The 72,089-nt window shown below is 36.3% G+C and overlaps 1 protein-coding gene across 1 annotated transcript; it reads left to right on the top strand.

The window, feature by feature from the left end:
- Window positions 1-22,558: 22,558 nt before the first annotated feature.
- LOC307057809 (transmembrane protease serine 11F-like) lies at window positions 22,559-49,973 on the top strand (the record flags this gene model as incomplete). Its single annotated transcript, XM_079711087.1, is given in 7 exon segments — window positions 22,559-22,718; window positions 24,603-24,722; window positions 39,519-39,720; window positions 43,875-44,045; window positions 44,047-44,132; window positions 45,596-45,738; window positions 49,815-49,973. Coding segments are annotated over 7 exon segments (1,041 nt in total).
- Between the last annotated feature and the right edge of the window lie 22,116 nt (window positions 49,974-72,089).

The raw sequence follows: 72,089 nt of genomic DNA, 5'->3' as shown, positions 1-72,089 counted from the left end.
TTCACTCAGCATAATTCCCTTGAGATCAATCCAAGTTGTGCATGTCACACACACACAATTATTCATTCTTATTTTATTGCTGTGTAGTATTCCACAGTATGGAAGCACTGCAGTTTGTTTAACTATTCATACATTGAAGGGTATTCAAGTTGTTTATAGTTTTTGGCTACTATGAATAAAGCTACTATAACATTTGTATGTGTGTGTGTAGGTTTTTGTGTGAACCTAAGTTTTCATTGTATCTTCCCTTTTTTTTCTCAATCTTATATAAAGTACTATGCAAACACACATCAATTGTCAACCCTAACCTCCTTTGGTGTACAAATTTTACATTTACCACTGTTCCTGGTGCATCATCCTATGTACTTACACACTTAGAAACTTTGCAGAACCAATTATATGTTCAAATACAATAAGACTATATCTTAATAATAGTGTTATTATCTTAATATCTTTTCACGTAAACATAGGGAATTTAATTATTAAATTCTGTGACGTTCAAGAAATTCACAAAACATTTTCAAAGAAACAACTTTTAGCAGAAAGCCAGTGCAACAATGATGTTTTTTTAACTCTAGAGTATTTCTCTTGTTAGTTCTAGCACTTCTGGTGGTGTAAATTAACAAACACTACTGATGTTCAGGTTTCTTCCTGCAAAATGAAGCAGCCATACTGTGGATTGGGTGACTTTAATAAACAACATAAATGTGTTTCTTGCAGTTCTGGAGGTTGGGAAGCCCAAGATCAAGGTGCCAGTTATAAGATAAATAAGTACTAGAGATTTAATGTACAATATTATTAATATAGTTAACCATAAAAAGTAATTTCATATTTAAAAATAAATATGAGGACAGTATTAAATAAATTACACTCAGGGTGCCATTAAAAATGGATTTTTTGACCTAAACAGACATTTCTCCAAAGAAGACATACAGATGGCCAAGAGGCACATGAAAAGATGCTCAACATCACTAATTATTAGAAAAATGCAAATGAAAATGACAATGAGATACCACTTCACACCAGTCAGAATGGCCATCATCGAAAAGTCTACAAACAATAAATGCTGGAGAGGGTGTGGAGAAAAGGGAACCCTCTTACACTGTTGTGGGAACGTAAGTTAGTACAACTACTATGGAGAACAGTAGGGAGGTTACTTAAAAAACTAAAAATAGAGCTACCATATGATCTAATAATCCCACTCCTGGGCACATATCCAGAGAAACCTATGGTTCAAAAGGATATGGGCTTCCCTGGTGGTGCAGTGGTTGAGAGTCCGCCTGCTGATGCAGGGGACACGGGTTCGTGCCCCGGTCCGGGAAGATCCCACATGCCGCAGAGCGGCTGGGCCCGTGAGCCATGGCCACTGAGCCTGCGTGTACAGAGCCTGTGCTCTGCAACGGGAGAGGCCACAACAGTGAGAGGTCCGTGTACCACACACACAAAAAAAGAAAAAAAAATTGTGAATAATGTAGTCACCATCATTTTTTAACATTATTGTAATTTGATTAAGGTGAATGGTTGATTATACCAGAATAACAATGAGCTGCTCTTTGAAGTAAATTCAATCCAAAAGTGAGTCAGGTATAGTTTAGTTAAGCATATGGAGTTGGTTAAATTCATTGAAGATTAATTTTTAACCTCTTCTCTTTGTTAAATGAGGGGTTCATCCAAGAACTCAAATTCCTACCTTTAAAAAAAATTATGGCCAAAATTTTTTTTGATAGATGAGAGAGTAAATTGTTTCGTGAATGGACTTTTTTGGATATTTAGAACATGATTTTAACAATTTCAGCTATTATTAAAAAATAATAATCAATTTTTAGAGTCCATACATCCTATTTACTAGAGGAGAAATTGAATAAATCATAAACTCTTGTGATCTTTTAGATATAAAAAAATCTCCTTAATTGTTTTTGACAGGAAGAAATTCACAATGAAGGGGAAAAAGCAATATCAGTGCTATAGTCAACAATATGTATTCTTTAGAACTTTCAAGAACATCTAAAAGGGGTCTTCCAAGAAAAGCATTTTATAAGCTGTAATATAGTGATTATTTGTATAGAAACTATCTCAGCTACTTTCTGTACTATGTACATAATTTAGGCTACATAGTGTTTGAGTCCCTCAAACTAATATTCATGTCTCAGAAAGACTAAGCTACCAGGCTAAGTTACAACCAGCTAATCCAAAACAAATTTGAGACTTCACTATCACAGTAAATTTTTCTACTCATTAGAAGACACATATGATCAGATATTAATAAGGTTATAAATATTGTTATTATTTACTTTAATTGTATACTCCTTTTAAAGTGTGATTTATCTAGTATAAGATGATGAGATGAAACAAATGAATTCCAGTATAAAAGCATACATGGCATGTGGGGAGTTTCTTTGAAGAGTTTTGACAATGTTGGCTCAGGGAAACATTAATTAACAAGTCATCAAAAGAGATAGAAGGAAGAGTAGGATTAAGAACTGAGAACAGAACAGAGAGGAATAAGACTGGGTGGAGTTGCACAGGTGTGGCATAGGTACTTATTACTCATTTTTAAAGGATCTACTCTACCTAAAAGTTAATTAGTCCTGGAGGGATAAGAACAAAAATGTTCTCCTGCTCATAGGAAATATCTAGTTTGTCAAATATATACACTGCTTACAAACGCTTCTGTTTTGTAAGTTTTATTTAGGATAATGCAGAGATTGAAGAGACTGAGGAACAAGTTGAGGCTATTTTGAAACTTGAAATCAGATTTGTGTGTGTGTGTTACATCTCTTTGCCCAAATGGACTATTTCATGACATCATGTCTTTCAAGATATGAAGAATAACTAATGTCCAAACCTTATAAAAATTAGACTAAGGGTGGCCATATGACCTAACTCTAACCCTAGACCACTCTATCTGTATGATGCCAAGTCACAATATTTTCTGATTATTTTTAATCTAATTGATTGGTTTTGATGATGAAATGTATCTGTTAAATTATGTTATACAAATAATCCTTGTTTATTGTCGAAACATTAGAAAGTATAGTTAAAGAAAAAGTAAACAAAAAGAAAAAAGTCTACCCATAATCTTATAACATGGGAAAGTTGCAATTGACATCATGTTTTCTTACACATTTAATTAAACGTATAAATTATGTTATATATTTGTGTTTATAAATCTATATATGTCCATGTAGATGATGTGGCTATAGTTTGCAAAGATAAAATCAGATCACATGTAATGTTTTGTAACTTTCTTTGGATAAATAAAAAAAGCAAATCAATTTATCCTCATCAACATGAGTACACAAACCATGCTATTTTGCTCACTGTTGTATCCCTAGCAGTTAACATAGTACTCCAGGATGATTTGTTAAATGAATGAGTATTAGGGTCTATCCTCTTTGACATATTTGAGGCTTCTACGTTTTAAACTAATATAAAGACCTGATGCATAAGTTATAGATTGTGTTGTATGAGTTGGCAGAGAGACAGGTAGATTTAGAATATTTATCATCTGATTTGAGCCACTTTCCTCCTTTCGTAGGTACAACATATCTTCCCAGAGAAGATCTTGGCCACTGTGGATGACAATCCTTATTTCTCTTGGAGTGATGACAATCTTGGCAGTAACTTTGGTCTCCTTGTCCATTTTCTGGCAGTTGGTCAGTATTGACACGTCAATTTTCACCCTTACTACTAAATCTCTTTTAACTCTTAGAAATTGACAAGAAACAACAGGAATATTAAATTTCTTTATGGAAACTTTCTCATCTACTTACTACTTTATTTCAACATAATAACTTTTTATTATTTGACACCAAAGTTTATAATATTTTGGAATCAGATGCCTCTTTGATCCAGTCTGTAAGTTAGATCAACAGTTATGGGAGTATGGGCAAGACTGAAATGCTCAATACTTTGATGCCAATATTCATTGTCAATAAAAGTGCTTATATAGTAGGTTTGTAGTTAAGTTGTACATCTTTTAGTAAATATATCTCAAACTTTGGAGATCTCTACTCTTCTTGGCTCATTTCTGATATTGGTTGTTAAGATATAATTGATAAGCAGCAATGGATAATCCACTAATGGCTCTTCTAATAGTGGATAGTCAAGAGTGGTTAAATGGCTGAATGCTCATACTAACTTGATCTTATTTTTAATAAATTTTATTAACCCTACATCCAGAAAAAACATGTTTTTCCAGCTTATTTTTACCTTTCAGAAAAGTAAACCCTTAAATCTGTGTAATCATTTAATGTTTTTAAAGAAATTTGATATCCATCATTCTGCCTGATCCTCATACTAATCCTTTGAGCCTGGGAGGGCAGGTTTTACTATTATCCTTATTCTCATATGCAAGAAACTGAGGCTCAGTAAAGTCAAGTGACTTCCTAGATATCACAGGCTTTTAAGTGGCATAGCTGATCACAAACCCACATCTTAATACTTTAAGTGTATTATTCTACTGACTTTATCATGATTTTTCTGTTTTATTCCTCTGAAATATATCACCCTATACAATAATGCAGTGTGGCTACATTTTGCTTGATTCAATGAAAATTCCAGTTCTCTTCCAACCTAACCTCTTCTCCTTTGCTTCTCCCCAACCATCTTAGTTTCAAATTTAAAAACTTATCCTTCAGAAGCATAGTGGTTGCTCATTCTCTTGCCTGCCATGTCTATCCATGAACTCTCTGTAGACTGAATCTTTCTATCCTCTTCTTGGCTCTACTCATTAAAAAATAACTTTATTCACATAACTTCCTTATGTATAGTGCTCTGAGTTTTCCAAATCAAACCCTCATAAAGAAGCCCTGTCAGCATGTTAATGAGGACCAGTATCTTAATTAACTATCCTTCCAAAATATAGTTTGCATTTAACATTGTTTCTTCTTCTGGGGAAACAATGACTTAGTGGAAAGGAGTGATGCAAAAGGGAGAACTACAGGCATCCTGGCTTGAGCAGGAAGTGTGTGGATAAGAATTTACTCTTGAATTTCTCTATATGATCAACTATCTACAATTTCAGATACAAGGCTGGACGAGCTTATATTACCTGAAGTTAAATTAGTTGATCTGGGCTTCTTGAAGTAAAAATAGACACTCAAACTCTGTTGTGAAGGTTGTTTGAAGTCATTTTGGAAGATGGGTTTACTCTAGGATTCTGGCTTAGGAGCTAACACAATCTTTGTTAATGTTGAGAGTAACTAGATTTGGATGAGAGCTAGGGGAATCTCTCATTCAAGTGGTAGTAAATTAATTTCCCTGTCTGAGTATATCCATTGAATATTAATTTTGAGATAAAGATATGGAGAGACTTGAGGTCACTTCCTATTTTAAAATTTTCTAAGTATTTCTTTATTTCACAGGAAAGACTTAATATTACCAAGGTGATTTTCATATTTCTGGAGTCATATACAATGATAATTGTGAAAAAGCAGTTTCAAAAGTCAGCACAGATCCCAGCAAATATATTGAGACTAAGGTAAGTCAGAGATTTACCTTACTAATTTTACTATAAATTTGATTGAAACATGTGGCGGCTTTGTTTTTTTCTCTTGACAGATGTCTGATGAATTTCAAAATTCTGGTGTATACAAAGAGTATATCAACTCTCACGTCATCAGACTTCTATAAGTACAAATTCATTCAAGAGCTTATGGAACAAAAATAATTTTTTAAAAAAAGATCTTATGGAACGAGAAGTAGGTAATATGTCATATCAGCTCCAGTTTTAAATAACAACAACAGCAAGAAACAGAAAGAGAGATAGATGGAGAAAGAGAGAAGGAAGGAAGGGAGGAAAGAAGGGAAGAAGGAAGGGAGGAAGGAAAGAAGGGAAGAAGGGAGGGAAGGAGGGAAGGGATAAAGAGCTCCCCATAAATTAAAGTATCACTGCATTTAACAAATTTCTATTCAGTGTAGGAAGTGTTCTGTACATATCTTTAATCTCTGTACTTGAAGGAGAATTGTAAGGTTTTTGGTGGCAGTCTGCCCTAACTGATTTCTATGATAAAAGATAACTGTAACTATGCAAAACAAGGAGTCTGATCTGATTGTTTTGCTACCTATATACTAGCCATCTCTTCTCCCATGCATACCCATCTGGCCATATCTTTTCTAAAATAATCCTCTTTTGGTCTCTTTAATAATTACCATCACTGTAATGCCTCTGGACAAAAGTGAATCTTTTGAGATAACATTTGTCTAAATATGTATTGTAAGTGTTCTTGATGGTGGTAGTGGTGAGGGCTGCAGGTAGACAGGTATCACAGGGCATAGGGGATGAGTGATAAAAGGAGAGAGCACTTGTAATTTGGCAACTGCCAATATGTATTCTGGGGAAGTCTGAACTCTCCAAACAAAACAAAACAAAAAATCCAGCTAGCCAACCAACCAACCAACCAATCTACTTACCTACAGACAATATCTTTTGAATGCTTCCTGGCCCTGCATTTAAGTTCTCATTTATCTCTTTCTCTAAAATAAAGTTATTAGAAAATATTTGTACAAGAACACTTTTTTTTTACTGCATTATTATAAAATCTCAAGTCAATTATTTGTTGGTCAGTACTCAGTTTCTCAAATGTGTTTGAAATATTCTGATTTCTAGTTTGTGGTTCATATCTTCTTTCATGAACAATACCTCTTAACCAGTTAAATTTTTAGGGACCATTTCACTTTATTTATACTGGGACAATATCTGTGTATTTTTTAAAATATGTATGTGAAGGCAATATAATAATTAAAATGTAGCAAATCCAATGTGTTCATGAAACATCTAAAAAATCAAGAAACACACTAGAACATTTCTCTTGCTTCTAGTTCTTATCCCAGTGGTTCGAGTGTACAGTTACAGTTGACATTCAAGTTTCCTCCAGCAAAAAAGAATAGCATGAGGACTAAAATCAAGGCTATCTTACATCTGAAGTTGAAGGACAACATGGCATCCTGGAATGCAGTTCCCACTTCCATCAAACTTATAGGTATTTCACTTATTTTCTACTACTTAATTATCTAGACTATTTAAAAAAGTACTGGAAAAAAATGAACAAAGAGTTTCAGGAATTTGTTTAGGAACAACTAGTCTTCCCAACTGTGGCACTCCTACCATTGAGGTGGTAGTGGAGAGGGCAGTGCTATAGGATCTTTGTCTGCACAGTGATAGAAATAAGTGTTAAGCTACAGGTATGCTTGTGAATTTGGATGGGTTGGCTGTAATGGATGGAAAGGGGGTGAAAAATAATAATTGAAGCATTATTCCTCCCTACTTCTACTTTTGTCAGGAACTCATTATAGGAAACAGACAGGGTTTCCTTGATCATTAAGCGTGAAGATTGCAGAAGTCAGTGTGAAGTTGAGGACAGGGAGTTCTCATTGTTTCTTGTGGAAGAATGGAAGTAATACTATTAAAGATAAAATTTGTCTGAAATAATTCCCTAGAAAACAAGGGAAGAAAATGATAGGATTTTGCCCCAGTACAGAAAGTAAAGTCTGTAAACATTCAAAGGTCCTATGAAGTTCTTCAAACGTTAACTTGGATTGTTAAAAGGTCTATTAGGTGATAAGCTTGTGTTTCCAGAGCCCAGTTTTGAGCTTCCTCCAGACTGACAGTTGATCCTAGTGTCCTTGAAAGCTCTGATGGCTGCCAGCTGCCAGTTACAGCTCTTTTGCCTCAGAATACAGTCCCTGTCTCCAATGGGCCACTCATGAGAAGTGAGCTTGAGGTAAAGGTTCTGAAAGGAGCGATACGATTCCCTTATGGGTAGTCATTGGGAAAGAAGGCTGTACCAGTTACTGCCCCTCTGCATCCCAGGGATTCAGAGTCAGCACTTTCCGATGTGTCTTTTTTTAGTCCTCTCTTCTCTTTCTCTCTAAAGCCTCTTCCCAATAGAAAAGAGACTTGAATTTAAGTTAAATTCTCAAAATTTCATAATTCAGCCTTAGTAATGAGATGACTTCTAAAGAGCAGGATAGGTCCAATGAAATGTAATTGTAATTGTTTTTTTTTCTTTAAAATATAGATAACTACATTTCAGAGTAATGAGAATTATCATAGGGGAAAAAAAATCCAAAGATTATGCCCACTGCCGTTTTTAGTAAGAGTGTCAGCTTTTTACTTCACTAAATATTTTACTTCAACCATCATAAAACTGAGAGCTTTGCTTTTTTATTTCCTTTTCCCTTTTCCTATACTACCTGGTAGAGATGTGGAGAGATGGCCAAAATATAACAAGTAGAAGTGAGAGGGGTTGATAGACAATACATGAACTAGTCTGAATAGTTAAATGTTGGGAGTAACTGGGTTAGAAAATTTAGTCCTTGGGCTGAAGAGAATTGCTTGGTGATATTTTATCAACCTTATGTATTTTTTTTTTCAATTTCAGAAATCAGCAAGGCTAATGCTGAAATGCTTACCAATAACTGTAAGTTTAGAAACTTTATTACAAATTTAACACATTCACAAATAGTTCCCCATCATTTTGCTAAAAAGGATCTAGAAGTACTTCATGTTGGAAATCTATAGTAGTTTTTCAAAATTATTGGATATACCACATATCTATCTGGCATTTCTTTTTGAAAAACACTGACTATTTATAATGGGTTGTCCAAAAGGGTGAAATGAGAACTGCTTCTAAAGAATGGAATCATGAAGAATATCATGTCTGAATTAGTTTAAAAAAATAAGTGAAGGAAGAAAGAACAACTTAGGATAATAAGAAAATGCAAAACTAGGCTATATCAAATATATTTATTATAAGGTGTATAATAGTTCTGTACCTTTTAAGCAAATTCTCTTTAGAGTATCATGAGGCCTACAGCGTGATACATCCATGTATTCATTCATTCAGTGGATATTTATGGAATTATCTGTTGTCTATAAGGGGCTTTACAGACAGCATTGCATATGCTATGCGAGATACAGACCTTAATGAAGCAAAGTCTCCACCTTCAAGAATTATGCAATCTACTTGGGGAGACTAGAATTATAATAGATAGATACAACAAAAATCAGTAGTTGAAAAATGCTTGAAACTGGAAAAGAGGAAAAGTAAAAGTCACCCAAACAAGGATGGAGTGGGCTATCGTGATAAGGGTACATCCCAGGAAAAAAACAACATTGATTAGGAGATGCTGGATAATCACTGAAGGGTTTCAAATAATGTTTTAAAATATATTTCTTATAAAATATAATGAAAGATACGTGCTCTTATATAAATAAATCCTTTCTTCAGGTTATGGGGAACGACTGACCAATACTATCACAGCAGGCAACCGAACTGTGAATGGGGAAAATGCCCTGATGGGGGCCTGGCCATGGCAGGCAAGCATGCAGTGGAAAGGCCAACACCACTGTGGTGCTTCTCTGATCAGCAGTAGATGGCTCCTATCGGCAGTTCACTGCTTTGCTAAGTAAGTTTGAAAGTCTGACTAAATGCAGGATTCTGGTTGCAGGCCTATTTGGGAGGTCTGTGGGGTTAACCTAAATGTGTGAGGTTCGTCAAGAGCATATGAAATTTACAACCACTTACATAATTGAAGGGCAGCAAAGACATTTAAATTGGGCAACTAAGGGAAAACTGAGTGGAAGCAATTAACATTTTCCAAATAGGGGCTTTGCCTGATTTAAGTACTTTACTTACATCATTTTATTTAATCATAACAATAATTCCATATGAAAGGTATACTTTAACCTATTTAAAGATGAGGAAACTAGGGTTTAGAAATGGTGATGTAACTTGACCAAGATCATACAGCTCTTAAATAAAAGAAACTGAGTGTGAACTTGGGTATGTCTGACTCCAGTTACAGGGTGCTTATTGGTCTTGCCCTCTGGGGGTTTACAATCTAGTTGAAGAAATTTAAACATGATTTATTAAAGGTATAAGGCAGCATAGTGTAGTAAGTGTCACAGGTACAACACAGATAGCACGTGCTATGGAAACTTGGTGAAGAAAGAGAACACAATCTAGCTGAGGTACTCAGTTGTAAGATTTGATCTAGACTCTAAAGATATAAGCTTTGATTGATTGGGGTAGGTAGATCAGAAAAAATAATATGCATTTAGAGTTGGAAAAATAGCCTTCTTCAAATGTGTTGAGATGGAGCAACACAAGTTGTATTCTATGGACAGCAAACACAAAGAACTATTTGAAGTAGAGAAGATTTGTAAAAGGGAACATTAGAAAATATGCTTAGATAACGTAGTTTTATTTATTGGGGACACCTCTAAACGACAAGATGCTTACTTACTGGAGAAACACAGCTATTGAATGTGTGGAGTCACTGAATATTTCAGAGGGAGAGAAGGACTGAAGAGGGTCACAGTTACATGAAGGTCTTGAAACCTTAAAAAAAAAGGCACCTGACATTTTGAGGAAGTGACAATAGTTAAATAGGATCTTAGGGCCTAAACTGAGAAAGAATCTCAGGGGGACTGGAGAAACTGGTCAGAAAATCTAAATTAGAAGCCAAGATGCATTGACTTTGGTAAGTATAATAGGGTGATTGGGTGAGAACAAATTGCAATTTTTTATGTATGCAGAAAGATGCCCAGAGCCTGCCACAGGCTCCTGGAGCCCAGGGTATATGGTAGTATGAGTGATTCTGGACTCCATCCACTGAGACTGCTTATATGATTCCTACTCAACTCAAATGCATAGAAATCAGATGGGGCTGAACTAGCAGGAGACATCAGTGACTTTAGTTAGGGGATTTGAAGAAGGCTGACAGCTCTACTAGTCCTTAGCACTATTTTTATGTGTCTGCAGCATTTATGACATACCCACATCAAAGACATTTTAAAAATAAGAATTTAAGTGCTTTATAGTGTTGTTTGGGAAACTCACACGTTAAGGTGATAAGATAACCACTGTGAATACCGCTTTGGCCCCCATACTGAGTGTATTTTAATTAAGTTGTGTCCTCCAGGAAAAATAATTCAGAAGATTGGACTGTCAACTTTGGAACTGTAGTAAATAAATCATATATGACACAGAAAGTCCAAAACTCTTTTTCATGAAAATTATAGCAGAGCTGGGGTTCATGATGATATTGTCCTTGTGCAGCTTGCTGAAGAAGTCTCTTTTATGAAGTACATTCATAGGATTTGTTTTCCTGAAGCCAAAATGAAGCTCTCAGAAAATGACAGTGTTGTAGTTACAGAATGGGGAACACTTTATATAAATGGTAAGTTTTTCCGTAAATAAGTAATAGCTTCATAGGAATAATTATTTGATCAATCAATCAATCAATCAATCATTCTTTCACACAATTAACCAGTCCATAAATATACTGAAAAGAAAACCAAGTTATGGGACCAAAGGCATAGTGTTGTCTTCAATTTCTGAAATATCTCTGGGAATAAGAATTGGAAAATTTGGAATTTATGTGCGAGGGAGTCAGCTCTAATAAACATTAGAAAGAAACCAATGTAGCCTGGGACTGGTCTGGCTCTTGGTGACAGAGAGAATCTGCTTTATTCCATAGATGTCCTTTGTCTCAACAAACAAGGTTAAGATATCCATAATACGCAGAATTTATTGCCCTAAGGTACTCTTCCAGTGATACTTCAGCAGGCTTTTTTGAAGATTATTGATAACAAAGTTTGCAATGCTCCACATGCATTGTCTGGCTTGGCGACTGATACAATGCTGTGTCCTGGATTTATGTCAGGAGAAGCTGATGCCTGTCAAATACTTCTAGATATATTATCAAATCATTTTTTCCCAAGTACTAATGCAATGGAAGTTTTTATCACCATAATATTTTTGTCTTAATGATTTTCACAGAGTAGCTTCTTATTTCAATCCACATAACAAATATTTATTAATCTCATTAATGTACCAGAACCCAGCTCATAAGCTGGAGATGCAGTGGTGAACACAATCCCTGTTCTCATGGAGTTTTCAGTCTAGGAATCCATAGTTACAAGGTAATAAAATAAATTTGGCCCTATTTTCTGGGCAACCTGCAGAGCTAGAATGCTTGCCTCTCTCTTATCAGGAGATGCAGCAGGAGGCTTTACATGTGCACATGTCATGCATTCCTCAGAGGCTTCATCATGGAGCCTCTGAGTCACTTTCTCCATGGTTAAGTTTGGACTCATTACAAAGTCAGCTTCTAGTCTTCCCGATCCACTCCAGTCCAGCTGTAGGTAATAAACTCTGGTTTGTAGTTGCCCTGGGTTTTGAAGAAATTCAGGAGTCCCACAGTTCTAAGCCCAAAGAGGGTGGATTGTCTCACTGCCTAGGGGCTGTTGACAACTCCAGAGGAGAGATAGAAAGAAATGTTTCAGTACAAGAAACATTTTTTTCTCCTTTTATTCTAGAATGATTCTGGTGGACCACTAGCTTACCCCAACTCTAGGAATATTGGCACCTTGTTGGAATAGTAATCATCCTGGGGTGAAGGATGTGGTAAAAAAATAAACCAGGTGTCTATACTCGAATGACTGCTTATTGTGGATGGATTACCTCCAAGACTGCACTCTGAAAGAGAAGTAACTTTGAAATGTAACAAAAAGACAGTATAGGGTATTCTTATTCATTGCTTCAAAATCTTTTTCTTTTGATTGTTGGTATACCAACCATTTTCTTATATACAAATGCATAAAGGTCTTTTTTAAAAAAAAAATTTTTTTTCTTTCTTTCTTTCTTTATTTTTTGCTTTATAACAAATTTAATCAGTTATACATATACATATGTTCCCATATCCCCTCCCTTTTGCGTCTCCCTCCCACCCTCCCTATCCCACCCCTCCAGACGGTCACAAAGCACCGAGCTGATCTCCCTGTGCTATGCGGCTGCTTCCCACTAGCTATCTACCTTACATTTGGTAGTGTATATATGTCCATGCCACTCTTTCACTTTGTCACAGCTTACCATTCCCCCTCCACATATCCTCAAGTCCATTCTCTAGTAGATCTGTGTCTTTATTCCTGTCTTACCCCTATGTTCTTCATGACATTTGTTTCCTTAAATTCCATATATATGTGTCAGCATACAGTATTTGTCTTTCTCTTTCTGACTTACTTCACTCTGTATGACAGACTCTAGGTCCATCCACCTCATTACAAATAGCTCAATTTCGTTTCTTTTTATGGCTGAGTAATATTCCATTGTATATATGTGCCACATCTTCTTTACCCATTCATCCGATGATGGACACTTAGGTTGTTTCCATCTCCGGGCTATTGTAAATAGGGCTGCTATGAACATTTTGATACATGTCTCTTTTTGAATTATGGTTTTCTCAGGGTATATGCCCAGTAGTGGGATTGCTGGGTCATATGGTAGTTCTATTTGTAGTTTTTAAGGAACCTCCATACCGTTCTCCATAGTGGCTGTACCAATTCACATTCCCACCAGCAGTGCAAGAGTGTTCCCTTTTTTCCACACCCTCTCCAGCATTTATTGTTTCTAGATTTTTTGATGATGGCCAATCTGACTGGTGTGAGATGATATCTCATTGTAGTTTTGATTTGCATTTCTCTAATGAGTAAAGATGTTGAGCATCTTTTCATGTGTTTGTTGGCAGTCTGTATATCTTCTGTGGAGAAATGTCTATTTAGGTCTTCTGCCCATTTTTGGATTGGGTTGTTTGTTTTTTTATTATTGAGCTGCATGAGCTGCTTATAAATTTTGGAGATTAATCCTTTGTCAGTTGCTTCATTTGCAAATATTTTCTCCCATTCTGAGGGTTGTCTTTTGGTCTTGTTTATGGTTTCCTTTGCTGTGCAAAAACTTTTAAGTTTCATTAGGTCCCATGTGTTTATTTTTGTCTTTATTTCCATTTCTCTAGGCGGTGGGTCAAAAAGGATCCTGCTGTGATTTATGTCATAGTGTTCTGCCTATGTTTTCCTCTAAGAGTTTGATAGTTTCTGGCCTTACATTTAGGTCTTTAATCCATTTTGAGTTTATTTTTGTGTATGGTGTTAGGGAGTGATCTAATCTCATAGTTTTACATGTCCCTATCCAGTTTTCCCAGCACCACTTATTGAAGAGGCTGTCCTTTCTCCACTGTACATTCCTGCCTCCTTTATCAAAGATAAGGTGACCATATGTCCGTGGGTTTATCTCTGGGCTTTCTATCCTGTTCCATTGATCTATCTTTCTGTTTTTGTGCCAGTACCATACTGTCTTGATTACTGTAGCTTTGTAGTATAGTCTGAAGTCAGGGAGCCTGATTCCTCCAGCTCCATTTTTTGTTCTCAAGATTGCTTGGGCTATTCGGGATCTTTTGTGTTTCCATACAAATTGTGAAATTTTTTGTTCTAGTTCTGTGAAAAATGCCAGTGGTAGTTTGATAGGGATTGCATTCTATATGTAGATTGCTTTGGGTAGTAGACTCATTTTTACAATGTTGCTTCTTCCAATCCAAGAACATGGTACATCTCTCCATCTATTTGTATCATCTTTAATTTCTTTCATCAGTGTCTTATAATTTTCTGCATACAGGTCTTTTGTCTCCTTAGGTAGGTTTATTCCTAGATATTTTATTCTTTTTGTTGCAATGGTAAATGGGAGTGTTTCCTTGATTTCACTTTCAGATTTTTCATCATTAGTATATAGGAATGCCAGAGATTTCTGTGCATTAATTTTGTATCCTGCTGCATAAAGGTCTTGATTAATGTTTTATTTTATCTAAAACACTATCCATTTATTTATCTATTTAACTAATATAGTAAACAGAAAGAAAAAAAAAGGGCAAAATATTTTTATTCATAGCCTAGTTCTGATTTATCATACCTTTGTATTTGGAATAGACCTTAATTTATTTTTCAGAATTAAAAAAATACATATTTTGTTAGTATGAGAACATGAATGCTGTATCTAACAAATAAATTATTTTTAATTCTATAAATTATAAATTCATAGATTTATAATTCTATAAATTATAAATTCATTTTGTTAAACTGGAATATGTAAGGCAAATAATGTACATACACATTTTATTTATATTTGAGATAGTTTGTGTATGTAAAATCATATAATCTTGGAATGGAGAAGGGGTAACATAGGTTCAGTTAGACCAAGTCTCTTAATTTACAGAGTGAGGAACACTAAGAGGAACAATTATTTGCTTAAAGTCATTCTTCAGCCTCTCTGATAAGCTGTAACCCTCACATGAATTTTCCCTCATAGAATTTAAATCCAAAATTAGTCAGGAATTTAGAAAAGATTTTTAAGTGGCAATTATTTATATAATATTTTCTTCATGTCCTTCTTTTGTCATCTGTTTGCATTTTCTTTCAGCAAAATAATGTGAGGTCCTCAAGGGGAGAGGACGTTGTGGCATCTATTGCAGTAGCTCTCCTGAAAGTGCATGTGCAATTGTATGGAGGGCTGATTTTTTAATCTCTGCAAATAATTCACCTTTCAAATCACCTAAAAATAAAAGAAGTACCTTAAAATTTCAAAAACAGCTAAAATAAACTAAAAATTATCTTCCTTCAATTGTTTGTGACATTACATTTATTTTTTCTTTATTATAAATTATTGACTCAGAGTAGAATCAAGAAGAACTACACACCTGCAGCCTGTGGATCAAAAACCACATTCACAGAAAGATAGACAAGATGAAAATGCAGAGGGCTATGTACCAGATGAATGAACAAAATAAAACCCCCAAAAAACAACTAAATGAAGTGGAGATAGGCAAACTTCCAGAAAAAGAATTCAGAATAATGATAGTGAAGATGATCCAGGACCTCAGAAAAAGAATGGAGGCAAGATCGAGCAGATCCAAGAAATGTTTAACAAAGACCTAGAAGAATTAAAGAACAAACTAACAGAGATGAACAATACAATAACTAAAATGAAAACTACACTAGAAGGAATCAATAGCAGAATAACTGAGGCAGAAGAATGGATAAGTGACCTGGAAGACAGAATGGTGGAATTCACTGCTGCGGAACAGAATAAAGAAAAAAAGAATGAAAAGAAATGAGGACAGCCTAAGAAACCTCTGGGACAACATTAAATGCAACAACATTCACATTACAGGGGTCCCAGAAGGAGAAGAGAGAGAGAAAGCACCCAAGAAAATATGTGAAGAGATAGTCGAAAACTTCCCTAATATGTGAAAGGAAATAGTTAATCAAGTCCAGGAAGCACAGAGAGCCCCATACAGGATAAATCCAAGGAGAACCACACCAAGACACATATTAATCAAACTATCAAAAATTAAATACAAAGAAAAAATATTAAAAGCAGCAAGGGAAAAACAACAAATAACATACAAGGGAATCCCCATAAGGTGAACAGCTGATCTTTCAGCAGAAACTCTGCAAGCCAGAAGGGAGTGGCAGGACATATTTAAAGTGATGAAAGGGAAAAACCTACAACCAAGATTACTCTACCCAGCAAGGATCTTATTCAGATTTGATGGAGAAATTAAAACATTTACAGACAAGCAAAAGCTAAGAGAAGTCAGCACCAACAAACCAGCTTTACAACAAATGTTAAAGGAATTTCTCTAGGCAGGAAACACAAGAGAAGGAAAAGACCTACAATAACAAACCCAAAACAATTAATAAATGGTAATAAGAACATACATTTTGATAATTACCTTAAGTGTAAATGGATTAAATGCTCCAACCAAAAGACATAGACTGGCTGAATGGATACAAAAAAAAAGACCTGTATATTTGCTGTCTACAAGAGACCCACTTCAGACCTAGAGACACATACAGACTGAAAGTGAGGGGATGGAAAAAATATTCCATGCAAATGAAAATCAAAAGAAAGCTGGAGTAGCAATTCTCATATCAGACAAAATAGACTTTAAAACAAAGACTATTACAAGAGATGAAGAAGGACACTACATAATGATCAAGGGATCAACTTAAGAAGACGATATAACAATTGGAAATACTTATGCACCCAACATAGAAGCACGGCAATACATAAGGCAAATACTAACAGCCATAAAAAGGGAAAATGAGAGTAACACAATCATAGTAGTACACTATAACACCCCACTTTCACCAATAGACAGATCATCCAAAATGAAAATAAATAAGGAAACACAAGCTTTTAATGATACATTAAACAAGAAGGACTTAATTGATATTTATAGGACATTCCATCCAAAAACAACAGAAAAAATTTCTTCTCAAGTGCTCATGGAACATTCTCCAGGATAGATCATATCTTGGGTCACAAATCAAGCCTCGGAAAATTAAGAAAATTGAAATCATATCAAGTATCTTTTCTGACCACAATGCTATGACACTAGATATTAATTACAGGAAAAAATCTGTAAAAAATACAAACACATGGAGGCTAAACCATACACTACTTAATAACCAAGAGACCACTGAATAAATCAAAGAGGAAATCAAAAAATACCTAGAAACAAATGACAGTGAAAACACAACGATCCAAAACCTATGGGATGCAGCAAAAGCGGTTCTAAGAGGGAAGTTTATAGCAAAACAATCCTACCTTAAGAAAAAAGACACATCTCAAATAAACAACCTAACCTCACACCTAAAGCAATTAGACAAAGAGGAACAAAAAACCCCAAAGTTAGCAGAAGGAAAGAAATCATAAAGATCAGAGCAGAAATAAATGAAAAACAAAAGAAGGAAACTATAGCAAAGGTCAATAAAACTAAAAGCTGGTTCTTTGAGAAGATAAACAAAATTGATAAACCATTAGCCAGACTCACCAAAAAAAAAAAAAAAAAAAGGAAGAAGACTCACGTCAATAGAATTAGAAATGAAAAGAAGTAACAACTGACACTGCAGAAATACAAAAGATCATGAGAGATTACTACAAGCAACTATATGCCAATAAAATGGACAACCTGGAAGAAATGGACAAATTCTTAGAAATGCACAACTTCCGAGACTGAACCAGGAAGAAATAGAAAATATTAACAGACCAATCACAAGCACTGAAATTGAAACTGTGATTAAAAATTATCCAACAAACAAAAGCCCAGGACCAGATGGCTTCACAGGAAAATTCTATCAAACATTTAGAGAAGAGTTAACACCTTTCCTTCTTAAACTCTTCCAAAATATAGCAGAGGGAGGAACACTCCCAAACTTATTCTACGAGGTCACCATCACCCTGATACCAAAACCAGACAAAGATGTCACAAAGAAAGAAAACTACTGGCCAATATCACTGATGAACAGAGATGCAAAAATCCTCAACAAAATACTAGCAAAAATAATTGAACAACACATTTAAAAGGATCATACACTATGATCAAGTGGGGTTTATCCCAGGAATGCAAGGATTCTTCAATATATGCAAATCAATCAATGTGACATGCCATATTAACAAATAGAAGGAGAAAAACCATATGATCATCTCAGTAGATGCATAGAAGGCTTTCAACAACATTCAACATCCATTTATGATAAAAATCCTCCAGAAAGCAGGCATAGAGGCAACTTACCTCAACATAATAAAGGCCATATATGACAAACCCACAGCCAACATCATCCTCAAAGGTGAAAAACTGAAACCATTTCCACTAAGATCAGGAACAAGACAAGGTTGCCCACTCTCACCACTTTATTCAACATAGTTTTGGAAGTTTTAGCCACAGCAATCAGAGAAGGAAAAGAAATAAAAGAAATACAAATTGGAAAAGAAGAAGGAAAGCTGTCACTGTATGCAGATGACATGATACTGTACATAGAGAATCCTAAAGATGCTATTAGAAAAGTACTAGAGCTAATCAATGAATTCGGTAAAGTAGCAGGATACAAAATTAATGAACAGAAATCTCTTGCATTCCTACAAACTAATGATGAAAAATCTGAAAGTGAAACTAAGAAAACACTCCCATTTACCATTGCAACAAAAGAATAAAATACCTAGGAATAAAGCTACCTAAGGAGACAAAAGACCTCTATGAAGAAAATTATAAGACATTGATGAAAGAAACTAAAGATGATACAAATAGATGGAGAGATATACCATGTTCTTGGATTGGAAGAATTAACACTGTGAAAATGACTATACCGCCCAAAGCAATCTACAGATTCAATACAATTCTTATCAAACTACCACTGGCATTTTTCACAGAACTAGAACAAAAAATTTCACAATTTGTATGGAAACAGAAAAGACCCCGAATAGCCAAAGCAATCTTGAGAAAGAGAGAAGGAACTGAAGGAATCAGGCTCCCAGACTTTAGACTATACTACAAAGCTACAGTAACCAAGACAGTATGGTACTGGCACAAAAACAGAAATATAGATCAATGGAACAGGATAGAAAGCCCAGAGATAAACCCACGCACATAGGGTAACCTTATCTTTGATAAAGGATGCAAGAATATACAGGGGAGAAAAGACAGCCTCTTCAATAAGTGGTGCTGGGAAAACTGGACAGCTACATGTTAAAGAATGAAATTAGAACACTCCCTAACACCATACACAAAAATAAGCTCAAAATGGATTAAAGACCTAAATGTAAGGCCAAACACTATCAAACTCTTAGAGGAAAGCATAGGAAGAACCCTCTATGACATAAATCTCAGCAAGATCCTTTTTGACCCACCTTCTAGAGAAATGGAAATAAAAACAAAAATAAACAAATGGGACCTAATGAAACTTAAAAGCTTTTGCACAGCAAAGGAAACCATAAACAAGACGAAAAGAGAACCCTCAGAATGGGAGAAAATTTTTGCAAATGAAGCAACTGACAAAGGATTAATGTCCAAAATTTACAAGCAGCCCATGCAGCTCAATATCAAGAAAACAACGCAATCCAAAAAAGGGCCGAAGACCTAAATAGACATTTCTCCAAAGAAGATATACAGATTGCCAAGAAACACATGAAAGAATGCTCAACATCATTAATCATTAGAGAAATGCAAATCAAAACTACAATGAGATATCTTCTCAAACTGGTCAGAATGGCTATCATCAAAAAGTCTACAAACAGTAAATGCTGGAGAGGGTGTGGAGAAAAGGGAACACTCTTGCACTGTTGGTGGGAATGTAAATTGATATAGCCACTATGAGAACAGTATGGAGGTTCTTTACAAAACTAAAAATAGAACTATCATAAGACCCAGCAATCCCACTACTGGGCATATACCGAGAGAACCGTAGTTCAAAAAGAGTCATATACCACAATGTTCATTGCAACTCTATTTACAATAGCCAGGACATGGAAGCAACCTAAGTGTCCATTAACAGATGAATGGATAAAGAAAATGTGGCACATATAAACAATGGAATATTACTGAGCCATAAAAGGAAACGAAATTGAGTTATTTGTAGTGAGGTGGATGGACCTAGAGTCTGTTATACAGAGTGAAGTAAGTCAGAAAGAGAAAAACAAATACCATATGCTAACACATATATATGGAATCTAAAAAGTAAAACAAAAAATGGTCATGAAGAACCTAGGGGCAAGATGGGAATAAAGACACAGACCTACCAGAGAATGGACTCGAGGATACAGGGAGGGGGAAGAGTAAGCTGGGACAAAGGGAGAGAGTGGCATGGACATATATACACTACCAAATATAAAACAGATAATTAGTGGGAAGCAGCTGCCTAGCACAGGGAGATCAGCTCGGTGCTTTGTGTCCACCTAGAGGGGTGGGATAGGGAGGGTGGGAGGGAGACACAGAGGGAAGAGATATGGAGATATATGTTTATGTATAGCTGATTCACTTTGTTATAAAACAGAAAGTAACATACCATTGTAAAGCAATTATACTCCAATAAAGATGTTTAAAAAAAAAAAGGAATGTATAAATGAGTTGCATGAGGCCTGTGAGCTTGAGGGTGTTTATCTCTACTATAAACTCTTTTGTCTGCACTCTTGTAGTCAACCTACTATATTAGCTTTGCCAGATGCATATCCTTGATCTTAAATTATCTATAGCAGTGGTTCTCAAACTGTGAGCTCTTAGGATCGATTTATATTCTTCAAAATTATTAAGAATCCCAAATAGCTTTTGCTTATATAGGCTATAACTACTGATATTTATCATACTAAAAGTTAAAAGAGAAAAATATTTAAAATAGTTAATCCACTTATAATAACAATAATAAACTCATTACATGTTAATATAAAAGAATTTTTATTTAAAAAATAGCTCGATTTTCCAAGACAAAAATATGAGAAAATGGCATTGCTTTATAGTTTTGCCAATGTCTTTAATATATAGCTTAATAGAAGACAGCTGGATTCTCATATCTGCTTTTCTATTAAATTGTTGTTTTGGTTAAAGTATATGAAGAAAATCTGACATTTACACAGGTATGCAGTTGAAAAAGGGAAGAGTATGGCAATAATATTTCTAGATATTCTACATTGAAAATACTACTCAACAAGTGGTAGTTTCTTCCAATGTGGAATTTAACCTTATCAATGAACTTTTGGTGCTGTTCCAAGTATTGACAGCTTTCATTATATAATACCAAAGAGATCATATTCATCAATATCAGAACCAACCTCATCATAAAGTCGTTCATTATCTGGGGGCTGTCAAGTTCACCGGGGCACATATACATTTACCACAATTCTAATTTTTCACAATAAATCTCAAATATTATCACTAACAACAAATACTGTTAGTTGTTTTCTTTGTTTACTTTATACATTTTCAAGATAATGTCTACCAAATACTGATTCTAAATAACCATAATTTTCAGTCATTCTTTTCAAATAAAATGTTGTTGCATGACAAAAGTGGTGACTTCAGCTTATAAACTGTACAATTGCTCAAGTGCTGTCACTCAAGATAGCCGTTTTAATTTAGTATGCAGCAAAAGTGCTTATGTGTACTTCTCATTTTGTCATTTAGAATATTACAAAGACAGATACTCAATGTCAAGATTTTATACAATTTATAATTTTTAATGTTTCATTCAGGGCATTCTTGATGAAACTTGATATTTTCCCCTGTGAATATGTGACAGTGAAAAATACTATGATACAATGACTCCTATTATAGTTTGGTTCCACTAACTTGATTTGCTAAAGTACTAGCAGTTTTAGCAGTTACTGCTTTCACACCATTGGTTTGATTTCACAGACCTCTTGAAAGGATCTTAGAGACCCTCAGGGGTTAACAGACCAGACTTTTAAAACCACTGATCTATGCTAATTGGTCTCAAGGGAAGTGTACATAACCAACATCCAAAATAATCTTATCAATCCATACAAAACCAAAAATCACTAATCTATATACTCATGTATGACAGAAGCATGTGGAAGAGGCAATTAACCCAGAAAGGGGGATGAGGGCAACCAAAGCTTTATCAGAGGAAGTGCCCCTGAGATGAACAAGAAGATGAACAAGAAAAATCCAGGAAAAGACTTCCTGGTAAAGGGGTAGAACCGGTGCTTGGGAATGGCACCCAAAACAGAGAAAACACATTGTCAAACACCGTGACTGGACATAGCATTGTGTATTAGTCAAGATAGGTTAGATTATATTGTGCTAATACAAACCTAAATCTCCATAGTTTAGCACATTAAAATTTATTTCTCCCTCATTGACTATTACCAGTAGGACAACTCTCTAAGGCAACTGGATCAGCAACCCAGTCTTCCTTTGTGTTGTGGCTATGCCATATGAACACGTGGCTCCAGAATCCATGGCAGAGGAGGAGAAAGCTGCTAATAATAGCTCCACTAATAGAACTGAACAAATATCCACTAATGCTCCTAGACCACTAACCATAACCCCTCAAATGGCCCCTTCTAACTTTAAGGAGGCTGAGAAATGTGAGAGAGGGCTTGGATATCTGGAGAGCCTTACATTTCTATGGCTTAACCTATTTCCTTAAAACAGATCCCTGGCACACATAATTTCTAAGAGTAAAGAGTTAAGGGCTCTGTTAATCAACCAGAATGATGACTAGTAGGAAGATCCACACTGCAGTTTCAGACCAAAAAGGAGCATAAGTAGAGGAGAGGAGATCAGATAAAAAGCGAGAGATTCTTTATGGTATAAAGATCAAAATCTCCCTCTGATATTGGAGAGCTAACTTTTTTCTTTAAATGGGTAAAAGAGGGAAAGAGAAACAGGTACTATGTAGAGAGAAGTCTAGAATTGCACAAAGTTATATCATAATGCTAATAGAAACAAAGTTATAGTAAACTACTATGTAGTTTGTCCCTACTGTGTAAAATATGCATAAAAAGACTAAAAGGAAATACAGGATGATTTTAACAATTAATTCTGGTGATATTTCTATTTTCCATAATGAGCATGTTCACATTGTAACCAAGGGAAAAACTTAAGTTTCATTTTAAAAATGCCAATCTAAATGATACATTTTCTACAAATAAGTCTGATATTGAGATGAGATATTCATTAATACAGTGAACATGCTTTCCCCCACATTAAATTGGGATGTGTGGCTTGATATAAGTTTGACAAGATTGAAAATTTTGCATTAAACAGTCTTGGAAAATCATATGGCTGCATAGCCACAAAGAACTGAAAAGCTATAATTATTCTTCTTTAAGCGCAAATGGGACATATTTACATATATGTATATATACATAATATACATATAATGTATATATACATATACATATGTATATATGTACATAATGTACATATATATATTTTAACGTACATCCTTTCTCTCCACAGAGGTGTTACTGAAATTTGTGTTAATCCAATTTCTGTAAACTGAATTATGTTTTAAATTACCAAAATAGCTTGGTATTTAAATAATGCATTTTGAATTATTTTTCTGTAAAAGATATATATATATATATGTATATATATATATATATATATATATATATATATATATATATATACATATATATATATACATACACACACACATATTTGCTTAAAGGATAATAAGCATCTAATTTTTACCTCTGATATCTGGGCTCTTTTTTTTTTTCTTTTTCTTTTGCAAACAGGACAGAACACCTATGTTCTATCATTTCTCCCAGCTGAGGGCACTACAACCCAAGCATCATGCTTCACAAATTCAATCTTTATTTTGGGTAAACGAGGAATATAAGCTGAGGTGATTTGTGCATATTCTTATCAATTTGTGCCAGACGTCAAGTGTGTGGAGACAGCTAACAGCCCAGAGGGCAAACAGTTTTTAATGAGGGTGTCATCACATGTAGGGAAGGTTAAAAATGGTTCTGGGAAGAAGCAGAGGTTAAGTTCATTTTTAAAAATCCACTCTTGCAAAGGACAATATAAAGTTCCATGATTATAAAGATATATCTATTAAGTAATGGATTCTGTTCTAAAAAACACATGATCTAGTGAAGATAAAATATAAATACCCAGCAAACTCAGATGCAAGGTAGCTGTAATAGCTGCCAGTTTTAGACCTCTAAATACCATTTCATATCTCTGGACATCCCTGAGGCAGACGTCCCTGCAGGAGAAGACAGGGCACAGCGGTGTGTTTTTCTTCTTGCACTTCATGCCCAGGGGACAGCAATCTTTGAGGAAGTCGGTGCAGACCTCTGCCTGAGGGACACGTAGACATGCCTATAGGGACAGTAGCTGTTACTGCAAATCCCCTGAGGCAGGGGCAGTGCTCTCCTCAGTTGCACCTGCCCAAGTGGAGGTAGTAAGTGCAATACTCCTCCTTCTTCTGCTGCTTCTGCCTGGCCTACCAGACGATGGCCAGGCTGCACTGGCTGGCCTGGCTAGCCAGGGAGCAGCTGCAGGTGCTGGTAGAATCCAACCCACCTGTGTGCAGGAAGGGCCTGCTGCCCCCATTGCAGGTGGACCACCAAGTATTTTCTGAATTTATATTTGTTCAGAACCATAAACATTGTTATTGAATCTGTTGAAGAAGTACAAAATATGTTTGTTGCCTACAAACTTAGGGAGTATAAACTAAATACTATATGAAATACTAGTGGACAAAGCAAGGCAGAACAAAGTTGAGAAGTGTACTTTCTGTCAGCATTCTAAGATGGTAAAATCATATCAAGATGGAATAGTTGTCCCAGAATGATTTAAAGCATGGATGTCAGAATCATCAGACCTGAACTGGAATTCTGTCCCTGCTGCCCAGCTGTATGAATGTGGTAATTTTCTTAAGCTCTACAAGTCCCCATGTCCTTGTCTACAAAGTAGGAATGATAATAGTACCAAGGCTCATAAATAACATAACGAATGTAAAGTATTTAACACAGTGCCTGGTGTCCCACCATATGTGTACGCACACACACACACACACGCCCCAAATGGTGATCTATTGTTAGAGAAGCTTTAAGGAAGCTTAGGCCTTGACGGAAAGGGAGAATCTGGACAGGTAGAAACTGTGGGAAAAGGCTGGCATTTTGGGTGAGGGGAATAATGAACTTGAACAAAGCAACGATGGTGGCACATTTGAGCACACTAGGAAAGAAATGCACATTAGGGAGCATAGGGATGGGATCTGGCATATGGGGTTAATCTAGAGAAGGGCTTCTCAGCTTTGGATCCCTAAAGGAGGGAGTGGGATGTGTAGCTATTATAAGGAATCCTCAAATATATTAGTGCTCCAAACAATGACTTAAAGTGAATAATATGTATTACTTCCCACTTCCAAATATGTATAGATGCTATTGAAATTCATATTTAAAAGAACTGTTGAATTAAAGCTATTTTAACATTTATCAAAGAATACCATTCTTTAGGTCTCAACTTAAATCTCACATCCTCAGAGATTTTTCTCCTCATTCCACTACTTGAAATAGTGCCCAGGTCCTCATCACTTTCTGCCCTCATTTGCTTTAATTTGTTTTTTAGCATCAAAACCAACCTGGAATTATGTGTTTATTTGTTCACTCCCTGTCTCCTCTCTTTGTAAGCTACCATGAAGGCAAGGACTTTGTTGTATTCACTACTAAAACACCAACACCCAGAACAGTGCCTCTACATGGTGGGCCTCCAGTAAATATTTGCTGAATAAATGAACAAGTCTACAAAATACTAGATTCAAATGCATGCTACAAGGCAAATAAATTATGTTATATGCATCATCTTTGTCTTCTCAATGAATAATTTAAATTAAAATAGCAGAAGAAGACTCTTCACTTCCTCTTTATAGTCATCATCAGCTCTTTGCATGAAATGACAATTTCTTATTAATATAAGAGATGCCATGGAAGAATTGACCCAATTATGACACACATGAGAGGGAAATGAGTCTGTTCTAAGAGGCTGCAGCTTAATCATGTGAAAGAATATTGCTTTTGAGATATAAGTATATGACCTAACTATTCATTTCAGTGTTCAAACGATAAAGACATTAATCAGAGTTTCCCCTAACCTCACACAGGTTAAACCTCTACCATATTATTTAAAATTAGGTAATATGTATTGTCACTTGGATGCCTAGTCGTCTCTTACCAATACATTTCGAACTCCTGCAACCCCAGACACCTTAAGAAAATGATTGTATGTCAGATATTGTTTAAAGGCGTGATAGAAAAAAGATCTGTTATTATATATTAAACAAGCAGGTCATCAAAGGATATACTGAACATTTGATGAGAAATTTGGTGTGATCCAAAGTACTCAATATATAGTAATATGTCAGGAGGCATCTGAATTTTTAATATCAATGTCATATTATTGTTCCCTGGTCATGTTTATTCATTTCCCTGACCTTTATTCTGACATAATTAGATTACCGTTAATTGTAGGGCAAAAGTTGGTAGTTCCGTTAAAGTATTTTATGTTACTGAGTTTCCTCTCCCAAGAATTTGACAGGATTGTTTTCACTTCATTGTCTTCCTATGAGAAGAATGTGAAAATAGTGGTCATGCTGTGCTCTTTTCTTCTCTCTAGTCTGGCTGTTATTATTTAAACACATTACATTAGCAAATTTGCTCTGGTTATTTGGCCACAAATGAATGGTATGCATTAATATAAATCAAATAGTAATCAAATAAACAATTACACATGGGATAACCTGTTTATCTATATACTCACCTATTACTACATCAGAGTTTCTGATATGCCTGTCCCTAAAACATCCTAAACTCTACCTCTTGCAAATCAAGTAAGATTTTTTACAGTGCTAATGACTTGAATAGTTGCACATATAACTCCCTTCCACCTACTAAACCATCTGTTAACCTATGAAATTTGTCATGGTTCTCCTAGTAGGACAATGTCATCTACTTTCTTGGAGCCCAGTAAATATGATTCGTCTGTTCCTCTTTTATCTCTCAATAAATTAACTTTAGGTAAGTCCACAAAGATTCTGTTTCCGCAATTTAAAACTATTGCTGATCTTTTTTAATAAGGTGAATAGGACTTGACTCTAGGCAGAAACCCTAATCATAGGGGATCTTAGGATCACCAACTATCTTAGTCTGGATTTCTTAGAAAACAGAGCCTGAAGCAGAAAGCCTTACTTTGGGGGGTTTGCAATTCTAGGGAAGAAAGAGTGAGGGAAAGGGGCCAATGAGCAGGGAGGTATGGAAAACAGATGCAATGAGGAAGATTACTAGTCTGGCTAGAGCTTTATATCAAGCTAATACAATATCTTCAGAATATCTATATGGGCTACTGTGTTTCTGCATAGACTGACCAGGGAGAGAGAGAAAGAAGAGTTTATCCACCTTCTCCTATCTGCCTTTGAACAAAGTTCACCATATAGTGAATCAACAGTGACACACTTTTAGGTTGTACCACCTGGTCCTTCCAGTAGCCATGGGAAATCTAAATCCCAAGACAGCAGTGACAGCATTCATAACACCAGTCACACTGCATGAGGTGAACTAGTGAGCAGAAGAAAGTCAGTGATACTGCCTGCCTGCCCATGTATAGGCTTCAATCTCACAGACCCAGCTGGGCAAGCCAGTGCACCTCCTGTGTGTCTCAGGCAAAGGAAGAATCCAAATGGGAAGCATGAGGTGTAGTGTAAAGAATGAGACAACATGTTGTCAGTCTTGCTTGAGAACCCCATGAACGAGGGACTGGGAGCAGTCACCCCAATGTGATTGCCTGGCCAAGCAAGCGGAATACCATGAAAACATGGCTCCCCCCATAAAGACATCAGCAAGCTTTCCTCCAACAAAGTCTGAAATTCCTCTTCTATGGTCTATGCTAATGTGTAGGTGCCAGGAAATCTGGAGGATTATTAGGACCGACCAGAGAAAACTATGATCTAGAATCCAAAGGTTGAACAAAAACTGGGTCTAGTCATAACCCAACAGAGCTGGAGGGGAGTGAGCTCATGAAAGAGTATTGTGGACATTATAAGAAAAAACCCCACTATTTATGGAAATTAAGTTTATAAAAGAAGTAGGGGAATAAGCTACTCTTAATTCTTACCTGTTCAAACTAAGTTCATTAAAGATATCCAACGATTTTGCAGTATTCACTAAAATGAGGCAATGTAAACCAAAGCAAGTAGTACCCCAAAGAATACATACAGATGACCAACAGGCACATGAAAAAATGCTCAGCATCACTAATCAGAAGAGAAAGGCAAATCAAAACCACAATGAGATATTACCTCACACCTGTCAGAATGGCTATCATTAAAAAGACCACAAATAATAAATGCTGGTGGGGATGTGAAGAAAGGGGAACCCTTGTACACTGCTGGTGGGAATGCAAATTGATGTAACTACTGTGGAAAGCAGTATGGAAGTTCCTCATAAAACTAAAAATAGAACCACCATATGATCCAGCAATTCCACTCCTGGGTATATATATCTGAAAAAAAAAATAAAAACATTAATTTGGAAGGATATATGTACCCCAATGTTTATAACAATATTATTTATGATAGCCAAGATATGGAAGAAGCCTAGGTGTCCATCAACCAATGGATGGGTAAAGAAGATGTGGTATATATTATATATTATATATATATATATATATATATATATAATATACTCACACACGTGCATGCATGCACACACACACACGCACACAATGGAATACTACTCAGCCATAAAAATGAATGAAAATTTTCCATTTGCAACATCATGGATGGACTTGAAGGGTATTATGCTTAGTAAAGTAAGTCAGAGGAAGACAAGTACTGTAGGATATCACTTATATGTGAAATCTAAAAAATAAAACAAACTAGGGCATATAGCAAAAAACCCCCCCAAAACAGACTCAGATATAGAGAAAAAAACTAGTGGTTACGAGTGAGGAGAGGGAAAAGGGGAGGGGCAAGACAGGAGTTTGAGAGGATTGAGAGGTGCATACTACTATGTATAAAATAAAAGAGCTACAAAGATATATTGTAAAGCACAGGGAATATAGCTAATATTTTATAATAACAATAAATGGAGTATAACCTTTAAAAATTGTGACTCACTATGTTGTACACCTGAAACTTATAGAATACTGTAAGTCAACTATACCTCAATAAAAAAGAAAACAGTACCTGCACCATGGGAAATGTAAGGCACTGTGAGGTAATGAAAAGAAAACTACTTGGAAGTAAGAAAAACTGGATTCCAGTCCCAATTCTGTTACTCATATTGTGGCTTGAGAAGTTTACTCAACTTCCCTGATCTCAGTTTGCTTTCCAGCTTTGTGCTGTACACTTCACAGTGATGTGAGGATTAAAGGAAACGAAGTACTGAAAATGTTCATTACAGCAAAAGGAAATCAGCAAATCTTGTTTAAATCAGAAACTGCTCCTGAACTATATTTTGTCACAAATTTTTTTCTTCTCCAATATTTAACTTTACATGCAAATATGTATACTAGTACCTCTCACCATCTATGTGACATTAATTGGATCTTGCTATGAATTAGTTATTTTGCTTTGAATTAATGAATTAATGAAAAATTCAACTGAGGTGTTACAAACATTCTCTGAAGAATGATTGTTTTCGGGCATCAATATCTGGGCACTGACAATAACTCCTCGATAACAATACTTAACTATTTATTGGGCACTTCTTGTGTAACAGGTGGTAACCTAAGTGCTTAATATAGGTAATCTCATTTAACTTCCTAGTAGCCCTATGATGTAGAAACAGGTCAGCTACATAATTTGTAGGGCCTAATGAAATGTGAAAGTTTGAGGTCCCTTAAGCTTTTTCCTCTAAAAACATTTTATTACTGATAAAACATAATAAGGATATTGGTGTTGCATGAGTAACATTATAAAATAATAAATGGAAAAATATATAATTATTGCTATCACAATAAATAGCAATACTTTGTAATATATTTGTTATAAAAATTTGGGGTTTACTTTTATAAGAACTCATTTGTTAGCTTATTAAAATTTATACTTTTATCAACCTTGTTCAATTGGTATAATTAAATTTTATGTCAGTAGCTCTTGGCAAGGTCACATTGTTTTTTCTTTTTTAAAACGTAAACAATTTAGTTAAAAGTTTATTTTAAATAAACATAATTTTTGACAGTTGTACGTTTACAGAAAAGTGCAGTGTCCATGTCCCCACACAGTTCTCTCTATTGTTACCATCTTACATTAATATGGTTTATTTGTTATAACTATTGAACCAATATTAATACATTATTATTAAATACAGTCCACACTTTACTCATATTACTTGTTTTTTTTCCTAATGTCCCTTTTCTTTTCTTGGACCCCATCCCAGCTACCATAGTATAGTTAATTGTCGTGTCTCCTTAGGATCATTTTGTCTGTGACAGTTTCTCAAACTTACCTTATTTTGATGACCTTGATAATTTTGAAGAGTACTGGTCAGGTATTTTGTAGAATGTCCCTCTACTAGGGTTTGTCTAATGTTTTTCTCATGATTAGATTGGGGTCACAGGTTTGGGGGAAGAATACCACAGAGGTACAATGTCATTTTCATTACATCATTATGTGTCATTAACATCATTTATTACCGTTGATGTTGACCTTGTTCAACTGGCTGAGGTAGTGATCGTGTGGTTTCTCCACTGTAAAGATACTCTTCCTCCTCACCTTCCCAAAGGGAAGGAAGTCACTCTTTGCAGCCTCCCTTAAGGAGTGGAGAGTTATATTCCACTTCCTTGAGAATGGAGTATCTACATAAATTATTAGGAATTCTTCTACATGAGAGATTTGTCTCTTCTCCCTCACTTTTTTTCCCCCAAGCATTTACTTATATCAGTATACACTCATGGATATTTATTTTGTACACTGAGTTATAATCCAATACTTTGTTGCTCAAATTGTTCCAAACTTAACCTTCGAAGCTCTTTTTTTTTTTCTTTTTTAGTTTATTTATTTATTTATTTATTTATTTATGGCTGTGTTGGGTCTTCGTTGCTGAACACGGGCTTTCTTTAGTTGTGGCGAGCGGGAGCTACTCTTCGTTGCCGTGCGCGGGCGTTTCATTACAGTGGCTTCTCTTGTTGCAGAGCACGGGCTCTAGGCGCAAGGGTTTCAGTAGTTGTGGCATGTGGGCTCAGTAGTTATGGCTCATGGGCTCTAGAGCACAAGCTTGGTAATTGTGGCACACGGGCTTTAGTAGTTGTGGCATGTGGGCTCAGTAGTTGTGGCTCGCGGGCTCTAGAGCGCAGGCTCAGTAGTTGTGGTGCACAGGCTTAGTTGCTCTGTGGCATGTGGGATCTTCCTGGACCAGGGCTTGAACCCGTGTCCCCTGCATTGGCAGGTGGATTCTTAATCACTGTGCCACCAGGGAAGTCCTAGAAGCTCTTTTAGTTGCCTCTTGTGTCCAAACTAGGTGACATACTACCATCACGTTTTTTTGTTTTGTTTTTTTGGGGGGGTTTGTTTGTTTGTTAGCACTTTCTTTCTGGAACGACAAGGTACTGTGGGCTCATCTCATGTATTTCCTGTCCCAGTCCTAAACTCAGCCATTTCTCCATGGAGCCCTGGTGCCTTTTATTGGAGAATGGCATTAGAAATCAAGATCTGGGAGCTAAGTGTGTTTGTGGCTACTGTGTTTCCTTGCTTCTAAATCCTCTCATCTGAAAGAAGGAGGAAATATGCCTACATATAAACATACATAGTATATACATAGTAAATATATGTTTGTATACATGTGTTATACACTATGTATACATATTTACAAGCATAGAGTATACATAGTAAATATATGGCTGTATATGTATATATATCCAGTGTATATGTGTCTACAAATATCTCTCTGTGTAGCAATTTGTATCCATATTAAACTAAACATGAATTCATACTTATGTCTCTAAATCTAATCCATTACATGGATCTTTCTAGTCTTAAAATTTTTGAGAATTTTTAATTTTGAGAAAGCTCTTTTCACTGATGCGACTGCTACTGGACCTCTTAAGAGTATTTTATACAATCTGACATCATTTAGATAAATTTCTAATAAATTATTTAAAAATATAAGTTTTAGTATCTCTAGAGCTGATGATTCTCACATAACTAAAAAGATTTTTCTAAAAAGAGTTAACTTTTCATAGAAATCAGTTCTGAGTAAGTCTGAAATTAATTTTAAATTCAAATTTATACAATGAAATTTTAATGTTTCTTCAGACATTTCTTGTAACTTGTGGAAGCCATACAAAAAATTGAAAGTGGCATCATGATTTGTATATAATTCAAAGTGCCTATACAAAGAAAACTTAATTTAAAAAATTTTTTTCATTAATAATCACTTCATTCAAAGTACCATGTGAAAATAGTTTTCTTTTCCATTGAATGCAATGATCTTTAAAGACAATTTCTATTTCTAAGACTATAGGTATTTGTTTTGCAATGGTGGAGCAGTTTTCAAAATTGGAGACTCTACCTTTTTAAGAATTCTAATAACTTCCTGATATACTTTATTGCAAGGTCCATGTGTATGACTTTATTTTGTAATAATTTACTGGGAAAGTTTATTGATTGAATGCTTGCAGTCCTTCTGATGAAGCTCAGGCTAGAGAGTTAATATTTGTGCAGACTTTGCAGGGAGAGCTCTGGAACAGAAGGATGAGCTGGTCTTCTACCACTGTCTCATCCCTGCGTCCATGTGAGGACCTTTCTTGGGCAATGGTCACTATCACTTCTACTGCTACTGCTACCTCTATTGCTGCTGCCACAACTGTCACAACCAACCTGAGCCAAGGTCCCATTCTGGCAGCCCGCTCAGACATGCACATGTGCTCCAGACAGTGAGGCCCACAGCTTGTCACCTATACTGCCCGTGGTGCCTTGGGACTTGAGCCTACAGATATGGGCACTACTGCTTGATCACAATCATATGTGCTCACTGTTACCCAGTGTATTGCCTCTGCTCATGCACATGTTCACAGTTAAAATAACTAAGAATTTCAAGATGGCACAGTAGAACATTAAACCAAGTGGGAGCCCTCCTGGTAGGAAGTGTCCTGTAAGACTATATAAGTTGTACTCTCATGAACCTGTCAGTAGGATAGAGACTCTTAGTAGTCTTGTTAAAAAAAATTAGAAAACTAAGGTTTGAAAAGTCACCTGCTCAAGGTTATATAGCTAGTAAACAGCAGAACTAGGGATTAAACACAAATATATCTAATCCAAAAATTAAATTCTTAGTTATGTGCTGAGCCATATAGAAAAACTCACTCCATCTTAAACTTCTGGTTGGTCACAGAAACTGCTGATGGCTTATTCTGTTGAAGCAGTAGCACTGTCTTTCTATAGGGTAATGTCTTATTCCTAATTTCAAATAAAAATAAAAATTAAAAAAATAGGTCTGTGGTACTGACACCTTTAGTAGATTAAATGTTATAAAATGAATGAATGGTTGTGGATGTGGCTTATTCCTTCAATTACAGTGGTGGAGGAACCATATGAACCACACTCCAGGGGTGCACTAATCAGACTTGAATCCCAGTGGGACCACTAACTTACTAGGTGACCTTGGTCAAGTTGCTTACTTTCTCTTTGCCTTTTTCTCTCACCTGTAAAATGGTAGGAACAATAATACCTACCTCACAGGGTTTTCACTGAGAATTTAGTGAGTTAATTCCCATGAAGCACTTAGTAAGCTTCCTGGCATATATATTTAAGTACTTAATAAATGTTAGCATTTGTATATCTTTAAATTTTTATAATAATTTTATATTTGTAGGTATGAGGAGTGAAGAGAAAGAAAAATTCGGGCATAACTCAAAATTTTAACAGTGATTACCTCCAGGTGATGAGATTGTGGATTTAAAATTTTTCTTTATACTCTTATGTATTTTCAAAATTTTGTGTAACATATATACCAATATTATTATAATACAAAGAAAAATAAATTCTATTTTAGAAACATAAAATAATATTTCTTACACTTATTCCACCTGGAGTCATCTACATTTCATCCCTGCCTCTCTCCACACAAGCACACACACACATACACACACACACACACTCATGACAATACACATCCAGAGAAATATATTCACAGATCAATCACAGTCTGTTTAATTTGAATTTCAGTAAACAAAAAATAGTTTTTTAGGATAAGTATGTTTTAACTATTGCTTGTCCTTGCAAATAAATGGCTCAGCTGGTTTTCAAACTGGGGCTGTGCAGCTGTGGAATGTGGGAGGCTGTCAAATATGGCATAAAATATACTTACACTAAAAAAAAATTTATTGTTTATACGAATTTCAAATTTAACCAGGTATCCAACATTTTATCTGTCAACTTAACTTCTTAGGCCCCATTGATAGACTAATTCTGATTTTCCTCCGTTTTTCTAACCAGATCTAAATATAACCAATGGAATGATTTTTTTTCAAATCTTTTGATTAGAGTTGGCAGCTCAATATTACTCAACAAAAATAAAACAAAATGCTTCAAGATTCAAACATATAATTTTTGCTTCCCCTCCATCCCTGAGTTCTTGTTCTATGATATACACAAACACACATAAAACCACAAACTCAGGAACATTTCCCTCCTTCTCCACCACCTCATCATCTCCTCATCTCTTCCTCATCATAATGACCCACCATTTCCATTCTTGTGGTCTATAATATTTTTTTAAGGGAGTGAAGGAAACAGAACTAAAACTTCACACTAAGGAAGTAAAGTAAAATAGTTTGAATCAGAGTAACATATCCTGTTTTTCTTGTCCGTTGTGTCTGTGAGGTGTTTTTTCAACTACTTTGTGAGTCATGGTCCTTCCTATGCTTTGTTGAATCACAGATAGTCATTAAGTAAATGCTATAGTGTCAGTTGTTACACTGATAAAGAACTTTTTTTTTTTTTTTTTTGAGAGCTAAATGAGCCCTGAGCTGAGTTCTTCATTCCTTTGCTGATTGTTTCTTTGCTTATCATTTTCACTGGTTTCTTTTCAGCTGAAGACTCATGGGCATTGTTATGGGTTTTTAATTTCCCCCCATATATGTATTATCATGTTGGGTCTTTTCAAAAACATGAAAGGGTAGGTATTATTTCCACCATTTTAAGGAAACTAGACTCAAGTAAGATGTCAGACATGGGACTAGCAAGCCTTGGGGGAAGAATTAAAGTACAGGTATCCTGACTCCCAGAGGTGTTTACTGGTCAGTTATGGGGGTTAGTTTCTATAGTATCAAAGAAAGAGACATCTTTATGAAGGTTAAACCCTGTTGGAAGAACCATTGACATGAACTATAAAGAGGTTCTCTAGTTTATTTCCAATTTAAAACAGTTTCTTATTCATCTCCTCATTGATTCCTCACAACACAAACTCAGAAAAGTTCTCGTTTTTTTTTCCCCCAAAAGTGGAAGAAAATGAAGTTCAAAAGGTTATGAAACTAAAACTACCTCACAACTGGTTGGAAACCAAACTGAGAGACATTTCTATTTTTCTATGCCAACATATAATTAGAGAAAGTAAAATAATGTGTTTCAAGTAAGATTGTAAGTGCCAAGGTAAGGGACTGTGTCTTTTTATTTTCTTACTCCTCCCCCCTGAACTCTAGTATACGTCTTACAGGCATTAGGTGTTCCAGCTCTGTTCATTGCTTCCAATTAAGTATTTCCAAGTGTAGTTACTTCTGATTTAATACCAAAAAATAAGGCTTGTCCTTTGGACCTACAGTCTTTTCCCCTCCCAGCAGCCATGAATTGAAGAAACAGATCATCTAAAGTGAATTTCTCTATTGTTAGACATCAGGAAAATCCTTTAAATACATTCTGAGATAGAGTCTCCACACATAATAGTGACAACTTCTTCCTGAAGTAATTAGAAATGATGAAGAGTATGGTATCCACATTTATTTTTAATCAATTATATTCCAAACAAAAATATGACATTTTCCAGCACTCTATAAATGGCAATCTCAAACTAAATCTCAATTCCTAATAATATAATTTCCCTAATACATGATTATATAAGCTAAAGTAAAATATCCACCATAAAAATGTTAAAATTGTAGAGTTTCTTATTTTACAATTTTTAAAAATCATTTTTCAGCCTTCTTGGTCATGTATACTGACTTTTTACTATAAAGGTTGTTTTAATATCAAAATAACGATATTCTATGACCATCCTCAATAACCAAAATTCTACCACATATATTTTCTTCTGCCACATAATATCTCTCATTAAATGAAGGGAAGTGAAATGTCCAGGAAATCTATTAATCTATTAATATTCTTTTTCAAAATATCATGTTCCATTTTATCCCAATATTACAATTATTTACCCATCACTAAAGACTCGTTATATTTTTACTGTTTCTCATTCTTGAGTCTTGATTTAAATTCACCTTTTTGCTTGCTAAACTCTATCTTCAAGTTATTTTTTTCTGTTTCTTTTTTTTAACATCTTTATTGGAGTATAATTGCTTTACAATGGTGTGTTAGTTTCTGCTTTGTAACAAAGTGAATCAGCTATATTCAAGTTATTTTTAAACAAGAAAATTATACAGATGGTATATTTTCTGAGAACTCCATATGTCAGAATCTTTTTCTACTTCCTTTTTCTCATTTTATAGGATTATTGGACCATAAACTTTCCCAAATAATTGTATATACATTATTGCCTTTTATTCTAGTGTTTTTGTTATAGAGTAGAAGTCTAAGGCTGGTGTGATTTTTATTCTTATATAGGTTACCTTTTGGTTTCTGGATGAAGGTAGGAAATCTTTATCCTATAACTTTTTTTTTTTTTTGCCAAGAGATCTAGATGTGGTTGTACTTGGCACTAAACTTTGGGAAATTATGAGCATTTTCAATGTGTACACTATTTTTTTCTCATTCTGGAAAAATGTTCTTCCTCTCTAAATTTGATGATTGACTCTGTTCCAATTGTTCTTTTTTTTTCTTCCTCAGGAACACAAATGCTTTATTACCTGAATGTCCATTTTCTGCTCTCCATGTCAATCATTATTTCTAGTTCCAGCTCAGGTTACTTTCCTCTGCATTCTGAAAGATCTCATCAGATCTATACTCCCCAAAACCACTTATCTCTGTTATTTGGTGTCACTTTTTCTTTTTACTACTTCTATGTGGATTTTATATCTGTTATGACATTTCTGTGATATTTTGAATTTTCTTTAGTGATAGACAACTCTTTCGTTATGTGTACTCTTATCACAGCATATTTTCCCCTTATGTTTGGCTACTTTTGTTTAATAAGATCATGCCTTCTTGCATATCTTTGCTGGTACCAAGCATATGTCCTAAATTTTTTTGATGAAAACTTTCTGAGATATGTCTGTCTTCTGAGTTTACGTATCATCTGATTTAGCAGATCTTAACCATGCCATACAATTAGATGCAGGATTAATTTCTGATCTTACAAATAGAGTATATGAAAACTATATCAACCACCCATTTTAGAGTACCACAAGCTCCAGCATTCACTGGTGCCAGTGCTCTTTCTTTCTCTGTTTAAATTGCTTTTCATTAGTCCATTCCTTGTGTGATAACAAAATACCATAGATTGGGTAGTTTATAAACGGCAGAAATATATTTCTCACAGTTCTGAAGGCTAGAAGTCTGAGATCAGAGTGCCAGTATGGTCCGGTGAGGGCCCTCTTCTGACTCAGACATCTTGCTGTATAGTCAAATGGTGGAAGAGGCTAGGGAACCCTGGGCACACTCTTCCGTAAGGCCCTAATCCTATTCATGAGAGCTCCACCCTCATGACTTCACCTACTAATACCACCACCTTTAAGGGTTAGGATTTCAACTATAAATTTTGAGATACACGTTCAGACCATTTAATAAAATAACTACATTTTCATAGAACTTTTAATCTTTCCTGTTTCTCTAGATAGGATGGTGTGCTGGACAGTGTGGCTTCTTTTGAACACACACAGAGAGAAAAGACTTTATGGGTCACAATTGGTTGGTTCAAACTATAGTTTCTATTTGGCTAGCTTTATTCCCTGGGCTGGGGAATCACAATAGCAGTGGCTTTGTCGGAATTGTTGGGGTCTCCACACAATTCTGGTTCAGGGATATAGCTTGGGTCATCTAAGAAGTTGCTTTTTAAACCAACCAACTGAATACTGCAGTTACTGAAAATTACTACCAGAATTTATAACTTTTCTTATCCTTCCTTAATTTCTGGTGATTTTGCTCCTTTTGCCTTTGAACAATACCATAGACTCAATTTTTTTCATCTGCAATATGAGGATAATAACATCTAACATAGAGGGTTGTTATAAAAATTAGGGAAAATATATGTAACACTATGTACAGGGCCTGGCTCATAACTAGTAGATATTATTTTTATTATTATTATCTTCATGCTTACTTTAAGGGGAAGTTGGGAGAGGAAGTATTAGGCACTACTGATATGGCACCATATTAAGCTAGACACTCTAGTTATTCAATTTTATGGTCACCTTAAGCTAAAGTTATTTAACACTAAGGGAGTTATGATAAATTTGTAAATATGATTTCAGGCAACTATTTTTACCTGTTTTTGAATAAAACCCCTTTTTCTAAAAAAAAAACTTGTATTCTTAACAAAATATAAATAATTAAAAAGCACATTAATAAAGTATGCTAATTACTTTCAAGTATTACTTAAGGTTGATTTGAAGTCTAATCAATTGAGGGTTTGCTATCAGGGAATCAGAATTTTTTTAAAAAACTAGTCTTTTAAATTTTAGAAAAGCAAAAAAGTCATTGTATTTAAGACTTAAATATCAGGGCTGGTCAAAGACAGTCTACAGATTCATGTCAAGGCAGAATCATGACCGACACTCAGTGTTGGGCTCTCTCTCAGTAGTAAGAATACAAGCTTTGATGTGGATCCTTCTAATTTTATGTACAACTCTGTCACTTACCAGCTGGGTGACCTCCAGTAGTTTACGTTCTCCTCCAGAGATGAGTTTTCTCATTTGAAAAGTATTTTGCTATAAATGTATCTGAAACCCTTAGCAGAGGATCTATACATTTTTATGCTCAGTATTTTATCTACCTACCTATTTATTCATCCATATATGCTTTATATGGAGACCGAAGTTAATTCCTGGTTTGGATGCCTTGAAATGGTGGTAAATATTTCTTCTGAACCTCAATAGGATTAGTAGGACCCCTACAGAATAACCCCAGAGACTGAGTGCTAGGAATGGGTTAAAGAATAGCAGGTTCAATGGACTGTCTAACCATCTGCACGCAGTGCAAATCAGGATGTGCTTTTTTTCCACTCCTTTTCATGAAAACAGACTAACGCATGTTTCTTTGACAGACTGTGGAATAAGGATGACATCTTCATACATGCCATTACCAGCATCGTCTTCTACTGAAAGGGTTGTCCAAGGAAGTGAAACAGCTATGGAAGAGGAGTGGCCATGGCAGGCCAGCCTCCAGCTCATAGGGGCAGGCCATCAGTGCAGAGCTAGCCTCATTAATAACACTTGGCTGCTCACGGCGGCTCACTGCTTCCGCAAGCAAGTTTATTAGAGCTGTTGCTAGTCTTCCTTACTCAGTTATTAATTACTGTCAATTTAGTGCTGGGAAGAGTCCAATCTCACCAGCTTACCCTCTACTCCATTCTGGATGGACCCTGTCCCCTAAATACATTATGGTTGCTCTATGCCCCAATCATACTCATCCCCTCACCCTTCTCTCCGTATCTATCGTGTTTGGTTTGCATCATTCTTATGGCTCTTACCACATATTCTCTTGTAGCATCATGACACCAGTGTGATCTTTTCTACTATGCCATAAATTATTTTAGTTTAAACACTATTATACATGTAACAAATTTAAACTCTTCTACCTATTTAAAGAGAAAATTCAGCCACTTTAAAAAATATTATTCCATCTATCCTCCAACTATCAACATTCACCATCACTAAAGAAAAAAATCAAAGTTATCACTCTTGAAGCTCTCCCTTCCAATTGCATTATCCAAGAACTGTGTGAGCTTTTATGGATCAGAGAGGTGTGTGGTTGGTGAGAGAGACCAGCCAGCCTTTATCACTGCCCTCATAGTATGTAAGACCGGTCATACACAACCCAAAAGGAGCTCTCTGCGTGGGATTTCACAGTTGTAGCTCTTAACACTCAGCTATATCACTTCACATACACAGACATGCACAGGCACGCTATTGCCCCAAGACCAGGGACACACTACATTTTCTCCCTGAGGTTTCACCATCAGGGTACAGAAAGTTTTTCCTTTTAAACCCTCAAAACACAAAAGCTCTGAGTAAAGCCCTGGTCAGTGGCACTGTTCACACACCCTTTCAGAGGAAACTATCCTTGGTGTGTCTAGGAGGTGCTTGATCATCCTTCTGCGGTAACACCCAAATTGTTTCAAGATGCCTACACCTTTATTTATGGAGCAGATGTGCAATGAGAATAACCTAATGAATTTAAGGTGACTGTCACTCTCTCAGGAAAGAAGAGAAAAGGGACTCACACAAATTAACAACCCCCAAAATAACTAGCATCATGCCTTAGGTAAACTTGAGTCTCACTAATTTTTCAAGGCTTTCTGATTTTTTTTTAATGTTTACAGAATCCTCCAATCTTCACACTTGTGTTTGGGAGTGTCACCTATTTTGCTTTATAACTGATCTTTGCTTATATAAATTAAAAATAAATAAGCCCAGAATGTCAATGCATTTAGTGAAGAATATAAGCTATAATGACTGAGATATATTTTCGGCAGGTCCAGTGCTATCTCTGTGTGTTGGCAGACCTACATGGGGATCGGCCATTGAGTTTGATAAAATAGAGATAACTGGTGACCTTGATAAAAGAAACTGTGATTATATGATGGGGGTGGGAATGAATTAAAGAGAGAAAAGGAGAAGGATTGGATGCAGTGAGTTTAGATGCCACTTTCAAGGAGTTTTTAAATGAATGGGAGCAGAGAAATTTGACAGTTGGGAGTGGTTGTGGACTCAAAGGAAGGATTTTTTTTTTTTTTTTTTTTTTTTTTTTTTGCGGTATGCCGGCCTCTCACTGTTGTGGACTCTCCCATTACGGGGCACAGGCTCCGGACGCGCAGTCCCAAAGGTCATGGCTCACAGGCCCAGCCTCTCCGTGGCACGTGGGATCCTCCCGGACCGGGGCACGAACCCACGTCCCCTGCATTGGCAGGTGGACTCTCAACCACTGTGCCACCAGGGAAGCCCCTGGAAGGATTTTTTAAAATGTGAGAAATGTAATAGCATATTTTATGCCCCTAATAATAATAATATAAAAGAGTTGGGAAAGGTAATGATCCTGGAGAGAAAGGGTTCCATTTTGCAGGTGATATAATTTCATGTAACTGCATAATGCAGTGTACTGTTGTGAAGAAAAAATAAGGATTCTTTGAAGACAATATCACAATTATCCAAATACTTTTAAAATTTTAATGTTTTTTTTCCCCTACAGAATTAGTGTATTTTTTTTTTTTTTTTTTTGGATACGCGGGCCTCTCTCTGTTGTGGCTTCTCCCGTTGCGGAGCACAGGCTCCGGACGCACAGGCTCAGTGGCCATGGCTCACGGGCCCAGCTGCTCCACGGCATGTGGGATCTTCCCGGACCGGGGCACGAGCCCGTGGCCCCTGCATCGGCAGGCGGACTCCCAACCACCGCGCCACAAGGGAAGCCCCAGAATTAGTGTATTTTTAAAAATTTTGTTTAAGACAAATGTTAGTACATTTATGTCCATGAAAAATGATCCCAGTCTTTGTGAAACAAGAGTGTGTAGGGAAAAAGTTCTTGACAGGATATCATGAGACCTAGGTCATCTCTCTCTGACAGTAACCAGGTGGATACGTGACTTACCTGGGCAAGCCATTTAACTTCTTAGTGAGTCTTACTGTTTTTATCCACAAAACATATTGAACTGTGCCTATGACTGGAGACTCCCTTTCTGGTTGATGATGCATGAAGAGATGGGTATTCCTGTTTTGGCCACTCCATTAGCTTACAAGCTCCTTAAGGACTGAAGTAACATATGTCTTCGTAGCTTCCAGAATTCTAGTTTTCAAATGAATGCTTCAGCCCTAAAATTTCTGCTTTGAATAAAATCTTCCTTTAAAGTGTAAATAAGTAAAACCGATGAGAGGCACTTCCCTGGTGGCGCAGTGGTTAAGAATCTGCCTGCCAATACAGAGGACACGGGTTCAATCCCTGGTCTGGGAAGATCCCATATGCCGTGGAGCAACTAAGCCCATGTGCCACAAGTACCGAGCCTGCGCTCTAGAGCCCGCGAGCCACAACCACTGAGCCCACGTGCCACAACTACTGAAGCCTGCATGCCCTAGAGCCCGTGCACCACAACTACTGAAGCCCCCACGCTCTAGGGCTCGCATGCCGCAACTACTGAAGCCCGCACGCTTAGAGCCTGTGCTCTGCAGCAAGAGAAGCTGCCCCAATGAGAAGCCTGCACACTGCAGTGAAGGGTAGCCCCCGCTCACCACAACTAGAGAAGACCCGCGTACAGCAATGAAGACTCAACGCAGACAAAAAAAAAAAAAAAAAAAAGATTATATACATAACCAAGTGGAAATTAAAAAAGAAACAACAACAGATAAGAGAGGAGCCCTCCCCATATCCCAATCCCTCCGCCCCTAGGCTCTGCCTGCTCATCCCTGGGGCAGTGCAGCGTACTCTGAAAACTACTGATCTTTCAGGTTTTTCATTACACTTAAAAGTTTATGATTCACCAACACAGTAATCCTGCATGAACAAGGAAATCCTCTTTCTGAATTCACTTCTGTGTGATTTCCTTTTAAATAATTTTCTTCTACATAGAGGATTTCAAGTTTCTATATATTTCTAGTCATTCTTGGAAGGGATAATTAGACAAAGAGGGAACTGGGCTTTATATTAGAATAGGGAGGTAAAGAGACGATAGGAGTAGACAGAATTTGCTTATTATGTAATCTTGTGGTAGAGAAAAGCATCTGTGTTAAGGAAGAGCCTCAAAAATAGTAAGAGGGACTGACTAGGCCAGGTCAAAGGTGGTGGGAGCACTAACAACATGACACTGAATAGGGTTGCTTAGCTCTTGAGTATTGGGGCAGGGTATGGGTCTTGGGTGGAGAAACAATCCTGTGTACATATGAGGGTTTGTGAAGCAGACAAATTACACTTTATCTCAAAGATCAAGGTAAGACCCAGTAAACAAGAACTGACAGGTGAGTCATAAAATAAGAATGGATGGAGTGTCTCATATGGAAGGAAAATACCTTTTATGGTGCATAATATCCAAAACAAATCAAAATTAATTTGTACATACTTCACTGAAATTAAAGAAGAAATCAAATTTGAAGAGTTTCTAATAAACAAGGAATTAAAATGTTAGAAACTAATTGTATAGTACCCATTACTATTATTATTCCAAACATAGCATGGAATTCCATTTAGTTACTGTACTCTCTTTAATTTTAGAGTATGTAAAATATTTTAAGGGCTTTCATACTCTCATTTGTATCAATATTTTAACCTCTTTTTTCCATAAGGTCATCAACTGCAAATTCTCTCACCATAGGGATTTTTTAGGAGCTTAATTCCAATAGTTGGGGAGAATATGGTCTCAATCTTTTTTTAAAGGATACAGTTAAGCATCACACATCTTACCCTTTATATTTTGCAGACATAAAGACCCAAGTCAATGGATTTCTACTTCTGACACAACTATAACACCACCCGCAGTGCAACGAAGTGTAAGGAAAATTACCTTTCATGAGAATTACCATAGAGAAACAAATGAAAATGACATTGCTTTGGCTCAGCTTGATACCCGAGTTGAGTTTTCAAATGTAGTTCAGAGTTTGCCTCCCAGATTCATCCATAAAGTTGTCATCTAAAACAAGTGTATTCATCACAGGGTTTGGATCCATTGTAGATGATGGTGAGCTGTTCCAACATAATTTACTTAGTACAATTTTATCTTGGGATCTAATGAGGCATCTAGGGGATACCTCTTTAGACTCTTCATTAAAATGTAGATGTTTCTAATGTGTATGGCTCTGAGAAGAACAAGGTACTGTGGGTTAAAAAGTAAAAGGGGGCTTCCCTGGTGGCGCAGTGGTTGAGAGTCCGCCTGCCGATGCAGGGGACACGGGTTCGTGCCCCGGTCTGGGAAGATCCCACATGCCGCAGAGCGGCTGGGCCCGTGAGCCATGGCCACTGAGCCTGTGCTCCGGAGCCTGTGCTCCGCAAGGGGAGAGGCCACAACAGTGAGAGGCCCGCCTACCGCAAAAAAAAAAAAAAAAAAAAAAAAAAAAAAAAAAAAAAGTAAAAGGAATCAGATACCTGTCCTTGAGGAGTTCACAATTAACTGGAGCAGTGGTGAGGAAAGGGAGAGGTCAATAACATGATGAACAGAACAGACTGTTTTAGATACTATAAGAAGGAACAAAATGATATGGGAGTACAAGGGAGTAAAGGATTACAAATTGTATATTTGCCAGATGTAAAAACTCCCGGCTAGCATATATTTCATATACTTTTTTTGGTTTAAATTCTTCCTAATTTTAATGAGGATATATAATGATCATAAACATGAAAGTGTTTTGTGAATGTTTTGAGACTCAGTTGTGCAGTATTCTCTCCTCCTAACCACCGGCCTTGCTCTCTGCTGGTGTCATATTGTTGGTGTATCTTGGGCATTTGTTTTGTTTCTCATGTTTTGAAACACCTGAAATAAGATGCAGGGGTCCCCAACCCCCAGGCCGTGGCCCAGTAGTGGTCTGCAGCCTGTTAGGAACTGGGCCACACAGCAGGAGGTGAGCGGTGGGCAAGTGAGAGAAGCTTCATCTGCTGCCCCCCATCGCTCGCATTACCAACTGAACCAATGCTCACACCCACTGGTCCATGGAAAAATTGTCTTCCATGAAAACGGTCCCTGGTGCCAAAAATGTTGGGGACAGCTGCTATACAGCATAGAGTAGGACATATAGACCTGTGCCGCTTGTATCCTGGTTTCTTCTTGAGTAGCTTTTGGAAAATCAATGAACTTCTCTGAGTCTCAATTCCCTTACATGGAAAAATGTGAAGTTGGACAAGATCAGTGTGATGAACCCTCTTCTCATGAAAAAAAAGGGCATACACACAAAGTATTGCATGTAGTTTTGAGGGTTCCAATAACTCTTGAAGAGTCACAAATATGATATAATATTGGGTCATGTATATGTATTGTTCCTTGCATGTAGATATTTATGACTCAGAAAATAAAATTAGGCAATAATTAAATAATAAAATAATCTTAATGCTTTTGCTCCTAGGAATATACAATTTATGTGTCTTCTGAGTCTTAGGTGTAGCTCTATTCAAAGAACATGTTTTTCATTTCTACATTTGTTTGTGTAATAGGACCAACACAAAAGAGACTTCGGCAAGCCAGGGTGGAAACCATAAGCACCGATGTGTGTAACAGAAAGGATGTGTATGATGGCCTGATAACTTCAGGAATGTTATGTGCTGGATTCATGGATGGAAAAGTAGATGCATGTAAGGTAAGTCCAAAGTCAAGGTCAAAACTTTAAGAGGAAAGTTTCCATTAACTATTTTTAATTTGGGCATATAGTTTACCTGGGAGAAAAAAATGACATGAATTTTACCAAAGACTCAGTTTGCTTAAATAAACATGGTAACAAAAATGATTGTACTGAGTGTCTACTATGCCGAAACAATGCTAAGCACTTTCTATACATTATTTCATTTAATATAATGAGACTGAAGCATTACTATAATTATCCCTATTTTACAAATTAGGAAATTAAAGTCAACTGCTCCAAATTTCTGGTTCACACAATAACTCATGCTCTATTGTTATTTTCTTAAACAAATTTGGAATCAAAAAACAGAGAAACCTCTCCTCTGAAGACCACTTTATTCAGCTCTCTCATCATCTCTCATCATCTTTTTATTCCCCCACCTCCAAATCTCTCTACTTTGTCCCTTTCATTCTTTCATGACTGACACCTGAAACAGATTTCATCTCCATCCCAAGGCCTGCAATATTAATGTCAACTCATTTAAATGCTGGATTCTTAGCTCCTAGATCTCCTAACCTCCAGTGATCTTCACTCCTCCTCAGTCACCTATTCTTAGGGTCACACCTTGAGCTTTGTCACCAAAAACTATTCCATTTCCAGCAACACTAAATCCCCAAGTCATCCTATTTAACAACAATCCTCAATCCTTCTGCCTGCTTTTCAACTACTTCTGTTTCTTTGGCCACACTCTGTTACACCCCAACCTTCCAACCCTCACCCCCCAACATACACAACTTACACATATATTCTTTGTGTCCCTTCTCTGTTTTATTTTTATCTTTAGCTCTTGCACCATTCAGCACACAATATATTTTATTTAACTGGCTTATTATCTGTCTCTTTCACTAACCTAGAATGTGAGCTCCATGAAGGCACACATTTTAGAGCATCCATTTTATTTTACTGCTGTATTACCAACACCTAAAACAGTGCCTGGCACAAATATCTGTTGGATGAGTATCATCCTTCTTCAATTTCATAGAGACCTGTAGAGAACAGCTTCTCTGCTATTTCACATTCCATTAATCCTTTCTTTTCTTCCACCATCCACTTGTCCAATTTAGATTTCACTGTGATCATTTTTTTTTTTTTTTTGACCACACCTTGCAGCATGTGGGATCTTAGTTCCCCCACCAGGGATCAAACCCCTGCCCCCTGCAGTGGAAGCATGGAGTCTTAACAACTGAACCACCAGGGAAGTCCCTGTGATCATTTTTTAAACACTTTTGCTAATACCCCAAGTCCACCTGATGCTCTCTCTTCCCAGTATTTCTGTCTGACAAAGTCCCAAACCTGGAAAGACTCAATTATTTAGTCTCTCTCTCTCTCTGCCTGTATCTGGGAAGTCAAATGCTCCTGGAAAAAATACAAGAGAACCCATGGTTCCACTATAGGTTCCAGATAACAAAACTGACAACCTTACTCTTTTTGTTAGTTTGTTTTTTTCTAAATCTACCTTTCTCCGAATTCTTCCACCATTTTCTACTCTCCTTAACTTTCAGTTTCACCTGCCTGTTTATTCTCAACTGATGATTTTGCTTCCCAATTTTCAAAGAAAAATACAAGTCAAAAGAGGGGAGTTTCCCCATCTTCCCAGCACCAAGCATACAGACATGCCTTCATCCGGACCCTTGTCATCCACCTTCAGCTTAGATCACAACAGAGAAGCTGCCTCTTCACTAAGGCTGGTCCCTTCACCTTTGCTCCATTTCTTCTTCTTGCTGGCCTCTGGGGAAGTTTACACTGGCAATTATGTCCTCTCTCTCTCTTTTCAGACTCAACATTTCTCTTGTAACTAGATCCTTCTCTATTCAGATCTCTTAAGTTAGGGAAAAAAAGAAATAGCCAATTCTTTTTAGACCCATAATGCCTCCAACTAGTGTCTCATCTTATCTCTTCTCTTTACCACCAAATATTTGCGAAAATGTCTCTACCCATGGTCTCAATTTCCTCACCTCCCACTAACTCCTCAAACCATTTCAATATGGTTTCTGCCCTATTACTTCATCAAAATCTCTCTTCCTAATGTTTTCAATGAACCACTAATGACGTTATACAAATTTTTTGGTCTTCTTTTTTTTTTTAACCTCTTAACAGCATTTAATAATGCTTACCACTCCCCCTTTCTTGAAATATTGTCTTCCCTTAGCTTGTAATGATTTTCATCCTACATCTGTCTGCTCCTTCTCTGTCTCCTTTTCAGGCTCATTCTCTTAATTCCATCTAATACATGTTAATCTATCCTATGCCTGTTTCTTTTTCACTCTATACTTTCTCTCCAGAGAATCTAATTCTCTTTCATAGCTTCAATTATGATCTTTTTGTTGATGTTTCATACATTTATACTTTTAGTCTTAACCTCCCTTTTGATCTCCAGACTTTTATATTCTATTCCTACTTGGCAGCTCCAGTTGGATGTTTCAAAGGCATCTCAGATTCAAATGTTGTACCTGATTCTGTTCTTATTCCCCTCCCCACCTGATCTTCTTCCTATGTTTTGTATCTCTGAGTGGCATCCCCTTTCATTATGCTGAATAAGCCAGAGTCTAGAAATCATTCTAATTTCTCTCTTTATCCCATATCCAATTGATTACCTAATCCCATGGGTTCTACCTCCTTAAATCTCTCTTCACCATTTCTTGCCTTTCTCTCTTCTCTCAACCTCTCTCTCCTCCCCTTCCCTTCCCTCCACCCCCCAACCACATTTAACCATCTAGTTTATCTCCCTTATATTCATTCTTATGCTGTTTTAGTGCATTAGTAAAATGAATGCTCGGACAGTTTCTAACAAGATGTAATCTGATCATGTCAACCCCCTCCTTAAAACACTTAAAACTTCAGTGGTTTACCTTTGCTTTTATCTTATGATAAAAACCAAAACCGTCTGTAAAAGAGCCACAGGGCTCCATATAGACTAGTCTCTCCTTACCTCTATGGCCTCATTTTGTACCAATTGCCCCCTTGCTGTCTTCTCTCCAGTCCCCCTTTCTACAGGCCTTTGCATATGCCAGGCTCCTTCATGCCTAGAGCATTTGTCATGCTGTTCCCTCTGTCTAGAACACATTTCATCCACACCTTTCTTTTCATGATTTAGTCCTCTTCCTTTAGATATCAGCTCAATTACATCTCATCAAGGCAAATATCCCTTTCCTCCCTGACTAGTCGAATCCCCCATTGTATGTTTCCATAGCACTTATCACAGTTGTCATTTTGTATATTTGTAGGCTTATTTAATATTGTGGGTTTTTTAACCTAAATGTCAAGCTCTATGAGCATAGGGACCGTTCATTTTTGGTCATCGTTTTATCCTCAATGTCCATCAGAATGCCTGGGACACATAATAGGAATTCAATAAATAGCTGATAAAAGAAAAAATAAATGAAGGAGGTGGAAGAGGCACAAAGAGGTTACCTTGTGTATCTTACCTCAGGTCACACAACCAATAATTAATAGAACTAGACCTGAAACTTGGGCAGTTCAACTACTGAGACCACAATTTTAACCTCTACACTTACAAATGTTTATTTACTTAATCTTCCTTAATCCAAAAGAGATTTAAGAGATTTAATCTATATAAAATTCAGAAAGCAAACATAAATTAGAACTAGGTGAGTAACAGAAAAGGAGACCAAGATTAGGTCCATAAAATACAGTCAAGCTAAGACATTGAGAAGAGATCACAGAAAATTTCTGCCTATGCACAAATACCAACCTCATGTTAAATATTTTAGATAAATGCTTACTAAACCCCACGCTTAAAGGGTCTAATAAAACTAGCAAAAAATCTAGGGATGCTGAACCAGAAATAATGTAACCATTCCATATGAATGAGTGTTAGTCTTTCTAGAAAACAATTAACTTTAAAGATTAGCACAAAATTTTAACTCAGTTGAGAGAAACATCATATAATCTATCTCTAGTTTGGCTGCATGTTCTGTGTACCAGTTTCCATTTTTCCTGTGGAAGAGAGATGATTGCAGTGACCTTCCTACTGAATTAAATGTTAACAATTTTAAATATATTTTTCTCTCTAGGGAGATTCTGGTGGACCTCTGATTTATAATAATCATGACATCTGGTACCTTGTCGGTATAGTAAGTTGGGGACAATCATGTGCTCTTCCCAAAAAACCTGGGGTCTACACAAGAATGAGTCAGTATCGAGGCTGGATTGCCTCAAAGACTGGTATCTAGTGTGAATTGACCATGAATTTTGTCCATGGCACACAGAGCTAAAACTCCTGCATATTGTGTATTATTTATATTCTTGTGGTTTGAATCAGTGCTTGTACTGGATGTCAAGAAGTTCTTCAGAGTCAGACCAATCTAATATCATGAAGTGAACTTTGTGTACATGTGACAGAAGTATTTCTCTACCCTAAGCGAAGAAGACACAGCAAATGACAAGTAGCACCAACTCCTCACTCACAAGAGAAACTGTGATCTTATTAATCAGATGAATATTTATAAATGGTTTCCCCCAAGTGAAGATGGGGAGCATCACTTTCCACAGGATATGAAGAGCTGCCAGGGCTGTCAAAGTCTTACCTCATACAGTATTTGGAGGACTTGGGATTCATATAGCAAAATATCAGACAGCAATCATCCCTGAGGATTCAAGGCTTCAACATTCTAGGACTGATGATTGGACATGCAATGGCTAGAATGGAGAAGTGTGGGATTTGTAATATAATTTGAACTCTAACCTGGGTTTATAAATAGTAATACAGATCATTATCATTAACCACAAGAGTCGCCATTTAAAAGATGTTTAAATGTATCTGAACTTGCTGTTAACATTGGGTTATACACATAAGCACTAGCTTCAGGGTGCATGTTGTATTGTTACTAAGAATTTCTGATTTATTCTTTAACAGCATCTTGCCATCCATGCATCATTTGGAGTTAGACCAAAAAGGAGAATAAAGACAACTCTTGGGAACATGCTTCCATGGGTAGAAGATAAAAGGAACCAATGGGACCAAGGCTAGAAGAGTTGAGTTTCAAATGATTAATAACAAAACAAGCACTCTAGATTTTTGTTGGAATGAGACATCCAATTATTTATTTAGATATACCTACATTAGCATATGGTGCTTTTATAAGTCTTCAGTTCTCTGACAAGTCAGATACCTACCAGAATGTCAGGTTAGGAGAGTTGATTTGTACAAAGCACTTAGGATAGTGCCTGGCATATATTATACATTATATAAAGGTTTGTTATAATGGAAATGAATGTCTCTATGAGTTTTAAGGTAAATAAACTTAATTTGCCAAATGAGTGAATGATGATGGGGCTTAAACCAGCCCCAGGGGGTGGAAAGCACAGGCTTTGGCACCAGGCTGCCTGAGCTTGAACATTGGCTTTGCCACATATAAGTTGTGTCTTTAACATCTCTGTGCATTAGTTCTTCCATTTCTGCAGTGAGAATAAAAATAGTACCTACCTCAGATCATCATGAGGATTAAATGCATGCTTACAAGTAAATTACTTGGAACAGCGTCTGTACACAGCAGACTCTCAATATAGACTAGCTGCTATCAACTATTATTCATTTGTTTAGGACTCAATAAAACAATATACTTTTTAAAAACTGTATATTTCTTCTTTAAAATCATGTACTTGATTTCAGAATACTTAAAATTACATTGTAAAAAAAATTAGGTGAATTACTATGTTTTCAAAATCACTTTTTATGTCTCATTAATGTATGTTGAACCAAGGCTTCTTATACACAAGTAGTCATAGGATACAAGGTCATCTGTCACCATGCTTGTGACTACAGATGCAGCTGTTTTCACATCCAGGTCTCAAATGTAAGACCTCAAACACTAGACTTGTTGCTCTGATTTATCAGAGAAAAATTTAGTCTCTTAGTTTCTTTAATAACTAAAACTTTTAATTTACATGTATATGTGTTATATGTAGTATATGCAAACAAGATAAATATAACTAAAAAACTCCTAGTTCTTATTTAATATCAATATTAAGATATAATAAACATGAAAGGGTCATCATACACACTTTCGAAAAGAAAAGGTCACCAAATTTCTGAGTTGATGACTACTAACAATTAAATATCAATAGGGAAAACAGAGTAAACATTTAAATTCTTATGCTTCCTTTTGTACATAGAGAAACAGCCAAAGCTTTCTGGAGAATATTTAGCATATTCAAGATGTGTTTGACTGATGATATATCTTTTTTTATGTTAAAGTCTAATGCATCATTTGGTAAAAACAAGAAAACATCTGTCTACAAAAAAAATTATTTTCTACTAATTAATTTCTATAAGAATGGATATGTGTTTTTGTGTACCTCTATTTATATTTCAGAAGACTGTGATAACTTTTTGCAAATGTCTGTGAAACTATATACTTATTTAAATAATTATATGATTAGTTTAATTCAACTCATTGACATTTTAACACAAATGAGAAATGCAAAAGTCTACAGGAAAAGCTAAGAAATGGAAAAGTAGATTTTAAATAGGATTTATGTATCCTATTTCTAGTTTGATCCTGACTTATTGAGTGGTGTTATGGGAATCATGTGATAACTTTTGACTCATATTTTCCATCTACCATAAGGGACATTAAGCTATTTACCCCATGGTATTGTTGTGAGGCTTTCCTGTTGAATAATAAAGTTGAAAAGTCAAATATTTAAAACCTGCTCAGAAAATGCAAAGTATATTATTGCAAACTGATATCAGTACAGATGATGCTGCAAATGCATTAAGATTATAAAGAAGGTGCCTTTTCTTTTTTTTAGTGTTAGCATTTTTATTTATCAGTATTATTGCTTGGTGAATTTTACATATATATTGTGGTTAAAAAAACCCCTGGGTTTTGTCCCTTATGCTGTGAATGCTATAATGATATATCTTTTCATAGTGAAAAATCTCTACAATTTGACTCGTTTTAAAAGACAGGTCAGGGCTTCCCTGGTGCGCAGTGGTTGACAGTCCGCCTGCCGATGCAGGCGGCACGGGTTCGTGCCCCGGTCTGGGAAGATCCCACATGCCGTGGAGCGGCTGGGCCCGTGGGCCATGGCCGCTGAGCCTGTGTGTTCGGAGCCTGTGCTCTTCAACAGGAGAGGCCACGATGGTGAGAGGCCCATGCACCGCAAAAAAAAAAAAAAAAAAAAAAAAAGACAGGTCAAATCCATTAGGTTGACAGTAAATGATACAGAACATAATCTCTGTGGAATGCCATGAGAACTAAAGGGTTAGTTTTTAATACTGGAGTAAGAATTGAACAAAACTTTTTGCAATGTTTAACCACCTCTCAGTTAAATCTTCATGATTCAATAACAATAAGAACAAAAATATTTTAATAGCAATCGCCCAGTGAACTTATTGCTTTGTTCATATATTTATTTGGCAGAGAGGGGATGTGTGCAAGGCATTCCTTCGTGCCATCATGGAAATGAAAAATAAACTTGTTACAAATTGTTGAAGTTAATGTTAGAATTATAGCTGTTAGAGTTGGGAGAGACCTAAAAGACTGTCTATATCAACCTCATTTTTTGACTCATGTGAAATCAAAGCCAAGAGAATTTCCCCAAAGAATACAGTAGGTGATAGCCAGTAGAGGAACAGAATCCAGGAGCTCTTTCATCCAATTCAGTCTTCTCTCCACTACTCTGTGTTATGCACATTCACTAGCCAGGGATATTGCAGTTCTAGAAGTCACTGGGATTAAATGATTGTTGCCAAACAGATGTTTCTCCTTGGAAAAAATATAAGTTAAACTCACATGGTGTTTAGCAAAGTATATCATTTAACCAAACCAGTTTTATGGTTAAGACAAACAATACCACTTAAAACTATATCCAACTATACCTAAGGAAATGAAGGACGATTTTAACATAGGCAAAGCTGCAGAGCCAATTAAATCGGCAGGTCAGAACACTCCATGGAAAGTTTACCCTCCAAATCTATATATTACCCTATCCCTTTCTCACCCTCCACACTAAGCTTTATAATTATGAAGTAACTTAAAGACTTGATGTGGTATAAATTATATACCATATTTTAAAATAAGAAGCAGCAAAATGTTTCAAACCCTGCTGAAACAACAAAAGTTTGTTTTGAACTTTGCTCTTTTTAATGCCTTATTAGAAAATCTGTTTTATAAACAGAACTACAGGAAGCACACTAAAATGCAGCAAACTAAAATGTTTTGATTAAGATGATTTTGTAAATACTTACAATAAACATTCTTTTACAGGTTTCAGTATTTTTCTTGCCTGAAAGTTTTAACTATGGCTAATAAGAAATGAGAAAAATGTAATCTTGTCATGCAATTAAGAAGAGAAATACATCTTTACTCCCAACTGCCCTTATCCTGTTAAATGGAACTTAATCTATTTCCTCACGATGTTGTAAGGCTTTCCTCTTGAATAATAAATTAAAGTCCAAATTCAGAGAATGTTTCAAACTGTTTGAAAAGTGCAAAGTATATTATTATAAATTGGTATCAGCACAGCTGATGCTGCACATGCACTAAGATTGTCATTGTTTTTATACAATGTCAGCATTTTCATTATCATTATTATTGCCTTATGTATTTTGCAAATACCACTGTTTTGTTGAAATTATATTTAGCATTTTCTTGAAGAGAAATAATATATAATACAGCTCATATGGTTAATATTAATTTATCACAAAAAGAAAAGTACCAAGCAAATCAAATTAATTGTTGTTCACTTGATAGCTTTAAGACTGAATATAGTCCCACTCCATTTTATTTACAGCATATTTTATGACAACTTGTTGGAGAACTCTATAATCAATCACTGTATAGCATAGGGAACACTACTCAATACTCTGTAATGACCTATATGGGAAAAGAATCTAAAAAAGAGTAGAGATATTTATATATAATATATGTAATATATTATATATATGTATAACTGATTTGCTTTGCTGTACACCTGATACTAACACAACACTGTAAATCAACTATACTCCAATAAAAATTAAAAAAAAGAAAAAATCAACTGGGAACATTGTTAAAGCTATTACATAGCTGACAATGGAAAATACCAAAATCATTCCAAAGGCAGAATTTAACAAAGTACATTTTAAAGACTCTGCTTATTAATATCTTAGTCTACATTCTGAATTATTAAAGATTCTTTAACTTAAGTCACAGAGCTATGTAATTGTGAGTATGCTAACCAGATGTCATGTTTCCTGTGAAGTTCTATTTTTATACATTTTGTTCCATTGTCAGAATCTATATCGCAACTTTTATTTAAAATATAGTTTTGGAGATGAGGAGATCACCCTGTTAGATCTTTCTTCTCTTTCCATTCCCAAATGTCAGTGCTCTCCATGAAAGATGTTCAGATGTCCCCCTAAGAAATGTTTTCAGGAGGAGAAATTTCAGAAATGCATAGGATTACCTTCCTAATGGTTTCAGCTACCCTTCATTTGTGTTAAAAACTAGTACTTTCTGATGAACCTCAAACCCATATTTTCCTGTTTAGATCTAGGTGGAGATTACTGAATTCTTGGGATAATTTTTTAAATCCTCTAATGTTTGTCCTACAAGTAATAATCCTTAGGGAGAGAGGATTAGGAAGTTGAATGAATAGGCTGAAAGGCACTTTGAAGAAAAGAAGAATTTAAAAGTGGAGAGGAGAAATAAATAGAACCTGAAAGTTAAAGCCATTGGAAAGACAAATATTAAGCCGCAGCCACTTTATAAAAGTTTCATAGGAAAAAAAATAGTTGCATTACAGAAGTTTTTTTTTTTAATTAAAGGAAATGAATGGGATTTACTTATCTCACTACAAAAAAAACCCAAAAAAACCCTGTGGGAACATTATAACTAATACTTTTTAGAGGGAGAGGGCACACAATTGTATCAACTTACAACTATTTTTATTTTTTACCTTCCTATTCTTGTATATATACCTACATATATTTGACAAAATTGACATAATAGCATATATAAAATTATGTATTTCTCCATCTGACACTATATATTTTCCAATGACCACATGTTTGGTATTATTATCATTTTTAATGGCTATCTTTGAGTTGATACATTAAATAGTTACACCACATAGACCTTGCCCAGAACATTAGGATAGCCTGCTAGCAACTAAATTTTACACCAGGGTCATGAATCATAAAATATGGTGTCCTACCCTTCCTCACTCCATGAACCCTCTTGCACTACACCAAATGAAGACCACTGTGATCACCTATCCTTACCTCTGCTTTGCTTCTTTCTCATAATTCCTGTGGTTTCTTCTCCCTCTCACTACACTGCTCATTGTCTTTCCCACTGGTTTAACACCTCATTACTACCCTTTTTCTCAGCTGATTCCACTTAATCTTTCTTGTTTTGTATTTTTAATCAAAATGTTCCTATACCTTCAACCTTTCACAGAACGCTCCCTCAACCTCTTACTCAAGTCTGGATGTCCCTATCTAACACACCCTTTCATTGTAACCCTCTCAAGTGATTGCTCTTTCTCCCTGGCTCTAATACTAAGTCAAAATTCTTCCAACACCCATTTAAAAGCTTCCAAATATTCGTGTAGTCTTCCAACAATTACTGCTGCACAATAGTATAAAAATATAAACTAGTTTTAGTATATAGGCTCGTGCCTCTAACCGTACCACATATTGCCCCTCCTAATCACTTCCAAGCTCTGGACACCCCCCACATTAACTGAGGTACTAGGCACCTGCTCAGAATGGACCTATATATCTGACTCCTATCTTCATTGTTGTCAGTTTCAACATCCAAGTAGATAATCCACACCTAGCTTCAATTCTTTGAACTCATAAATCCAAATGATCTTAACTTCTTTTCCACTTCCATCATCTCCTTCTAAACTGTTGGAAGAACCTCAAAATGATCTTCTTTCTCTAACCTTGAAGTCCTATAGTCCATGTCCCTGCATTTCTAATTTCAAATACCTCTAATTTCTTCAACTCCTACAGAAGATGTACTTAATCTAGAGCACAACTTGGATAGGAAAAAAAACTCTTCTTTATCTTCACTAACTTTTAACAGAAACTTACAATTTCTTTCCATTATAAAATAGGCAAAAAAAAAAAAAAAACCCAACAACCCAGTAACATAAGTTGTATCAGTGACTTTGTCACCAAGAGAAATCAGAGATATTTTAATTTCATTTAATATTTGTTGCATATGTATCAAAATATATTTATTCTCATTGCAACTTTGAAATTATGTTACTAGACTCATTGCTAAATCCTGTTATTTAATATGTTAAAAGAGAAGCATATTTATTTCTGTTCAAAAATTTCAAAACTATTTTGATAACTACATCACCATATACTGGTTTTAGTATAATTCTATGTATTTTATTTTATGCATCTAAAAACATTATTATGAGAAGGGGTCCATAGTCTTCACCAGACATCCAAAGATGACCATGGACATGGCATAAAAAGAAATTATGAGACCTTAACCTATAGGGTAAAGACAAAACATAGTTTCTAGATGTACAAAACTTCCATGATTATCCCCCTCCTATTTTCCATTTTAATCTCTCATCTTGGTTTCTTTCCTTTTGCTATTTTTCTTAATTTTCATTTTTTAAAGAGGTATTCTAGTGCTCTAAACACACTATAATGTTGCATGTACACATGAATCCCTTCACATAAAAGTTCTTCCCTCCTTACCACTTTAATAAATTTGCATTCTTGAAAGAGTTGTACCAACTGACTATACCCACAGAGTATGTGAATGTTGAATTTTTATTAAATATCTAACATTATTAAACATAGAGTTTAAAAGGGGGAAAACAATCTTTTTTTTTTTTTTTTAGTATTGTGGTAGACAGAATTCTTTTTTTTTTTTAAAGGGTCCTCCAAGATCTTCTGCCCTAATCTTACTGTGAATATAATGAGAAATCATACCCATGCTTATGTTACATTACATGGCAAAAGGAGTTTTGTAGATATGATTAAGGTTACTAATCACTTGACTTTGAGTTAATAAAAAAGGAGATTTTTCCAGGTGGGTTTAAGTCTAATCCTTTAGAAGTAGAGTCCCTTAGAAGCAGAGAATTTTCTCTTCTTGGTAGCAGAAAAATCAAAGAGATTCCAAGTGTGAGAAGATGCACCACTGTTGGCTTGAAAATGGAGGGGACCATTTACCAAGGAATTCAGTTAGCCTCCAGAAATTGAGGGAAGCCCAAGATGATAGGGAGCAAAAAAACAGGGACCTTAGTCCTTCTGAAATAAACTTAATTCTACCAAGAGACTAAATATGCTAGCAAGTGATTCTTTACCACAGCCTCCAGAAAGAAACCCAACTGAGCCCACATCTTGCTTTTAGCCTTTAAACACTAAGCAGAGAACAAAGTTGGGCCCACTTGGACTTCTGACAAACAGAATAAAAACAAATAATAAATGGCTGTCATTTTAAGTGGTTAAGATTGTAGTAACTTGTTATACATTAATAAAAAGTTGACAAAGGTATAGAATTTTTATTTATTAGCCAATTTGAACATTTTCCCATATGTTCATTTATTCATTGTAATTTTATGTGCCTGTTTTGCCAAAAACTTCTTCTCAAAACAAAAGAGGGGGCTTCCCTGGTGGCGCAGTGGTTGAGAGTCCGCCTGCCGATGCAGGGGACGCGGGTTCGTGCCCCGGTCTCGGGGGATCCCACATGTCGCGGAGCGGCTGGGCCCGTGAGCCATGGCCGCTGAGCCTGTGCTCCGGAGCCTGTGCTCCACAAGGGGAGAGGCCAAAACAGTGAGAGGCCCGCCTACCGCAAAAAAAAAAAAAAAAAAGGAATTGAAATATGAATTTAAATGTTGAATGTCAAATTGACTAAAAGAAAGATTCAGTAGACATTGAATGTCAAAGTGTTTACAGAGGTGCTAATAGGTGCATTCATTCAAAGGCGTCACGGTTTCTGGCCTCAAATCTTCCACTGTCTAAAAGGAGGAATATTTTGAAAATAAAGAAAACTAAAACTAGGTTCCTGCTTGAAGGGAAAGCATGGGTCAAGGGCTATTTGGACAGTAAGGAAATTACAGGAAAACATCCAGGAGGAGTTATCTTAGAGCATAGGCTTTCAGAGTCTAGGGACCCTGTGTAATAAGATTCTAACTAAATGTCTTGAATCTTACAGTGAGGTGGATTTTTAATTGAGAACTGTATTACAAAGAAGGAAAAAATATTCTAGGCATGTGGGCAAAGACACAGTGGGGGAAAAAAAAAGATCTGACGGACAGAAAAGAAAATTCAAAGTCAATAAAAGTAGGCACTGCTGTAGCTACAAAGAAAATCACAAGGAGAGTTGGGGAAGTCCTTGAAAATGGCAGTTGGTACAAATACATGTTCACCTTCCCACCTTAAAGCTGGATTCCCCTTTAAGCAGATACAAAAGAATTACTGGGCCAGAGCCAGACATGTACCATTACACTAAGAAAAGCAAGTCAAGGGCTATCAAACCTTTTATGAAAATCTCTGATCTTGTTTCACACTTGCCTCTAAAAGGAAAAAAGGCAGGGTCTGAAGACCAGAACATACTGACTCAGAACAAAGAGTGCCCTCTTTTTTTTTTTTTTTTTTTGCGGTATGTGGGCCTCTCACTGTTGTGGCCTCTCCTGTTGCGGAGCACAGGCTCCGGATGCGCAGGCTCATTAGCCATGGCTCACGGGCCCAGTCGCTCCGCGGCATGTGGGATCCTCCCGGACCGGGGCACGAACCCGTGTCCCCTGCATCAGCAGGCAGACTCTCAACCACTGCGCCACCAGGGAAGCCCAAAGAATGCCATCTCTTGAAAGACAAACACAAAACTGCTCCAAGTATTCAAGGGTTTTGCTTAGGTTTTGGACATTATATTGTTTCTCATTTAATTAACCAGAATCAGGAAATATTTACTTCCTAAAACAAAGATTATCAAGTGATTCTTCACCTCAAAGCATACTATTGGTTAAAGTTTACCATCCAAACTTGATAAACTAGTTTATTTTAAATCCTTAAGTATATTCTTTCTTTAGTCACCTTACAAGTCTGAAAGAATGTCCAGATGCTACTCATTTGATGAGAAATCAAAAAGAAACATAGAGGTGGAAGAGTGTGCATTCTCAACAGTGGATGATGTATCAGTAAATTTAATTTTATTTCATGTTTAAAACATTTGTTTCAGATTTGTGGTTTCCAATTCCAGAAATTATTCTGAGTTGTGAATTTAAGAGTTTTTTTTCTCTACCACTGGAGAAAATATTAACCTGGTAATGTTAATATTCTTTATTTCAGGAAACCATGTTAACAATTTTTTATTTAAGATTCGAAAAGTTTAACATGTTGGATTTTAATTGGAAAATTTAATGTGAAAATGACATAATTACAGAGAAAGGGAGGAAAAATATAGAGCCTGAGGTAAAATTGTGTAAGTTTGCAGGCATGGAAAGATGGAGCAAGTAAGAAAGTGTTTTCTTATGCTCATCCCAGTTTAGAATATATAATGCTGTTTGTGATCTTTCTAAATTGTGTATTTAGTTGATACACTGAAAATAGAAGAAATATATAAGTTGTATAAGAAGTATTATATTTTAATCCCCTTCTGAAATTCACAAATATAATTAAAATGTCAAAAAATAATAAGATTTTAATGTCCTTTGAGAAATTCTTGCCTTTTAAAATAAAAAATTAAAGAACAATATTAAAGATATTGGTTCAATATGGCAGACTCACTCCCTCTTGCGAGAGCACTGGAATCACAACTAGCTGCTAAACAATCATCGACAGGAAGACACTGGAACTCACTAAGAAAGATACCCCACATTCAAGGACAAAGGAGAAGCCACAATGAGACAGTAGGAGGGGTATGATCACAATAAAACCAAATCCCATAACTGTTGGATGAGTGACTCAAAAACTGGAGAATAATTACAACACAGAAGTCCAACCACTGGAGTGAAGGTTGTGAGACCCAGGTCAGGCTTCCCAACCTGGGGATGCAGCAATGGGAGAAGGAATTCCCAGAGAATCAGTCTTTGAAGGCTAGTGGGATTTGATTGCAGGACTTTGACAGGACTGGGGGAAACAAAGGCTCCACTCTTGGAGGGCACACACAAACTAGTGTGCACATCAGGACCCAGGGGGAAGGAGCAGTGACCCCATAGGAGACTCATCCAGACCTACTTGCTACTGTTGGAGAGTCTCCTGCAGAGGCGGGGGTGGGTGCAGCTGTGGCTCACCACAGGGACAAGGACACTGGCAGCAGAAGATCTGGGAAGTACTCCTTGACCTAAGCCCTCCCGGAGTCCACCATTAGCCCCACCTGTGCTGGGTCACCTCAGGCCAAACAACCAACAGGGATGGGATTCAGCTCCACCCAACAGTAGACAAGTGGATTAAAGTTCTATTGAGCTCTGACCACCAGAACAACACCCAGTTCTACCCACCACCAGTACCTCCCATCAGGAAGCTTACACAAGCCTCTTAGATAGCCTAATCCACCAGAGGGCAGACAGCAGAAGCAAGAAGAACTACAACACTGCAGCCTGTGGAATGAAAACCACATTCACAGAAAGATAGACAAAATGAAAAGGCAGAGGACTATGTACCAGATGAAGGAACAAGATAAAACTCCAGAAAAACAACTAAATGCAGTGGAGACAGGGACGTTTCCAGAAAAGAAATTCAGAGTAATTGCAGTGAAGATGATCCAGGACCTCGGAAAAACAATAGAGGCAAAGATCGAGAAGATGCAAGAAATGTTTAACAAAGACCTAGAAGAATTAAAGAACAAACAAACAGAGATGAACAATACAATAACTGAAATGAACAGTACACTAGAAGGAATCAATAGAAGAATAACTGAGGCAGAAGAACGGATAAGTGACCTGAAAGACAGAATGGTAGAAGTCATTGCTGCAGAACAGAATAAAGAAAAAAGAATGAAAAGAAATGAAGACAGCCTAAGAGACCTCTGGGACAAAATTAAACGTACCAACATTCGCACTATAGGGGTCCAAGAAGGAGACGAGAGAGAGAAAGGAGCCAAGAAAATATTTGAAGAGATTATAGTTGAAAACTTCCTAACTTGGGAAAGAAAATAGCCACCCAAGTCCAGGAAGGGCAGAGAGTCCCAGGCAGGGTAAATCCAAGGAGAAACACGCCGAGACACACAGTAATCAAATTGACAAAAATTAAAGCCGAAGAAAAATTATTAAAAGCAACAAGGAAAAAATGACAAATAACATACAAGGGAACTCCCATAAGGTTAACAGCTGATTTCTCAGCAGAAAATCTACAAGTCAGAAGGGAGTAGCACGGTATATTTAAAGTGATGAAAGGGAAGAACCTACAACAAAGATTACTCTACCCAGCAAGGATGCCATTCAGATTCGATGGAGAAATCAAAAGCTTTAGAGACAAGCAAAAGCTAAGAGAATTCAGCACCACCAAACAAGCTCTAAAAGAAATGCTAAACGAACTTCTCTAAGTGGAAAACACAAGAGAAGAAAAGGACCTACAAAAACAAACCCAAAACAATTAAGAAAATGGTAATAGGAACATACATATCAATAATTACCTTAAAAGTGAATGGATTAAATGCTCCAACCAAAAGACACAAGCTCTCTGAATGGATACAAAAACAAGACCCATATATATGCTGTCTACAAGAGACCCACTTCAGACCTAGGGACACAGACAGATGGAAAGTGAGGGAATGGAAAAAGATATGCCGTGCAAATGGAAATCAAAAGAAAGCTGAAGTAACAATACTCATATCAGATAAAATAGACTTTAAAATAAAGAATATTACAAGAGACAAGGAAGGACACTACATAATGATCAAGGAATCAATCCAAGAAGAAGATATAACAATTATACATATATATGCACCTAACATAGGAGCACATCAATACATAAGGCAAATGCTAACAGTTATAAAAGAGTAAATTGACAGTAACACAATAATAGTGGGGGATGTTAACACCTCACTTACACCAATGGACAGATCATCCAAAGAGAAAATTAATAAGGAAACACAAGCTTTAAATGACACAATAGACCAGATAGATTTAATTGATATTTATAGGACATTCCATCCAAAAACAGCAGATTACACTTTCTTCTCAAGTGCACAAGGAATATTCTCCAGGATAGATCACATCTTGGGTCACAAATCAAGCCTCAGTAAATTTAAGAAAACTGAAATCATATCAAACATCTTTTCTGAACCACAACGCTATGAGATTAGAAATCAATTACATGGAAAAAAACGTAAAAAACACAAACACATGGAGGCCAAAAAATATGTTACTAAATAACCAAGAGATCATGGAAGAAATCAAAGAGGAAATCAAAAGATACCTAGAAACAAATGACAATGAAAACACGACGATCCAAAACTATGGGATGCAGAAAAAGCAGTTCTAAGAGGGAAGCTTATAGCAATAAAATCCTACCTCAAGAAACAACAAACATTTCAAATAAACAACCTAACCTTACACCTAAAAGAACTAGAGAAAGAAGAACAAACAACACCCAAAGTTAGCAGAAGGAAAGAAATCATAGAGATCAGAGCAGAAGTAAATGAAATAGAAGCAAAGAAAACAGTAGCAAAGCTCAATAAAACTGAAAGCTGGTTCTTTGAGAAGATAAATAAAATTGATAAACCATTAGCCAGGCTTATCAAGAAAAAGAGGACAAAAATCAATAATATTAGAAATGAAAAAGAAGTTACAACAGGCACCACAGAAATACAAAGCATCCTAAGAGACTACTACAAGCAACTCTATGCCAATAAAATGGACAATGTTGAAGAAATGGACAAATTCTTAGAAAAGTATAACATTCCAAGTCTGAACCAGGAAGAAATAGAAAATATGAACAGACCAATCACAAGTAATGAAATTGAAACTGTGATTAAAAATCTTCCAACAAACAAAACTCCAGGACCTGATGGCTTCACAGGTGAATTCTATCAAACATTTAAAGAAGAGCTAACACCCATACTTCTCAAACTCCTCCAAAAATGTGCAGGGGAAGGAACACGCCCAAACTCATTCTATGAGGCCACCATCACCCTGATACCAAAACCAGACAAAGATACTACAAAAAAAGAAAATTACAGACCAATATCCCTGATGAATACAGATGCAACAATCCTCAACAAAATACAAGCAAACAGAACCCAACAACACATTAAAATGATCATACACCATGATCAAGTGGGATTTATCCCAGGGATGCAAGGATTCTTCAATAAATGCAAATCAATCAATGTGATACACCACATTAAAAAATTGAAGAAGAAAAACCATATGATCATCTCAATAGATGCAGAAAGAGCTCTCAACAAAATTCAACACCCATTTATGATAAAAACTCTCCAGAAAGTAGGCATAGAGGGAAACTACCTCAACGTAATAAAGGCCATATATGACAAACCCACTGCAAACACCATTCCCAATGGTGAAAAACTGAACGCATTTCCTCTAAGATCAGGAAGGAGACAAGGAAGTCCACCCCCACCAATATTATTCAACACAGTTTTGGAAGTCCTAGCCATGGCAATCAGAGAAGAAAAAGAAATAAAAGGAATCCAAATTGGAAAAGAAGAAGTAAAACTGTCACTGTTTGCAGATGACATGATAATATACATAGAGAATCCTGAAGATGCACCAGAAAACTACTAGAGCTAATCAATGAATTTGGTAAAGTTGCAGGATACAAAATTAACGCACAGAAATCTCTTGCATTCCTATACACTAATGATGAAAAATCTGAAAGAGAAATTAAGGAGACACTCCCATTTACCATTGCAACAAAAAGAATAAAATACCTAGGAATAAACCTACCTAGGGAAACAAAAGACCTGTATGCAGAAAACTATAAGACACTGATGAAAGAAATTGAAGATGATACCAACAAATGGAGAGATATACCATGTTCTTGGATTGGAAGAATCAATATTGTGAAAATGACCATACTACTCAGAGAAATCTACAGATTCAATGCAATCCCTATCAAATGACCAATGGCATTTCTTAAAGAACTAGAACAAAAAATCTTAAAATCTGTATGGAGACACAAAACACCCCGAATAGCCAAAGCAGACTTGAGGGGAAAGAATGGAGCTGGAGGAATCAGGCTCCCAGACTTCAGACTATACTACAAAGCTACAGTAATCAAGACAATATGGTACTGGCACAAAAACAGAAAGATAGATCAATGGAACAGGATAGAAAGCCCAGAGGTAAACCCACGCACCTATGGTCAACTAATCTATGACAAAGGAGGCAAGGATATACAATGGAGAAAAGACAGTCTCTTCACTAAGTGGTGCTGGGAGAACTGGATGGCTACATGTAAAAGAATGAAATTAGAACACACCCTAATACCATACACAAAAATAAACTCAAAATGGATAAGAGAACTAAATGTAAGACCAGACACTATAAAACTCCTAGAGGAAAACTAGGAAGAACACTCTTTGACATAAATCACAGCAAGATCTTTCTGGATCCACCTCCTAGAGTAATGGATATTAAAACAAAAATAAACAAATGGGACCTAATGAAACTTAAAAGTTTTTGCACAGCAAAGAAACTACAAACGAGACAAAAAGGCCACCCTGAGAATGGGAGGAAATATTTGCAAATGCATCAATGGACAAAGGATTAATCTGCAAAATATATAAACAGCTCATGCAACTCAATATTAAAAAAAACAACCAACCCAATCCAAAAATGGGCAGAAGACCTAAACAGACATTTCTCCAAAGAAGACATACAGATGGCCAAGAAGCACATGAAAAGTCATTCAATATCACTAATTATTAGAGAAATGCAAATCAAAACTACAATGAGGTATCACCTCACACCAGTTAGAATGGGCATCAACAGAAATTCTGCAAACAACAAATGCTGGAGAGGTTGTGGAGAAAAGGGAACCCTCTTGCCCTGTTTGTGGGTATGTAAATTGATACAGCCACTCTGGAGAACAGTATGGAAGTTCCTTAAAAAATTAAAAATAGAATTACCGTATGACCCAGCAATCCCACTACTTGACATATACCCAGAGAAATCTATAATTCAAAAAGACAGATGTATCCCAATGTTCATTGCAACACTATTTACAATAGCCAGGACCTGGAAACAACCTAAATGTCCATCGACAGATGAATGGATAAAGAAGATGTGGTACATATATACAATGGAATATTACTCAGCCATAAAAAGGAATGAAATTGGGTCATTTGTAAAGACGTGGATGGATCTAGAGACTGTCATACAGAGTGAAATAAATCAGAAAGAGAAAAACAGGGCTTCCCTGGTGGTGCAGTGGTTGGGAGTCCACCTGCCAATGCAGGGGACGCAGGTTCATGCCCCGGTCTGGGAGAATCTCACATGCCGTGGAGCGGCTGGGCCTGTGAGCCATGGCCGCTGAGCCTGTGCGTCCGGAGCCTGTGTTCCGCAGTGGGAGAGGCCAAAACAGTGAGAGGCCCGCGTACCACAAAAAAAAAAAAAAAGAAAAAGAAAAACAAAGAAAAACAAGTATCTCTTATTAACGCATATATGTGGAACCTAGAAAAATGGTACAGATGAACCGTTTTGCAGGGCAGAAATTGACACACAGATGTAGAGAACAAATGTATGGACACCAAGGGGGAAATGTGGGGGTGCTGGTGTGGTGAATTTGGAGATTGGGATTGACATGTATACACTAATATGTATAAAATGGATAAATAATAAGAACCTGCTGTAGAAAAAAATAAATTAATTAAAATTTAAAAATAACAAACAAAAAAACATAACATAGTCAACAAATTTAGAAATTGATGACATACCTTTTCTGATTCAGATTATAATAAATGATTTTATGCATACCTACATAGTTTTATTATATCAATAAATGTAATCAACTCAGGAAAAAAAAAAACATTCAGGATAAAACCCCCACAGCAAACAAAGAAACAGGAAGGAACTTCTTCACCCTCATACAGGGCATCAATAAAAACCTACAGCTATCAAAAAAGAAAACAAAAATGTATTCAGACATTGCCAAATGTCATCTGAGGGTCAAAGTCGCCCCAAGTTGGGAACCACTGCCATAGGGTCAGTAGTCAGAGGAAAAAAGTCACTCTTAAAAATCTTGCACCCACAATTTCTTTACATGAGTTTGAAAATGTCTTCTCCCCTTTTATGTAATGCTGATGCACTGAGAACTCTAAAAGACCATCTATCATGATCACACTCATATCTAAAAAATCCTAGCCAAATTAAGATCATTTGGAAACTGAACCTTGTTGGAGAAAGGAGGCCGTTTGAAGACTGAGTTGCTACAAGCAAATAATTCATCTCTAGATGGATGAATGTATGTATGTGTGAATGGATGTATGGATGGATAGATATAGATGTAGATAGAGAGATCTATCTATATAGAGATACAGAGAGATTATGTAGAGAGAGATATCTATATAAATATGTAGCTAGTGAAATAAATGTCAAGTACATAAATCCTGCATAATTGCCTCATGTTTATCTATTCAGTATCCTCAAAATGCATAACCAGATACTATTTGAAAGAGTATTACATAATCAGCTGAGGCAGAATGGCTCAGTCCATCATTCACTAACATTTCAGAGTGGAGAACAGAAAATCATGTAGCATTACTGTATACTAAAATCTGTACTGTCCAATATGGTAGCCACTAGCTAGATGGCGTTATTTAGATATAAATTAATTTAAATTAAATACAATTAAAAATTTATTTTTCAGTCATACAAATCACATTTTAAACACAAAATAACTACATGTGGCTAGTGGCTACCATATTGAGTAGCACAGATATACATCATTTTCATCATCGCAGAAAGTTTTATTGGACATCACTGACCCAGAGGATTCTATGCAACTACTTGCATAATCAGTTATTCATCTAACAAACATTTCTTAAACCTCTATGTGTCAGACATTGGGTATTCTAGACAATGAGTATACAGTTTTGTATAAAAGTGAGTCCTTTCTCAAGACTACATAAAGAGGCAGAAGTGTTTTTGATAACAGCTGTTAAAAGTAGCAGACCCTCTGGAGAGTGTGGTTAGCCAGGCATAGCATGACCACTTCTCAACTCTCCTTCCTCTGGGGGTGCTGGTCCACTAGTGGAGAGGGTATCTGTATGAGCTACAGAAGGCCCACCAGGGACCCACAGGTAGAATTTGTTTTTTTCTATCTCCCTCAGACAAAGATCCCAGAACTTCCCGAAGTAATGATATATTAAAGAATCAATGAGTGTTTCTGGTTGCTTTTTAAATCAACAGGGAATTTCCTGTAACCCCAAAAGGTATGTTAATGAAAACCAAACACAAGAGTAGCAAATAGTGAAGGAGTATCAGAGTGACTTAGTCACAAAGGTAAAAAATATCAAATGATAATTTAAGCAAGAAGCCCACCCAAATAAAACAAGGATTGGATTGTGCAATCAGTTAATGTTGATTTATTATAGATGAATCTAGGAAATACAGAAACAACAGATCACTGTGACCCACACCTATGTTCATTTAAATGCTGCAAGGCACTAAGAAACTTAGGCCAAAGGTGTTAATATGCTGCCACCTCCTGGTCCATGTTATTTTTAAAATATATTTTATTGTAATTTCATTTCAAGAGATGAAGTTACATGAGATGTTTTCTAAACATAGAGTAGTGTAAAGAAAACTCTGGCGACCTCTCTCCAATTTCCTCTTAAAATAACCAGTTTAAAATTTCATATATCCCTTCATATCAGTCCTTCTGTATACAAACATAAACAGATATATCTGTTCGCTTATAAAGGGCTTACCCAATTTTTATTTTTCAAAAATGGCATTATTTTTTACACTCACATAGTGTGCATACGCACACACACACACACAATCACACGAGTATATCTGGGCTTTTGTTTCTGCCAAAATGGTAAACTAGCATAGGATACTTACTCCCTTCTCCAAATCAATCAAATCAGATAAACTAAGAATAAAGAAGTAAACATGGATTCTAGGTCAGGAAATCATAACAAAAGTGAGATACTGGGAGATGGGGCCATCTTGAATGGGAGTGTGTAGGAAGGGTGGGTGGCTGAAGCCTATACTTTAATGAAAGAATAGTTGAAGGAAAAACTTTTTAAGTTTTACTCTGTCCCCCAGCACCCTGACTTGCCCTGTATTACCTTGAGACAACATTCACCTGCTTTTCATAACAGACTAGACTCAGCAATCCAGACCACCAATTTTGGAAGCATCAGGGTAAATTCATACAAAGGAGAAGAGTTTCTAGAAAAGGTAACAACTAAGCAGCCGCTTTCAGGTATTCTTTACCTCACCCTCACTCCTCCAAACCTCCAGGGCCAGTGAATTCAAGTTTAAGAACATGGTTTCCCCCCAGTGCTTCTTCATTTTGAAAGCCCAACTCTGGCGCTGTTAGTCTCACAGTCAGCTTTCACCTGAAGTGGAGAGACAACACTGAGCTTCTCAGTCATGCTCGAGTCCCTCCCACCAGCTCATTTCTAGTGGCTTTGGTAAACAACATGGGCCTGTCCCTGGTACATATCCACAGGTAGGTCTTCTGGCTTCACATAACATATCCATTCCAGAATTCCCATTTCCCTCAGCCTCTATTTTTTCCTCCAATGTATGCCTGGGCAACTAGAGAATTTCTGCTTCACTCAGTCCTGACTATTGCTTCTTCCAGGCTGTTAAGATCAACTCTTGCAGCAAGTGTGCCCAATCTCCTTGGTTCTTCCAAGGATATTAAATTCCCTACCTCAAGAAGGTCAATAAATTCTTACTTATTCTATATTCAATTCAGCCCTCCTTCATCATGCACCCTCAAAACCCAATGCCAGGACCAGGAGTACTCCTCTGTCAGCACATACTCACTAATTCTTACAATTTCTTCAGTGCGTAGTCTCCTTCCTCCCTTCTCAGGCTCAGCACATTCCTAGCTGAGTTACTGGCCTGATTGTCAATTGAGGAGGAGAGAATATCTCTTGAGGAGGCACCTGTTGCCTTGTGGGGGAGAGGGCTCTGCAGCATCTTTCACCATGGGAGAAGGGCTAGCTCTTACTAAAGAACAAGGGACTACTTCTACAAACTCTGAGGTTCAAGGAATCTGCAGGACCAATACCAATATCTATCCACATGTCTCCATTTTACATTTCAAGGTCCCAGGTTTTTCTCTACCAGGTCCCAACCTAAGCAGAGCAGATCTGCTTTGACTAAGCATTCAAACTCTGGGAAATTAACTATTAAATCTGTAGTCTACTCTTCCTCTGCAGGAGGTAAGCGTCTCTCTGTAACTGGCTCTCATGCTTAGCCTTTAACTGATTTTAAACAACCCTCTTTTCTCCTTCTCTCTCTGCGGGGCAACAATACAATTTAGCAGTAACCAGCCAATTCCACTATTTTTGTAGTCATTCTTCCTTCTCATCTCTTTTAATTGCCTGAACCATCACCCTGCAACAGGATCCCCTCCACCAGGAAGTTTTCCCAGATCACCATTGATGAAGTCTTTAGCAATTCAGTTGTCACCTTATGCTAGGGATTATCTGTGCCCTGCATGCCACTCAGAAATGTCCTCTTTACCCAATAGGCAGGGAAATGAGTTTGTTGGTCCTCAATTTTCTGAAATCACTCAATCAGACCCCAAAGTTGGACTTGAGGTACAAGAGATTTATTGGGGAAAATTTCTGTGAAGAAAATGAGATACGTGTTGGAGGAGGCAAAGAGACCCCTCAGGATGCAGTTCAAGTCCAACACTTGTGCAGGAGAGGAGAAAGGGATAAGAGTTAGAAACAGTTTCACATGGCAGTGCAGGTCCAAGAAAATTTGGCCAAGTCTATGGGGAGTCCTCAAGTTAAAGTCACCCATCAGAGAAGCCCCACATTTCCTAGGAATATTCCTGCCTTAACAAGCCTGCTGTGTTGGTCCAAGGCCAGGGGAAGCCTGTAGGAAGCATGGTCTCAGTATGAGTGCTGTGGAGGGCTCAGAGCACAGAAGCTGGGGCCATCTGTCAGTTACATTCTCCTAGATGGGAGATCTCAGAAGAAGCACACTTCCACCATCACCACAACCATGGATCCCTGCCTAAAACTACGCACAAAGGTAGACTCCAGAAATGGAGTAGAAACATAAGTGAGAGGGAAAAAAGAATGACGAATACAAAAAAAAAAAAAAAAAAAAAGGAAGAATGTCCTTGCAACCTAGGAAAGGAATAGATTGTTAAAGTAAAACACAGGGAATATTAACTATAAGGCAAAAAAAAAAAAATGTGACTGCTCACTGCTTCTGTTAGGTAAATAACAGTATGGATAGAATGGAAGTAGATATTTAAAATATTTAAAACTGAAAAGGTAGTGATAACCTTATCAAAATATACAAAATACTCTTGCAAATCAACAAGGAAAGGAACAACCACATTAGAAGTTTGGGAAAATAATACAAAAGGGCAATTTTTTAAAAGGAAGTAAGCATATAAAACAAATGCTCAAAGAATTAGTGTTCAGAGAAATACAATGAAAACAAAAGTAAGGCATCACTTTATACCTAATAAGCAAGTAGAATAATGGCAAAGTGCAAGCAAGGATGTACACCATTCATGACTATGGATATTATCAGTCAATTTTAGTTAAATTATGTATACACATGTCCTATGACCCCCAAATTCTATAATCTATCATATCATGCAAAAAGTGAATTTTGAATTGTTTCCTTCTACATCTTCTTCAGATCAGATTAGCTGGAAAGGTTTTAATTTCCTGTATAATTTCAAGTGCAAGCCAGAAATCAAGAACACAGGAAGTTTTCATTTAATAATAGTTTAGCTATGAGAATAGGAGACTTACAGCAGAAGGAAAAACACACATTCTCAAGTGACGCTGTCAACCTTCACAGTCTTCAGAATTGATGACCCATCTCTATGTAATTGTTGAAGGACAGAGAGTGTTTTCTCAGAATAAACTTCCCTAGGTTGCTAGAGTAGGCAGTAAAGGATGACCCTAGCATTCTGTGCAAAACAAATGACATATATTACATCTCTCAGAGGTGCAGGGAGTAGAAGGAGAAAGGTTTTGTACATCACTCTTTTAATTTAAATAGATTCTCATATTTATAACTAATACCTGTAACTAACTGCACTAACTGGCAATTTTGATTGAAATAAATACATTAATACATTTTCTTCTTTTTGTTCTACTTAATGCAAAGTATAGACAGTATGATATCTATGCCTATGATATTCCTAGATTATAATCTAAGCCATGTCCTTTCCTTTCCACAGAACAGGGTAAGCAGTCTCC

This window comes from Hyperoodon ampullatus, assembly GCF_949752795.1.
Source record: "Hyperoodon ampullatus genome assembly, chromosome: 1".
NCBI classification, from domain to species: Eukaryota; Metazoa; Chordata; class Mammalia; order Artiodactyla; family Ziphiidae; genus Hyperoodon; species Hyperoodon ampullatus.
This window is presented reverse-complemented; position numbering and strand designations above follow the sequence as displayed.